Raw genomic sequence first — 72,089 nt, forward strand, 5'->3', positions numbered from 1 at the left:
ACGGCGCACCAGCTGGAGGCCTCGAGCAGCGATTTCACCTGGGAATAGAAGACGTGCCGAGCTAGAAAGGGGAGACGCCGTGGAGAAGGAGAAGGAAGAGGCCCCGGAGACGCTGACACAGACGAACGGCGGCTACGGTTCCGTCCAGGAAGCTGAATTTTTTGGTTGGGAAGGATCTATGGCTTGCTCTTGCTGTGTGTTTTGTCCAGGAAGCTGGAATGAGCTGGGTGTTTGGTCGGGTGAGGGATTGAAGGGGTAACTCGAGTGGGGGTGGGAGGGTTTTCTTTTTTTTTCTTAACAAATCAGAACGACAGCGTTTCATACGAACCGGTCGGTTCCCGATCTGGTCCAACCAGTCGGTTACTGGTCGGTTCAATAGTTTTCTAGCGGTTTTGTCATCAGCGATTTTAACAGGAGGATCGAACCGTTTTCTATGTCGGTTTCCAGTTGAACTAGTTCGACCGGTCAGTCCGGTCCGATTTTCAAAGCATTGCATACTACTAGCTGGCTCACTAGTTGTGATTGAAGAGCTTTGTAATGTGTGTCAATTTGGGTTGATCGAGTGATCAACTCACTCATCCGCTTAGATAAGTAGCAGATGTTTAAATTTCATTTATATCTGCAGTAATCCATTAACCTAGAAAAATTTTAACTTTTGGTGAGTGCTTTTCAATATTATAGTATTAGAGGGAAAGTAAATATTTTCTTTGATATGTAAAAGTGGCTACGTGCAAGAAGACAGCAAGAAAAAATAATACTTTGCTACCTAGACACCAAAATGATAAGGCGAAACATGATGATAGACAAAATTATGAAGATCTGTTCACATGCTCGACACAAACGTCACTAAATACTCTCATATAAAAGTTACAACTTAGATATCTAATAACTTACGTATAAATTATTTTTCTTTTATTTATTTAATCTTTTATTTTTTACTAAAAATACTATGAAATTAGTTCTAAGTAGATTATAACATCTATGTGTATATTTCCATCACAAAATTAATGATAGAATAATATTATAATTATTAAAATATTATTAGAGTTGTTAGTAGTTGGGAGTTAAGTTAATAATGGCTAATAGTTAGTAGATGGATATTTATGAGGTTAGTTGGTAATATCCCTACTTGTATCATGTAACAACTTCAACACAATAACTTCACACATAATATTATCTTCTTATTCTACTCTTCTCTCAGAAATTTAACATGGTATCAGAGCCATGGTATCCTCCTTGAAGAGAATAAGTTATTAGTTTTTCGGTGAAAAATCATCACGCTTCTTTTTTACTCAAATATTTTTCATCCATAATTTTTTTGTTCTTGTTACTAAAATGCGCCTTCACGCGCCTCTCAAAGTTTGTTGTCACCGTCACTTCTTCTTTTTTTTCTCTTCTTCTTCGTCCCTTTTCTCCTTCTTCTTCTGTCAAAAATCACCCCCTGTCTACAATTTTTTCTCTCTATCTATCTATCTATCTATCTATCTGTTCACCATGCTGTCGGCCACCCTCTGCCATTGCAATGTCCCCTATGTCCCCTTTTCCTCTTCTCTTTTTTTTTTCTACCCCTCCCTGGTTATCACACTCACGTCTCACTCTCAAACACAGAACTAGAGCAGTAGCCTTGTTCCTCCTTTCCATCATGACTAGAATCGCCGGCCTGTGACATATGAGTCTTCCTTCTTCCTCATTGCGCCGCACGCATCATCTCCTCTCATCACCGCATGCTGTTTACATCTTCCCCTAACGAGAGCAGAAGCCATGTTTCTCATTTTCGTCATGACCAGAATCGCTGCCCACGCCGCACCTCTCTCTTCCTTTGTTTTTCTCTGCGTCTCGCGCCACATGCCTCATCCTCTATGTTACCACGTCGCATGCCTCTTCCTCAATCATCTCATTGAAACTTATTCAAGTTGGGGATTATTGGCATCTTTTATCCACCAGCTTGCGTGACATATTTTAAAATATTATTAGAGTTGTTAGTAGTTGGGAGTTAAGTTAGTAATGGCTAATAGTTAGTATATAGATATTTATGAGGTTAGTTGGTAATATTTCTATAAATAAGTAACTCTTGTATCATGTAACTGTTAGGAAATTATTTTAGTTTCTTAATTTGTTTGTGAACAATACATATATTAATTATAATAACAAATTATGCTATTTCAAATTAAATGACTTATATAATGGTGATCTCATTTATTGTTATAAATGTTAAATTGAAATAAGTCATAATTACTTTTGATTTGGAATTAAATGAGAATAAAACCAGATATTATCTTTTGGACTTTAGATATATATCTTTTGGACCTTAGATACTATTTTTATTTGGGTTTTAGGGTTTAATGGATGTCATGCTCAAATATAAATAATATCTTCAGAGTTTCGGTGCCCAATATACCAAAACCGCCTCAGCAACTTTTTTCCATAAGAAAAGTTGCAATTCAGCCGCCCAATTAGAATACAGAAGGTTTTGGCTGAGGAAGATTGAGACAATCCTTTCATCAATTTCTAATTTCTAATTTCTATGAGTAAAGGTACGTTTTCGCATAATGATATATTTTTGTTGATTCAATATAGATGATCTGAATTAATGAAATAATTTATTCTAACAAGTGGTATCAGAGCCATCTATAATTCAGTCATAAAAAATATTCGATTTTATTTTATTGGATCAATATATATATATACATATGCAGATTTACATTATATATGAAATTATTGCACGCTTAATGAAATTGTTCTCGTTATATGTGTGCATCAATACGTATATATACGCATTATATATAAAACGTATTCCCTCCATGCTGTTTTGGGTTATATATATACATATTACATGTTACGCATATATGTATACTGTGGGCCATATATTATAGGAAGCATTTTAGGTGAGGCAGATTCCTTTACTGAAAGTTTAATACGTCAGTTGTTTACACCATTAAGATATATTGTAAAATATTTGAATGGCTCAAATAAATAAATACATAGGTACTGTGATGACTGATTTAATAAGGTGCATGATAAAACTCTAACCGCATTTATAGGTGTAAAATTTTTAGTTGTTTGAAATGACATTAATACCCAAGCTGGTGTGAAATAATGGTGCTTCCCAGTTCTTATGTAGCTGGCTTGGCAAGTTGTAGGGAAGCCAATGCAATGGGCGTAAGCAGCATCTTATGTATTTAACTATGTATATATACCTTTTTTGCAATTATGCTATGTGTATATCAAAATTAATCACCAGTATAAAATATACGTTAGAATACAAATACACATTAAAAATAAATTAAACCAACGCATATATTTATATATAAATACATTAGTGGCTAATTTTAGTGGCTGATTTTAGTGTACAAATAATATTTTTAATTATGTTCTTGTATACGATGTTTTCTCTTGCTTTAATGTTTGGTGTGTCATAACGATCGTTGTTTTGTTTATCTTTCCTTCACATATTCCTAGTTATATTATTATCATTTGAATACTATGTATGTATTTTTATTTTTAAGTGTCGTAATATCTCACCACCTCAGATTTACGACTATAGCGTAAGATTTTGTGTGGTAGGATATTACAAGTTCTAATGACGGAAGATGCACGAGAGACTACATTGGTGCACTTTTTTAAATTTAAAAGACTAAATTGTAACAATTAAAAAGTCAAAGACTACTAAATCAGTGCAATTCGCCAATCCCAAAGACTAAAGTGGAGATTAACTCATCATTTACGCATTTTCGAATATTTTTATATAAAAAAATTTAGTTGTATTAATTTTTCTTTATCATAAATTAATAATTGACTATATAATAGATTGATAAGTCGCAAGTAGATTATTATTAATGTGATAATATATATAGTTATTGGTCTTTATTTATAAAAAAATCAAAGTACTTAATTATAACTTTTTGATAAATTAATCATTATATTTGTGAAACCTTTTTTTGGGCATCTAATTGGATTTTGTGTTGCAGTCTCATTGTCTTAATTAATCTACAAAAATTGATTACTATTTTATTTAAAATAATGACAAAATAATATATTTTATTTAGCATTAAGATAGAGAAGTTCGCTTTTAAAATAATTTTAAATAATTAAAATAGTTATTTAGTAAAATAAAATATGTTGCTTTTTTACACTTGTTCAAAATATATATTAATATTTTAAAAGTATAAATTAATTAATGTTAATTCAAATACAAAACAAGTTAAAAAATATTAATCTTGATATTTTTTATATTTAAAATAATTATAAGAAGTTAAGTAAGTGTTTGAATAAAAATATTTTATTAAATATAATAATTAAGATATTCATTTGTATCATATTTAATAATATAATTAAACATAGTTAATTCTTAATTGTTGAATTCATCATTTCTTTGTTATTAATTTTGACCAGAGGAACATGCTTCACATAACACAAGCAGAGCCACTACGATCATAGTAACATAGCTGACCTTCGCTACACTGTGGTGCCCCATTTTTAAAGCTACCCGCAATTGTTGTCTTTCAATCCCTCTCTACACAACATATATATATATATATATATATATATATATATATATATATATATATATATATATATATATATATATATTATGATTCGTTGGACGATATATATAACTTCTTATTGTATACAATATGTAATTACTTTTAAGGTTAATGTTGTCTCGATTGCATTTTTTTATATATGTGTATACGGTCAAATAGATATTTTTTTTATCAGTGTGTCCCATTAATTTGGTGTAAAATTAATTGATTATTCTTTTAAAATATAAGGATTATTATGTATATGTCACTTATGCGAATATTAATCTACTCAAAAGAAGATTTATATTTGGCCAAGTTATGTGTACACAATAATAATATTTGAGTAATTGAAAATAATATTCATTATTTATGCAAACAGTAATCTGTCCAAAGGAAGTTTATTGTTTGGCCAAATAATGAGCATTACACACTTTTATTTATTTTCTATTAATTATGCGATCAATAATCGGCCCAAAGGAAGGTTATTATTTGGCCAATTAATAGAAAATATATGCGGTAATAAATAGGTTGCGAAGTTTAAGTTTTCATGTGCACATTTAGTCGGTGCAAAAAAAGGCTTAATGTGTGATAGAAATTTTGACAAGATTTGATTACTGAAATGAGAGTATCAGTTACAGTTGATTTTTCTATCCAAAGATTGAAAATTAATGTTGTTCTAGATATCTTAATATGAAATTTTTTCTATTGTTTAACTAATATTTACTACATATTTTTATTCTAATCCAGAAACTATGACTTCAGCTACCAATGTTTCTGCACAAATTAGTAGTATTACTATGCTGAATGGTTCAAACCTTACCTTAAGGTTTGAAAGGATACCGTGTAGATTATCCTCGGTTGTATGGATCTGGATAAAGCTCTTCGAGAAGAGAAATCCACTTCCACTCTAGAAATCTCAATGAGGTTAAAATACAGAAGTGGGAGAGATCCAATCGAATAATCATTATGATCATGAAGCGCTCAATTCCTAAGGCGTCTCGGGGTTCAATTACTGAGGATAAAGATGCCAAACAGTTCCCGAAAGAAGTTGAAAAATTCTTTGTTAAGAATAAAAAGGTGGAGGTAAGTAGCCTTTTGAGCAAACTTGTTTCCATGAGGTATAAAGGTAAAGGGAACGTAACGGGGTACATTATGAAAATGCCTCATCTTGCTTCTAAATTGAAAGCACTAAAGTTAGAGTTGTCTGAAGATTTACTCGTGCATTTCATTTTGATCTCTCTTCCTACATATTTTGGGCAATTCAAAGTGAGTTATAACACTCTGAAAGACACTTGGTCCCTAGATTAGCTTATATCTCACTGTGTGCAAGAAGAAGAAAGATTGCTACAAGATAAGACTGAAAGTGCTCACATGGTTTCATCTTCTCAATAGAAAAGAAAGCGTGATACTATTGCGGATGCACCTTCTCAGCAGAAAAGGCTAAGAAACAGGATCAAGTTTCAACATGTTTCTTTTGTAAGAAGGTGGGACACATGAAGAAGGATTGTACCAAATATGACATTTGGCGTGTAAACAAGGGTATGATTCTTACTTTCGTTTGTTTTGAGGCTAGTTTAAGTTATGCATCTGTTGATACTTGGTGGGTAGTTTCTGCTGCTACTACTCATGTAAGTATTACTATGCAGGGTTGTCAGTCACGCGCACGCGTCACCATGGAAAGCTCCAAATCACGCGCACGCGTCAGTCACGCGCACGCATCGCTCCTCGCTGCCATCTCCTTTGGTTCTTGTGCTGCAGAAACTCCATCAAATCCAGCCGAATGCTACCTAAAATAAACAAAATTACACAAGACTCAAAGTAGCATCCATAGTGGCTAAAAGATAATTAATTATTGATAAAACTTAACAAATTAAATGCAAATTCACTAGGAAAAAGTAACAAAAATGCTCACGCATCACAACACCAAACTTGAATTGTTGCTTGTCCTCAAGCAACCAAACTAATATAGGCTTAGGATGTGAATTTGCATGAAAATGAGAGTTCGATTAAGCTCATGTCTCTTCTTATAGTGGGGTTTACAACTGCAATCCTGAATAGTTTTGGCATCTCACTCTCCTTTGAATCAGAAGGATGTCAGTGTCATTCGGAATTAGAATTCGGATAATATTATGAATTCTCTGATCTTTTGTAACTCAATTTAACCCTTGAACACAACAATTTTTCCTTTCTTTGGTGCTTTGTACTTTGAGCCTAGCCGTGACTTTAAATGTTTTGTCTCAAGCTTTACTTGACACAGAAACACCACAAGCACTTAATTGGGGAACTCTTTTTGGAGTTTTGATTTTTTTTTCTTTCACCTACTCCGAGACAGTGGTGCTCAAAGCCTTTGGCATACTCTTCTAATTGCAATTGATCTTGACTCTAAATGTTTTGTCTCAAGGATTATTTGACACAAGAACACCACAAGCATGTGACTAGGGAACAACTCTTTGAGCTTTTAATCATTTCTGACCTCCCTAGTCATTGATGCTCAGAGCCTTGGACCTTATTTTTATTTTTTTTGCTGTCTCTTTTGCTTCAAGGATTAAATTTTTGTTTATTTCAGAGAAGTCATAATAATTCTCTAAATTCCTGTTCCTTGTACATCAACATTCTTTGATTCAAATTTAAATATGCACTGTTCATGGCATGCATTCAGAATCACAGAAAATACCACCACATTTAAGTGAATAAGACTACTCTTCAATATAAACTCAATTTCTCATGCAATATATCACTTCTTTTTCTTTATCTTTTTAGATTTCAAGTTTAGTGAGCGGTACATGAGACAAATAACAGAATGAAACTAATTCTAAGAACTAAAAGTACTAAAGATCATGCAGGCAATCAAAACAACAGAAAACAGAAAACAACAAAATAAGAACGGAAGAGAAATAGAATGAAAGGAACTCAACCACCTTAGTTATGCTGGTGGCCATCTCATTCCTCCATGAAGAACATTCATCTTTCTTTGGTGCTATTAAAATAAACAGAAAAGCCATAAGCGTAGCGACAATACCAAACTTAAAGGTTTGCTTGTCCTCAAGCAAAAAGTAACTGAAAACAAAAACAAATAGTAAGATGAAAGAATAATAAAAGGATAAAGAACAAGAGAGAATTAGGATTGGGGGGGTGGATGATTTGAATTCAGGCATTGAGGGGTTTAATTTGGGCGTCACGTGCGATGCGTACGCGTAAGGCACACGTACGCGTGGACCTGGTTTGTGCGAATCGCGCGAAGGCGGCCACGCGCACGCACAACTCTCTGCTCGCGTGGTTTGGGAATCAAAATTTTCAGATGACGCGTGCGCGTCATGCATGCGCACGCGTGGATGGCCATTTGGGGAAAGGATGCGCACGCGTTAGGAACGCGTACGCGTGATCAACTTTGTGCCCCTAGCACACTTCCTCTAGCACACTTCCAGCCCCAAGCCATCATAACTTTCTGTCCAAATACTCATTGACGCCGTTTTTTAGGGTCACGCGTACGCGTCAGGGACGCGCACGCATGGGTGGCCATTTGTGCAGACAACGCGCACGCGTGATGCGACTTATGCGCCCAACATGGTTCCCGCCCCACTCCTGCTCAACTCTCTGGCAGATTTTATTTTTCACGCACACACATATGACGCGTACGCGTCAGCGACGCTTGCGCGTCGTGTGCTCGTTTTTTTTTGTGTCGCCTGAAGTGTTCGGTTCCTGTTATAAAATAGTTGCATGATCAGAAAAACGGTAAAAACTCAATAAAAATTAAATAAGTAATAAAACTACTACTACAAAAAATAACTAAGGATACGAAATTTTCGGGTTGCCTCCCGACAAGCGCTTCTTTAACGTCACTAGCTTGACGGTCAGCTCCTCTAAGGAGGAGGATCATAGGGGCTTAGCTCTGCACCCCTTACTTTAAACTTCTTTCCTGTGTCTCCATAAATTAGCTCAATATACTCCAGAGAGAGAATTCTGTTTACTGTATAAATCCACAATGGATTTCTAGTCAACACCACCTTCATTCTTGGGGAGAAACCTTCAGTGGGGATCTTTTTGTTTCTCCATCCCCTGGGTATTTTCTTCTTTTTGGGAACCTCCTCATTGGTGGATGATGCATTCCCAACACCAAACTTAGGTTTGATGTCAGGAGAAATTTTATTGATTGTCACCAAAGGAGGGTTGAGTTGCAGATTCTGCTGTCCGTCATCAGGGGGTTGTTGAAGGTTTGGATCAATAAGCTCAGTCTGCATGCACCTCTCTTCTTCACCTGTTGAATGTATATCTTTGAAGACATAAAAGACCAGTTGCTCATTATGCACTCTAAGCACTAGTTCACCCACTTCTACATCAATCAGAGCTCTCCCAGTGGCTAGAAATGGTCTTCCTAGTATTATAGAGGCATTCTCATCCTCCCCTGTGTCAAGAATCACAAAATCTGCTGGGAGGAAGAACTTACCCACTTTGACCAAGATATTCTCCACTAATCCGTGTGCAGGCTTCATAGATTTGTCTGCCATCTGTAATGCTATCTTTTTGGGTTGTGCCTTTTGGATTTGCAACTTCTTCATCACAGATAAGGGCATTAGATTTATGCTTGCCCCCAGATCACATAGGGCTTTCTCAAAGGTTGTGCTCTCAATGGTGCATGGAATTTGGAAGCTCCTTGGATCCGGCATCTTCCTTGGCAAGTTATTCTGAATGATGGCACTGAATTCTTTAGTCAGGACCACTATCTCATCTCCCTTTAAAGGCTTCTTCTTTGACAACAGCTCCTTCATGAACTTGACATAGAGAGGCATTTGTTCCAAAACCTCAGCAAAAGGAATATTGATTTGTAACTTTTTGAAGACTTCCAAGAACTTTGAAAACTGCTTGTCCTTAGTCTCCTTTTGTAGTCTCTGAGGATATGGCATTTTAGGCTTGTACTCAAGAGTCTTTGGCAATGTAGGATACGTGTCAAGAGAGTCAGGGAACGGGTTGTCTGCACGCTTAGGAGGGGCGTGCTCTACTTCTTCCTTTTTCTCCTCTGGAGCTTTCTTTTCAACTAGTTCTTCATTGGCCCTTGTCTCAGAACCAGCTGTTTTACCACTTCTCAATTGAATAGCCTTGCAATCTTCTCTTGGGTTCACCACTGTACCACCTGGATATGTACTTGCAGACCTCTCAGGTATTTGCTTGCTTAGTTGGCCCATTTGCACTTCTAAGTTTCTAATGGAGGCTCTAGTTTCCTGCATAAAACTCCTCATCATCTCCCAATTAGAATCTTCTTGGGATTTAGAGTTTTCTTGCTGAGGTGGTTGTTGCTGCTGAGACTAAAATTGACGGTTATTGTGATTGTTCTATTGAAAGCCGCCCTGAGAATTATTGTTGAAGCTTTGAGGTCTTTGAGATTGGTCTCTCAACCCAAAATTTGGATGATTCCTCCACCCCTGATTGTATGTCTTAGAATATGGATCATTATTGGGATTTCTAGGACCACTCCCCATATAATTGACCTATTCAGAAGTACATTGAGTATAGTCATAATTATCATTTTGCACAAAATTACCGGTCATGTCATAGGAGGCCTCTTGAGGTGAGTTTTGGGTGTTGATAGCTGAGACTTGCTTGTCACCCATTGGTGCGGAATTTATAACTCACAACTTACCGGCAAGTGCACCGGGTCGTACCAAGTAATACCTTACGTGAGTAAGGGTCGATCCCACGAGGATTGATGGATTAAACAACAATAGCGTTTGATAGGATTAGTTAGACAAACAGAAAATAGTGTTGGAAGTTCAAAAAGTATTAAAAAGTAAATTCAAGAATTTCAGAAAACAAGCAGCAAATGAGTTGTGAAATATATATGGGAAAACAGTTAAGGCTTTAGAGTTATCTATTTTCTGGATTGACTTTTCTTATTAACTATTCTAATCATGCAATATTTAATTTATGGTAAACTATCTGTGACTAGACCCTAATTCCTTAGACCTTCCTAGTCTCCTCTAAAATTCATCAATTGCCAATTTCTTGGTCAATTAATTCCAATTAGAGGGTGATGATTAAATTCTAGTTTATATGCCACAAGAATCCTAATTGTCCAAAAATAAAGGGATTATATGTCACGTATCATGTTAAATACAAACAATTAGAAATTCAGGATAATATGTTTTCAAGCTATTGTTCAAGTAAAGAGCTTTTCCAAGTTATACAAGAACTCAAATAGAACATGGGTCATACTTCCGTTCCACCCAAATTCATAAAATAAAGAACGAAAATAATTATTGAAATATAAATCAAAACATGAATTAAAATAGAAAAATTTTATCAATCCATACAATAGACAGAGCTCTTAACCTTAACAATGGAGGATTAGTTGCTCATGGAATATGGAATGTAAATTTGTATGGAATAATGTTGTGAAATATGTTGTGCTGGAACCACCCTGTTGGGATCCCTTTTATAACTAATCCTAATAATTTAAAAATCAAATATCTAAAATTAAAATTAAAATAATATCTTTTCCTAAAATAAGATTTGAATTTAAATTCGAATTAATTAACAAGTCTTCAGCTGATGGGTGGGGACCACTTGATTTGTCCATTCTGCAGCTTCCAATATGTGTTTTCTGCACGTGGCGCATGTCCTTTTTCGTGAGTCACGCGGACGTGTCGGTCACGCGTTCGCGTCATTTGTGCAGATTCCATTCCACGCGTTCGCGTCATTGCGAATTCCTCCATTCTGCGCGGTCGCGTGAGCCATGCGTCCGCGTCGGTATTCACTGGTCATCTCCTTGGTTTCTTCTCTTTCTCTGCAGAACTTCATCAAATCCATCCGAATGCTACCTAGGATGAATAAAATTGCACAAAACTCAAAATAGCATCCATAGTGGCTAAAATATAATTAATTCTTAATTAAACTCAACAAGTTAGATGCAAATTCACTAGGAAAAGATAGGAAAGATGCTCACGCATCACAACACCAAACTTAAACTGTTGCTTGTCCTCAAGCAACCAAAAACTAATATAAGCTTAGGATGTGAATTTGCATGAGAATGAGAGTTTGATTAAGCTCATGTCTCTCCTTATAGTGGGGTTTACAACTGCAATCTTGAATAGTTTTGGCATTTCACTTTATCCTTTGAAGTTCAGAATGATTGGCATCCGTAGGAACTCAGAATCCAGATAGTGTTATTGATTCTTCTAGTTCAGTATGTTGATTCTTGAACACAGCTAATTTATGAGTCTTGGCCATGACCCTAAGCATTTTGTTTTCCAGTATTACCACCGGATACATAAATGTCACAGACACATAACTGGGTGAACCTTTTCAGATTGTTACTCAGCTTTGCTGGAGTCCCCAGTTAGAGGTGCCCAGAGTTCTTAAGCACACTCTTTTTACTTTGGATCACGACTTTAACCGCCCAGTCTCAAGCTTTTCACTTGACACCTTCACGCCACAAGCACCTGGTTAGGGACAGCTTGATTTAGCCACTTAGGCCAGGATTTTATTCCTTTGGGCCCTCCTATCCATTAATGCTCAAAGCCTTGGATCCTTTTTTACCCTTTGCCTTTTAGTTTAAAGGGTTATTGGCTTTTTCTGCTTGCTCTTTTTTATTATTATTATTTTTTTTTGCAAGCTTTGTATTTTTCACTGCTTTTTCTTGCTTCAAGAATCAATTTTATGATTTTCAACAGATTATCAATAACATTTCTCTTTTTTCATCATTCTTTCAAGAGCCAACAATTTTAACATTCATAAACTTCACTATCAAAATATGCACTGTTCATGTCATGCATTCAGAATCACAGAAAACATCACCACATTTAAGTAAATAATACTATTCTTCAATATAGACCCACTTTCTCATGCAATATATCACTCCTGTATTTTTTATTTGAAATTAAGCTCAGTGAGTAATACATGAGACATTTATTTATTTATTTATTATTTATTTTTTTATTTTTTTTCAGAATTACAGCAATAGGGAGAACTAAACTAGTCCTAGGATTCTAACTAATAAAGGATCATGCAACAAACAAAGAAAAATAGCAGAAAACCAGAACATAACATAGACAAAGAGGGGAGGAATAAAAATGAAAGGAACTCAACCACCTTAGTTATCCTAGCAGTCGTTTATTCTTCAGGTTGTGCTCCTTAGTGAAGATGATTTGCCTCCCTTTTGGTGCCATAGGAATAAATAGAAAACTTCTAAGCGAAGCGTCAACTCCAAACTTAAAAGTTTGCTTATCCTCAAGCAAAGAAGAACTGAAAATAGAAAGAGATAAATTATTATGAAGAAAGAAAAAGAAGATGATAAAAGAATAAGCGAGAATAGGGATTGGGAGAGAGAGAGAAAGAAACTGGGTGGCGCAACCGACGCGTTCGCGTGCGGCACGCGATCGCGTATGTCGCGCATTCTTCATAATGACGCGTTAGCGTCAGGCACGCGTCCGCGTGCCCTGGATTTTGTGCTATTCGTGCGAAGCCAGCTGCACGCCCGCGTGACTTTCTGTTCGCATGGCTTGGGAGCCAAATTTTCATACGACGCGTTCGCGTCGTGCACGCGCTCGCGTGGATGGCCATTTATGCAAATGGCGCGGACGCGTCGGTCACGCGTTTGCGTGGGCAATTTTGTGCTTTTAGCATACTTCCAGCCCAAGCCAGCATAACTCTCTGTCCAAACACCTTTTACGTCGATTTTTCGGGTCACGCGTCCGCGTGGGTGACGCGGACGCGTGGGAGGCCGTTTTTCCACATGACGCGGGCGCGTCATCGACGCGGTCGCATGGAACAATTTATGCCAAAGGCACTATTCCAGCGCCACTCCCTCGCAACTCTCTGTCAAATTTATTTTTTTTCACACACACTCATCTGACGCAGACGCGTCAGCATAGCGTGCGCGTCGTGTGCGCTCTTTTTTTTTATTTTTTATTTTTTGAGTGTTCGGTTTCTGTTCTAAAATAGCTGCATGATCAGAAAATTAGTAAGAACTCAATAAAAATCAACTAAGTAAGGAAGCTACTACTACAAAAAATAACTTAAGGATACGAAATTATCGGGTTGCCTCCCGACAAGCGCTTCTTTAACGTCACTAGCTTGACGGTCAGTTCTGCTAGTTCAGCAGATGAGTGGACCTCTGGTGATCAATCTCGCCTCCAAGATAGTGCTTCAACCTCTGGCCATTCACTGTGAATTTTCTGTCAGAATTCTCTTCCTGTATCTCCACATGACCATATGGTGAAGCTCTGGTAACCACAAATGGTCCTGACCACCGGGATTTCAGCTTTCCAGGAAAGAATTTGAGCCTTGAATTATATAGAAGCACTCTCTGTCCTGGCTCAAATATTCTGATGGCAATCTTTTTGTCATGCAGTAGCTTGGTTCTCTCCTTATAGAGCTTGGCATTCTCATAAGCTGAATATCTAAATTCATCAAGCTCATTCAACTGAAGCATCCGCTTTATTCTTGCAGCTTCTGAATTAAGATTCAGGTACCTGATTGCCCAGTAAGCCTTGTGCTCCAGCTCAACTGGCAAGTGACAGGCTTTGTCATACACCAACTGATATGGGGACATGCCAATGGAAGTCTTGTATGCTGTCCGGTATGCCCAGAGAGCATCATCAAGCTTCCTAGACCAGTCCTTTCTTGAAACACTGACCTTCTTCTCTAGAATCCTTTTGAGTTCCCTGTTGGAAACTTCAACCTGTCCACTTGTCTGAGGGTGATAAGTGGTTGCCACTTTATGACGGACTCCATATCTATGCAGAAGAGAGTCCAGCTGTCTGTTACAGAAGTGGCTTCCACCATCACTAATGAGTGTCCTTGGGATACTAAACTGGCTAAAGATATATCTCTGAAGAAAGCTCATTACCACATTGGCATCATTGGTGGGTAGAGCTACAGCTTCTACCCACTTGGACACATAATCAACTGCCACTAGAATATAGTTGTTTGAATGTGAGGGTGGAAAAGGTCCCATAAAATCAATACCCCACACATCAAACAACTCAACCTCAAGAATCCCCTGCTATGGCATTTCGTGATTGGCAGGGAGATTTGTGGCTTTTGCACATCTGTCACAGTGCTTCACAAATTTTCTTGACTCTCTGAAGAGAGTAGGCTAGTAGAACCCGCTTTGAAGGACCTTTGTAGCTGTCCTTTCACCACCAAAGTGGCTTCCATATTCAGAACCATGACAGTGCCAAAGAATTTACTGTGTTTCTTCATCTGGGACACATCTTCTGATTATACCATCTGAACACCTTTTAAAAAGGTATGGTTCCTCCCAGATGTAGTACTTGGCATCTGTTAATAGCTTCTTTACTTGTTGTCTGCTGTACTCTCTTGGGATAAAATTCATGGCCTTATAATTTGCAATGTCTGCAAACCATGGAGCCTGTTGAATGAGGAATAATTGCTCATCCGGAAATGTCTCAGTCACAACTGTGGGTGGTTGCACTCCTGCTTCAGGCCCAATTCTGGAGAGATGGTCATCTACTTGATTTTCTGACCCTTTCCTGTCTTTTATCTCAATATCAAACTCCTGAAGGAGCAACACTCATCTGATTAATCTTGGTTTAGAATCCTGTTTAGTTAGAAGGTACTTCAAAGCAGCGTAGTTAGTATAAACAATAACCTTAGAACCAAGTAAATAGGACCTAAACTTATCAACAGCATACACAACAGCTAATAATTCCTTTTTTGTAGTTGTGTAATTCCTTTGAGCATCATTTAACACACGACTGGCATAATAAATGACATGTACAAGCTTACCATGCCTCTGTCCTAAAATAGCTCCTATAGCAAAATCACTAGCATCACACATTAATTCAAATGGTAAATCCCAGTCAGGGGGAGCTATAATAGGAGCAGAGGTAAGGTTTGCTTTCAGAGTTTCAAAAGCATGCAGACAATCAGAATCAAAGACAAAAGGAACATCAACAACCAACAGGTTGCTCAATGGTTTAGCAATTTTAGAAAAATCCTTTATAAATCTTCTATAAAATTCTGCATGACCCAAGAAACTCCTAATTGCCTTAACATTAGTTGGTGGTGGTAATTTTTCAATTACCTCCACCTTTGCTCTGTCAACCTCAATTTCCTTACTTGAAATTCGGTGTCTAAGAATAATGCCTTCTGTAACCATAAAATGGCATTTTTCCCAATTTAAAATAAGGTTTGATTCTTGACACCGTTTCAAGACAAGAGATAAATGTTTAAGGCAGGATTCAAAAGAATTACCAAAAATAGAAAAGTTATCCATAAATATCTCAATAAAATTTTCAACCATATCAGAAAAAATTGAAAGCATACACCTCTGAAAAGTTGCTGGAGCATTGCAAAGTCCGAATGGCATTCTCCTATAGGCAAATACTCCAAAGGGGCATGTGAATGCTATCTTCTCTTGATCTTGAGGGTCCACTGCAATTTGATTATATCCAGAATATCCATCTAGAAAACAATAAAAAGCATGACCGGCTAACCTCTCAAGCATCTGATCAACGAAAGGGAGGGGAAAATGATCCTTCCTTGTAGCAGTGTTGAGCCTCCTGTAATCTATGCACATTCTCCATCCTGTGACTGTTCTTGTAGGAATAAGCTCATTCTTTTCATTCTTGATCACTGTCATCCCTCCTTTCTTGGGAACTACCTGCACAGGACTTACCCAAGGACTGTCAGAAATAGAGTAAATAATACATGCTTCTCATAACTTCATTACCTCTTTTTGGACCACATCTTTCATAGTTGGATTGAGTCTCCTTTGTGGTTGCACAACTGGTTTGGCACCATCTTCAAGGAGGATCTTGTGCATACACTTGGTTGGACTAATCCCTTTCAAATTACTGATGGTCCACCCAAGAGCTATTTTATGGCTCTTGAGCACTGAAACAAGTGCATCTTCCTCTTCAGGCTTTAGAGAAGAGCTAATAATTACTGGATATGAATCATTTTCACCCAAGAACATATATTTCAGAGAAGGGGGTAAGGATTTGAGCTCAAGCTTGGGGGCTTCCTCCTCCTTGATTGGCGTGTTCATCAGCTCCTTTTGGGGTGGTGAATCATCAACTTCAACTAATTCACACTCAGAAATAGGATCTAGAACATCATCAAGTACCTCAGTTTTCAGTACTTCTTGAACAAGTGGTTCAATAACATCTATTTTCATACACCCCTCAGAATCATTGGGGTGCTTGAGGGCTTCAAAAACATTTAGGACTACCTGTTCTTCATTGACCCTCAGGGTTAATTCACCCTTTTGCACGTCAGTCAGAGCTCTACCTGTAGCTAAAAAGGGTCTACCAAGTATAATAGAGGGTTTTACCTCCTCTTCCATGTCCAATATAACAAAATCAACAGGGAAAATAAATGGTCCTACCTTAACAAGTAAATCTTCAACTACACCCACAGGTAATTTAATAGAAAGATAAGCAAGTTGAAGAGAAATACGAGTAGGTTTTACTTCCTTAATTTGAAGCTTTTTCATCACTGAAAGTGACATGAGGTTGATGCTAGCTCCAAGATCACATAAAGCTCTCTGAATGCCGACTTCTCCAATGGTGCAAGGAATGACAAAGCTCCCTAGGTCTGGCATCTTCTCAGGAAGGGTGTGTTGAATAATAGCACTGCATTCCTTGGTTAGCACCACTGTTTGTTGTTCTTTCCAATTCCTCTTGTGGGTCAACAATTCTTTCATAAATTTAGCATAGAGAGGCATTTGCTCCAGAGCCTCTGCAAAAGGGATGTTGATCTGCAGCTTCTTGAAGACATCTAAAAATTTAGAGAATTGCTTTTCTTTGGAGGCCTTCTGAAGCCTCTAAGGATATGGTATTTTTGGCTTGTATTCAAGGGCCTTTGGTAAGGTGGGATAAGTGTCAAGAGAGTCAGGAAATGGGTTGTCTGCACGTTTAGGAGGGGCGTGCTCTACTTCTTCCTTCTTCTTCTCTGGAGCTTCCTTTTCAACTAGATCTTCATTGACCTTAGTCTCAGAACCAGTTACCTTACCACTTCTCAATTGAATAGCCTTGCAATCTTCTCTTGGGTTCACCACTGTATCACCAGGGAATGTATTTGAAGACCTTTCAGGTAATTGCTTGCTCATTTGACCCATTTGCACCTCCAAGTTTCTAATGGAGGCTCTGGTTTCTTGTATGAAACTCATCATCATCTCCCATTTAGAATCTTCTTGGGATTTAGAATTTGCCTGCTGAGGTGGTTGTTGTTGCTGAGACTGAAATTGGCGGTTATTATGGTTGTTTTGTTGAAAACCACCCTGAGAACTATTGTTGAAGTTCTGAGGTCTCTGAGGTTGATCTCTCCACCCAAAATTTGGGTGATTCTTCCATCCCTGATTGTATGTCTTAGAATATGGATCATTGTTGGGATTTCTAGGACCACTCCCCATGTAATTCACCTGTTCAGAAGAGGGTTGAGCATAATCATAATTATCATTTTGCATAAAGTTACCTGTCATGTCATAGGAGGTATCTTGGTGTGGATTTTGAGTGTTGATAGCTGAGACTTACATGCCACCCATCTGTTGAGTAAGTAGATTTATCTGCTGAGACATAAGCTTGTTCTAAGCAAGAAGAGCATTAACAGCTTCTACTTCCAACACACCTCTCTTTTGAGAGGTCTCAGAGTTCACAGGATTCCTGTTAGATGAGTAGAGATATTGGTTGCTTGCAACTAATTCAATCAGCTCAATAGTCTCCTCTAATGTCTTCTTCTTGTGCAATGAACCACCTGCAGAAGTATCTAAGCTCATCTTGGACATCTCACCCAAGCCTTCATAAAAGATATCCAGTTGGGTCCATTTGGAGAACATGTCTGGAGGGCATTACCTAGTCAGTAGCTTGTATCTCTCCCAAGCTTCATAAAGAGTTTCACCCTCCTTCTGTCTGAAGGTCTGAACCTCCAACCTAAGCTTAGTCAGCTTCTTTGGTGGGAAAAATTTAGTGAGAAATTCAGTAACGACCTTTTCCCAAGTATTCAGACTCTCCTTTGGTTGGGAATCTAGCCATAGCTTTGCTTTATCCCTCAGAGCAAACGGGAAAAGCATGAGTCTGTACACCTCTGGATTCACTCCATTTGTCTTCACAGTATCACATATCTGCAGAAAATCAGATATGAACTGATTTGGATCTTCATGAGGAAGTCCATGATACTGGCAATTTTGTTGCACCAAGGTGACCAATTGTGGCTTCAACTCAAAGTTGTTTGCATTTAAAGGAGGCACCACAATACTTTTTCCATAAAGATCCGCAGTAGGGGCAGAATAAGAGCCAAGCACTCTCCTCTGTTCATCATCCCCATTCGGATTTACCACATTGGCATTAGCATTATTATTTGCCATAGTGGATTCTGCAGCCTTGCTAAGTCTTGCTTGTTGTAAACGCTGCCTGAAAGTTCGTTCAGGTTCAGGATCAATGTCTAAGAGATGTTCTTTGTCTCTATTCCTGCGCATACACAAGCAGAAAACAAGAAAAAATGGGACTCTCTACGTTAGAGTGCAGAGAAATCCCTGTGAAGTAACCTGTGTAAAATAATAAAATAACAATACTAAATAAAAAAATTAAAAAATTTTAAAAGAAAAAATAAACAGAAAAATTAAAATAAAATTAATTGGATAACACCAAACTTAAATTCAGAAATTAAAAAAAATAAATTTTAGTGCTATTTTATTTATTTAAATATATATATATATATATATTTTAACTTTTTTATTATTTTTTTTATTATTTTTAATAAAAGAAAAAAAAGTACGGTATAAAGGGGAGAGGGGAATGTAAACGAAAAGGAAAAGAGAAAAAAAAATATAACGTAAACAAAAGGGAAAAGAAAAAAAAATTAACATAAAGAAAAGAAAAAAGAAAAAATAATCGTAAGAAAAAAATGCAAAATAAAAAAATAAAAATTAATAATAATAGAAAAAAATATAAAAAAAATTATATAATCTAAGCAATCAAACAACGAGTAGTTGTTAATCACAATCAATCTCCGGTAACGGCGCCAAAAATTTGGTGCGGGATTTATAACTCACAACTTACCGGCAAGTGCACTGGGTCGTACCAAATAATACCTTACGTGAGTAAGGGTCGATCCCATGAGGATTGATGGATTAAACAACAATAGCGTTTGATAGGATTAGTTAGACAAACAGAAAATAGTGTTGGAAGTTCAAAAAGCATTAAAAAGTAAATTCAAGAATTTCAGAAAACAAGCAGCAAATGAGTTGTGAAATATATATGGAAAAACAGTTAAGGCTTTAGAGTTATCTATTTTTTGGATTGACTTTTCTTATTAACTATTCTAATCATGCAAGATTTAATTTATGGCAAACTATATGTGACTAGACCCTAATTCCTTAGACCTTCCTAGTCTCCTCTAAAATTCATCAACTGCCAATTCCTTGGTCAATTAATTCCAATTAGAGGGTGATGATTAAATTCTAGTTTATATGCCACAAGAATCCTAATTGTCAAAAAATAAAAGAATTATATGTCACGTATCCCGTTAAATACAAACAATTAGAAATTCAGAATAATATGTTTTCAAGCTATTGTTCAAATAAAGAGCTTTTCCAAGTTATACAAGAACTCAAATAGAACATGGGTCATACTTCCGTTCCACCCAAATTCATAAAATAAAGAACGAAAACAATTATTGAAATATAAATCAAAACATGAATTAAAATAGAAAAATATTATCAATCCATACAATAGACAGAGCTCCTAACCTTAACAATGGAGGATTAGTTGCTCATGGAATATGGAATGTAAATTTGTATGGAATAATGTTGTGGAATATGTTGTGCTGGAACCACCCTGTTGGGATCCCTTTTATAACTAATCCTAATAATTTAAAAATCAAATATCTAAAATTAAAATTAAAATAATATCTTTTCCTAAAATAATATTTGAATTTAAATTCGAATTAATTAACAAGTCTTCAGCTGATGGGTGGGGACCACTTGATTTGTCCATTCTGCAGCTTCCAATATGTGTTTTCTGCACGTGGCGCATGTCCTTTTTCGCGAGTCACGCGGACGCGTCGGTCACGCGTTCGCGTCATTTGTGCAGATTCCAGTCCACGCGTTCGCGTCAGGCACGCGATCGCGTCATTGCGAATTCCTCCATTCCGCGCGGTCGCGTGAGCCATGCGTCCGCGTCGGTATTTGCTGGTCATCTCCTTGGTTTCTTCTCTTTCTCTGCAGAACTTTATCAAATCCATCCGAATGCTACCTAGGATGAATAAAATTGCACAAAACTCAAAATAGCATCCATAGTGGCTAAAATATAATTAATTCTTAATTAAACTCAACAAGTTAGATGCAAATTCACTAGGAAAAGATAGGAAAGATGCTCACGCATCACCCATCTGTTGAGTAAGTAGATTTATTTGCTGAGACACAAGCTTATTCTGAACAAGAAGAGCATTAAGAGCTTCTACTTCCATAACACCCTTCTTCTGAGGAGCCTCAGAGTTCACAGGATTCCTGTTAGATGAGTATAAATATTGGTTGCTAGCAACCAATTCAATCAGCTCAATTGTCTCCTCCGGTGTCTTCTTCTTGTGCAATGAACCACCTGCAGAATTATCTAAGCACATCTTGGACATTTCACCCAAGCCTTCATAAAAGATGTCTAGTTGGGTCCATTTAGAGAACATGTCTGGAGGGCATTGCCTAATCAGTAGCTTGTACCTCTCCCAGGCTTCATAAAGAGTTTCACCATCCCTCTGTGTGAAGGTCTGAACTTCCATCCTAAGCTTAGTTAGCTTCTTTGGTGGGAAAAAATTTGTAAGAAACTCAGTAACAACCTTGTCCCAAGTATTCAAACTCTCCTTGGGCTGGGAATCTAGCCATAGCTTTGCTCCATATCTCAGAGCAAACGGGAAGAGCATGAGTTTATACACCTCTGGGTTCACTCCATTTGTCTTCACAGTATTACAAATCTGCAGAAAATTAGAAATAAATTGATTTGGGTCTTTGTGGGGAAGACCATGATACTGGCAATTTTGTTGCACCAGGGTGACCAATGTGGCTTCAACTCAAAGTTGTTCGCAGTTATAGGAGGCACCACAATGCTTTTACCATAAAGATCTGCACTAGGAGCAGAGTAAGAGTCAGGCACTCTCCTTTGTTCTTCATTCCCATTCGGATTAACCACATTGGCATTAACAGCATTATTGTGATCCATAGTAGATTCTGCAGGCTTGCAAAGTCTTGCTTGTTGTAAACGTCGCCTACAAGTTCTTTCAGGTTCTGAATCAAAGTCTAACAGAGGTTCCTTATCTCTGTTCCTGCGCATAAACCAACAGAAAATAAGAAAAGATGGAATTCTCTACGTCAGAGTGCAGAGAAGTCCCAGTGAGGTATCCTGTATAAAATAATAAAATAAAAATGCTAAATAAAATAAATAAATAATTTTTGAAAATAATAACTGAGTAAAATAAAAAAATTTTGAAAATTAATTGGAAAAATAATTAGGAAAAATAAAATTAACCAGGTGACACCAAACTTAATTTCAGAAGTTAAGGAAAAATATTAATACTATTTTAAAAAAAATTTCGAAAATAATAAACAAAATTTAAATAAAATTAAAACTAAAACGCCTAATCTAAGCAATCAAACAACTGATAGTTGTTAATCACAGTCAATCCCCGGCAACGGCGCCAAAAACTTGGTGCAGAATTTATAACCACAAACTAACCGGTAAGTGCACCGGGTCGTACCAAGTAATACTTCAATCCTCGTGGGATCGACCCTCACTCACCTGAGGTATTACTTGGTACGACCCGGTACACTTACCGGTTAGTTTGTGGACTCTAAATATCCACACCACTACTTTGTTGGTTACGCTAAGCATTCACAGGGGTACAAGTTTTACAATCCTGCATCAAGGCCTATTTTTGAAATGAAAAATGCGAGATTTCTTGAGGATGTTGAGTTTGGGGGAAGAAAATATTAGGAATGTTGCTTTTGATGAGGATTTTGTAACTGATAATGATCAAGTCTTTGTACCTATTATTGTTCAAAATACACTGGTACAGTTATAATACAAGAGCACAATGAGAATCCTATTGTAGATTCAGATACAGTACAAGAGAACAATGAAAATATTATTGTTGCTCAAAATACTCCTACAGTACAGAAAAATAATGAGAATCCTCCTCAATTCCAACCCATCAAACAAGCTCAACAACATCAAGAAGTGTCATTAAGGAGATCCAACAAAGAAAAGAGAAGTGCAATTTCAGATGAATATGTAGTCTATCTCCAAGAACATGAGAATGTCATTGGTTTGACAGAAAATGACTCAATCAATTTTCTTCAAGTCATGCAAAGTTCTAACTCTGAAAAGTGGATCGAAGCCATGAAAGAAGAGATGAAGTCTATGAAAGGCAATGACGTTTGGGATCTCGTAGAATTACTTGAAGGTGTGAAACCAATTGGTTGTAAATGAATATTTAAAACCAAAAGGGATTCTAAGGGTAATGTCGAGAGATATAAAGCTCGTCTAGTCGCTAAAGGCTTTACTCAAAAGGAAGACATAGACTATAAAGAGACTTTCTCTCCAGTATCATTGAAAGACTCTTTTAGAATCATAATGGTACTAGTAGCTCATTTTGACTTGAAGCTACATCAGATGGATGTAAAGACATCATTTCTCAATGGTGATATTGATAAAATGATGTATATGGTACAACCAGAAAATTTTGTATCAGGCGATTCAAAATCTATAGTTTGTAAGTTAAAGAAATCCATCTATGGTCTCAAACAAGCTTCTTGTCAATGGTATCACAAGTTTCATCAGGTCATTACCTCATATGATTTTGAGGTAAATATCATAGATGAGTGTGTATACTGTAAGTTCAGTGGGAGTAAATACATCTTTTTGGTCTTATATGTTGATGACATTCTACTTGCCAGTAATGATATAGGCTTGTTGCATGAAACTAAGAAATTTCTATCGAATAAATTTGAAATGAAAGATCTTGATGATGCCTCTTTTGTATTAGGAATCGAGATACTAAGAGATTTCTCTCAAGGTATTCTTGGATTATCACAAAATAACTATATTGAAAAGATTTTAAGTAGATATGACATGGAAAGTTGTAGACCAATAGACACACCCGTAGATAAAGGAGACAAGTTTAGTCTCAAGCAATGCCCTAAAAATAATCTTGAGAGGACAGCAATGCATGATAAACCTTATGCATCAGCACTAAGGAGCTTAATATATGCTCAAATCTGCACACGTCCTGATATATCATTCATAGTGAGAGTATTGGGTAGATACTTGAGCAATCCAGGCATGGATCATTGGATAGCTGTTAAACACGAAATGTGTTATCTGAAGAGAACAAATGATTACATGCTTACTTATCGAAGATCAAAAAATTTGGAGATCATTGGGTACTTTGATTCCGATTTTGCAGGATGCCAAGATAGTAGACACTCTACTTCAGGATGTACCTTCATTTTGGTTGGAGGAGCTATTGCATGGAAGTCTAACAAACAAACTCTTGTAGCTTCCTCACAATGGAGGTAGAATATGTTGCTTACTTTGAGGCATCCAAACATGGCATATGGTTGGAAAAACTTTGTCATTAAACTTCGTATAGTAGATGACATTGAAAAGCCATTAAAGATATTCTATGACAACAAGTCAGTAGTACTATACTCCAACAACAATAAGAGCTTGACAAAATCGAAGCATATAGACATCAAGTTCTTAGTTGTAAAAGAAAAAGTTCAAGAAAAATAGATTTTCACAGAACATATAGGAACTGAGTATGTATATGCTAGCAGACCTATTAACCAAGGGATTGATCCCTAAAGTCTTTCATGAGTACACTGCTCGAATGGGTGTCAATATTCATGAGTACACTCCTATGACAGATATTGAATTATTTTTCTGTAGAATTAAGTTGATGGTTTATTTCATGTTATGTGAAATGTTCATTTTTCAATATTTGTTTTGTGTTTGATCTTAATAAAGTTTTAAAGTTGGACCAGTTGGAAATAGACATGCATGAGATCACTTAGCATGTAATTTTCATATTACTCATCCAAATTTGATCTATGTCCTTAAGTATATTAGGGTGGTAATTTTCGTGGTTCAGTCACGACATTAATGTGATAAAAGCTGCAATGATTCCATATCTAATATATGAGACGGACCATATTGTTAAAATAATAAGGGAAATAGCATTCAGATTAGGGCTAACAATCTATACCCTACCGGCGGGTACCCAACCAAGACCAACCCGTTCGGGTAGGGTTGTCTACCCGACCCGCTGCAGGTAGGGTAGGGTGCGGTGCGAGTTCGCCTGCGGGTAAGGTAGGGTAAGGGTTCAGGGTATACTCTATCCTACCCTATCCGTACCCCTAATATATTATATAATATATATGTAAAAGTTATGTCTGTAGTGAAGAAAGTGAATATTGAACCTACAATCTTTTTCTTATAAAAACTTGAAATAACTACTAAACAAGTTAATGATCATATTATTTGTAATTTTATGTTAGATTTCTTTAAGATTTTATTATTTCTAATTTTAATTTGAACTTACTTTTTTATTTTTTATTTTATTAATATGTATGAAATTTGGAATGGTTAAATTTTATATTTGCTTGAAATTTTTTTATTTTTATGCGGGTAGGCTCGGGTAAGGTAGGGTTTAGAACTCTAGGGTGTAGGTAAGGTTATAGTTAAGAAATTCTCAATCCGCAAGTAGGGTAGGGTAGAATTTTAAAAGGTTTTCAACCCGCGGGTAGGGTTAGAGTAGAGTCCGAACCCTACCCTACCTTACCCATTGCCAGCCCTAATTCAGATGCACGCATGAAGTTTATAAGATGTGATTATGTCAAGAATATATATATATATATATATATATATATATATATATATATATATATATATATATATATATATATATATATATATATATATATATATAGCCCAAGTGGGAAATTGTTAGAAAATTATTTTAATTTTCTAATTTGTTTGTGGCCAATAAATATATTAATTATAATCACAAATTATGTTATTTCAAATTAAATGATTTATATAATGGTGATCTCATCTATTTTTATAAATAGTAAATTGAAATAAGTCATAATTACTTTTGATTTGGAATTAAATGAGAATAAAACCAGATATTATCTTTTGGACTTTAGATATATTATCTTTTGAATTTTAGATATATATCTTTTGGATCTTAGATACTATTTTTATTTGGGCTTTAGGATTTAATAGGTGTCATGCTCAAATATAAATAGTGCCTTCAGGATTTCGGTCCCCAAGGCTGCGTTTGTTTCTAATAACAGGATAAGACAGGACACTGAGAACAAAACATAAAGGACAGAGACATAAACTTTTGTATTCTTGTATCCTATTTGGCGATAAACTAGAACAAATTATGAAAATCTAATTTATTCTCATTTTTTTTCATTCAAAAAATTTGAGACAAAAAATATAATAATAAAAAATATAATTATAAAAAATTAACAAGAACAATGAAAGAAAAATGAAAAATAAGTTGTATTCCTTGTTAGTGTCTCCGTGTTCTTCCTGTCAGGATGGACACAAAATACACTAATTCAGTGTCCCTAGACATATTGTCTTTGTCCATGTCTCCTTTGTCAAACACAATTTTGTGTTTCCTTGTCCCTGTCTCAGTGTCCTATCTCTATAAACAAACGCAGCCCAACATACCAAAGCCGCCTTAGCAACTCTTTTCCCATCAGAGAAGTTGCAATTCAGCCGCCCTATTAGGGATATAGAAGGTTCTGGTTAAAGAAAACTGAGACAACCCTTTCATCAATTTCTAATTTCTAATTTTTATGAGTAAAGGTACGCTTCCTCATTATAATATATTTTTGGTGATTTAATATGAATGATCTGGATTAATAAAATAATTTATTCTAACAGTAACAACTTCAACATAATAATTTGATATATAATATTATTTTCTTATTCTGCTTTTTTTCCAAAAATTTAACAATAATAATTTTAAAATATTAATAATTTAAATAAAATATTTAAAATATAAAAAATAACTTTAATATTTTATTCAAATATTAGAAACAAAAGTGATACTTTATTTAAAAAAAAATATAAACACCTCTCCACAAAAATTTTTCGAACCAAATTTGTTTGACAATAGCCTTTTCATCATTTTTTTATATTTTGTAACTCTCTACCTATGTCCATTCTTCATCTAAATTTGAAGAAACATTAAAGTAACAATCTTTAACCTCTTTCTCGTTATTCTAATTTGGATTAAAGGGTTTTCTCTAGGGCTCATAATATTAAAATGATCGACATCAATTCGTGGGTTTTGTTTGTGTAGATGTACACACTAATTATGTTAGTCTGTATAATTTTTAATGAGTTAAAATAGAAATTAAGCTTTAAAAAGTTAAAATAATCTATAAAATTTTATTCGAGCTTTATATTAGAGTTTTTTAATTTTGATATGAACCCTTTGATGGAGTATAGTAGCAATATGGGAGTTATTGGTGTTTTACGGATTTATGACGGCTGGGTAAAAGAAATTGGTGGCACCGAATGGTAGGAAGCAAATTGGAGGTACCGATTTCAGGACGCAGATGGTGCACAAATCGGTGAGACCGATTTGTGTTTTCTGTCCACGCGTCACGCATGCAGTTGCCTCCCGTGACTCGTGACTCCCTCATCCAAGTCCGTGACTCCCTCATCCAAAAGAGCAACCCCCCATTCAGTAGTATCCCTTTCACTCTCTTTCACTCTCTATCTCTTTCACTCTCTTTCACTCTCGTCTCCTTCTCTTCAACACACACTCAACCCCACCACTTACTTCCTGCATCACCATTGTTGGACCACAACAATTCAAAAAAAAAAAAATACCAAGAAGACCAAAAATTAAAGAAATAAATCAACCAGAACTTCATATTGTTAATTATCTTAGAGATCCAAATTATGTAAATTTTTATTTTTTAATAATCTGATTTAATAATAATAATAGTGATAATATTAAATTTGATTAGCAATATATATTGTAATGAAACTAAGTAGAGATTAATCATGTATGTGTGTATAATTTTATTATTAGGTGGTTAGAAATAAAAATTAAAATGAGAATTAATCATGTATGTATGTATGATATGGTATGGTATGGTAAGCTCTATGGAATAATTAGATTTTTTTTATAGTTAATGAATGAATGAAAGAAGAAGGAGAATGAGATCAGATCTGTACATACTCCCTTCGAGTAGAATAATATTGTTGTTGTTATTATTAGCAGCAGTAATTGAGTTTAATAATTTATTATGATTAATAATAAAAATTTAATAAATTATTTTATTTATGATCATTAATAATTAAATTTTAATTCATTAAAATTTAGACAATAAATTAGTAGTAACAAAACTTAGATTAGAAAATTATGCTGTGCTATCAATAATAATAATAATAATAATAATAATAATAATAATAATAATAATAATAATAATAATAATATGCTGTTTTATGAATAATAATAACAATAATAAAATTAGTATGCTGTTTTACGAATAAATAGTTTATCAGTCATGAAATTATTCTGGTTAGTTAGTTAAGATTAAATAATTATTGTTATAAGGTAATGAATATGATTGAAGGATTTTTGTATAATTGTGTTTTTGAGAATATAGTTATATTATACTGGTAGTTATAACGGAAATGTGATATTGTAGGGTTCACGGATGTTGATGTGCGATCATTTAAAGCCGCCGGACCCATACAACCAAATTGTTGGGTCGCACTTACGCGAGACTGGATTTTATTATGTTTCCCAAATTGGATTTATCCCATGTCAGTCAGCAATGATTAATGCTCTGATTGAGAGATGGTGGCCTGAGACTCACACGTTTCATTTTCCGGTTGGTGAGTGTGCCGTGACCTTGGAGGATGTGGCAATAATTCTCGGTCTGCCGACAAATGGTCTTCCGGTTACAGGACCGACCATGAGTAGTTTTGAGGCTTTGGAAGCCGAGTGCTTGCACCAATTTAGAATTGCACCGAGGAAGACGGAGTGTAGAGGGAGCTATATAAAATTAACATGGTTTAGGGGTTTGAGAGATCGTATAGTGTTGAATGATGTTGTGCACATTCAGATGTATGTAAAGTGTCACATAATGTTGTTATTTGGGACAATTCTGTTTGGAGATAAGTCGAGTGCAGCTGTGCATTGGAAATTTTTACCTTTGCTCCGTAACTTTGGTCAGATCATACAGTTTAGTTGCGGTTCGGCATGCCTGGCACACTTGTATAGATCATTGTGTAGGGCAACTCGTGTCGACTGCAAGGAGATGGACGGTCCATTGATACTGTTGGTCACTTGGGCTTGGATCCGGCTACCATTTCTAGCGCCGATTTCCGGCAATCTCCGAGTGTTTCCAATTGCAAACAGGTAAGTTTGATTAAAGTATGCATTGAAAGAAATGATAGAAATTATTTTTGTTTTCCACAAGATAAGTTAACTAATGGATTGTCCGACGGCAGGTGGCGTAACTGGGACCGTGAAAACTATGCCTACCGATATAATTCGCTTGTGCACTACAGGAGGTTGTTGGATGATCTACAAGAAGGACAGGTATGTTGGTAAATTAAAGTACCGTATGTAACTTGTTTAGTGAATTAATTGTTGTGTAATCATCTGACTGGTTCGATGTGTCCAGTTTGTTTGGCAGGCTTATGGCATTGGAAACATCGACCCAGACGTGATTCCTTTAGACATCCATCATAATTCGGTTATCTGGAGTGCCACAGTGCCACTTATATCTTTTGAATGCATCAAGTGGCATGCATTTGATAGAGTCAGGAGGCAATTTGGATTGAGCCAGGGTGTTCCTAATCAAGAGGGGGATCTAGGTGCATCATACGGCGAAATTTTAACTGGGCCTAAGAATCAAGATTGGGCCAATACCCACTCTTCTTGGGTGATGCAGTGGACCAATCGGTATAGTCACACTCTCTCTGATGACTTGGTGCATTTACATTATCCATTGGAAATTTATATGCATTGGTACCGACAAGCATTTGGTGACCACTTGCAATTGTCGAACCTTGTATTCGAAGAGAATCCAGAAGGTCCTCCACCACCACCTCCACCGGAACCACCACAACAGGGGGTGGATATTTTGTACCATATGTTCCTGAGACGCATCCGTCTGATTATTTTTCAGTGTCAGTCCCGGTACATCAACAGTATTGGGGTGGTCGGAAGTTTGAGTATGGAGAGCAAACTTCATTTAGTCAGCTGCTTGGTTTTATGGCATCGGGATCGCAACACTCACGTTTAGGTAATTATGTTGACATTCCCACCGACCATCAAGCACATTCGGGAGGGATTACTCCAGGTAGGAAGTCATTGGATTTGAGACCTCGGGTTCGCACTTCCTCTGCTAATTCTGGTGCAAGAATGTTTGTTAACTCGAGCAGAAGTGCTGAAGGGGCGGGAGGTATTATACAGAGTGGAAACCCTAGACGTATTCCGATGAGTCTGATTCATGAGAGTAATAGGGCAGTTGATGATGAGACTGATAACTACCTAGTAGACCATCCAGAGGGTGAAGATGAGGATGAGGATGAGGATGAGGATGATGATGAGGATGAGAATGAGGATGAGGATGATGACGATGCTGTTGATGAGGATCCAGCTCCTAGTGTAGGTAAAATGAACTGTTGGTAAACTTGTATGTAGGGCTTGATTATGAATTTTTATTAGTAGCTTCATGGTGAACTTGTATTTGTATTACATATTGAATTGCCATTTGAGTAATAGCATCCAAAATTTGTTGTGTTTTCATAGGTACGGCCACAAGTAAAAAAGGCAAAGGTTACAACCTTAGAGCTGATCCTCCACATCAGAGTGCGAATCGGTATACCCCATCCGCTTTTAACAAGATTGCCAAGAAGTGCAGAAAGCTATACAAAGATATGAAGTGGGCACCGAGGAAGTGAAGTTGTATGGATGAACTAAGTTGTTAATTAGGTAGTTATTAGAATCTAAAAATGAAATTGTAACTATTTAATTATTGAGTATGTTAATTAGGTTGTTACTACTATTTAAAAATTAAGTTGTACTATTTACTTCTTGAGTATGTGAAGTAGGTAGTTATTATTGACTATGTTAATTAGGTTGTTATTACTATTTACTTATTGAGTATGTTAACTAGGTTGTTATTACTATTTAATTATGTTAATTACGTTATTATGACTACTTTTCTATCGAGTATGTTAATCAGGTTTGAAATGAATACAAGCATGAGTTAGTAAATTTAAATGTCAATGTCGTACATAAATGTAAATTCAAATGACATGTAAAAAAGATAACTACTACTCTTCGGCTGGACCTCCACTTGGTCCAGCACTTTGGCGACATCTACTACGACTATGGCCCTCGGCACCGCATTGCTTGCATCGCCTAGGGCGACGTAACATACGAGTGTCCATCTCATTCAAGAAGCGGGTCATCTTCAGACGACCTTTGGCTACACGTCTGAGGAATGGGTTTCCGACGAATCGAGATCCATGATAAGCAGACCACGTTGCAGGATTTCCCAGTGGTCTAAACCTAGCCCTATATACTCTTCGAACTTGGTCCATCTTGTATACATCATGAACGTACACTTGCCAGTCCAACCGCCGATTTGCACAACAAGCAAACACATGTCGACACGGAATTCGGTCAACCTGGAATTCACCACAGTCGCAACGACGGTGGCGTAGGTCAACTGCATACTCAACCCCACTTGGCATCTCGCGTACCTCAAATACTTCATTTTCTCTATCAAAACAACTAACCTGTATGTTACCCGATGCTCGTTGATTTGCATGCACCTTGGAGGTCACCATCTCAGAGAAAACAAGTCCAGCATTAATTCGGGCTTCAGCCTCAGCTCTTTTCCTAGTGAACAACTCATTCAGTCTGTAAAATGTAGCCTTAACAAGTGCAGTCACCGGGAGATTGCGTGCACCCTTTAAGACGGAGTTGATGCACTCCACAAGATTGGTGGTCATATGACCCCATCGGTATCCACCATCAAATGCCAAAGCATACTGCTCATGTGGGATCCGATCAAGCCAGTTGGTGTAAGCCTCACCTCGTTCCTTTAATCGTTCATAGCGCATCTGGTACTCCTTGACGAGTATCCTATGAAAAACATTCAGTCAACAATGAACACCATTCTATTTGATCGTACTTACAATAAATTCAAAGTTCATTGTATTTAAAGTTACCAATGTTGACGATAAGCTTCTGCAAGTAAGGTGCCTTGAACTTCCTCAAGAAGTTGGACTCAATATGGCGGATACAAAACATATGGAACGGTCTAGGAGGAGACCAAGCCCCATTACTTCTCTCAATAGCTGACCGAATAGAATCGTGTCGGTCAGAAATAAGTCCCACACCATCACGTGTCACCACATGTTGACGCAAGTTACTAAGGAAAAAGTACCATGCATCAGAAGTCTCTCCCTCCACTATGGCGAATGCAATAGGCACGATGTTGTTATTACCATCTTGTGAGACTACAACCAATAAACAACCCTTGTATTTTCCATACAAATGAGTCCCGTCCACCTGCACCACTGGCTTGCAGTGTCTGAAGGCCCTTATACAAGGGTAATGACTCCAGAAGACTCTATGCAGTACATGAATATCAGGAACCAAATCATCCCACTGGTAAGCAGGCATTGTTTCAAAGTGAACCACTGCTGATGGCTCCTTGTGACACATGGCCTCAAACCATATGGGCAAAGCTTCATATGATGCTTCCCAACCTCTGAAAATTGATTCCACCGCCTGCTGCTTCGCTAACCAAGCCTTGCGATAACTGATGGTGTAGTTAAACTTTGACTGGAGTTCAGCAATTATTGATTTCACCTTTATAGACGGGTCAACCTCTACCAACGGCTTAATTACTTCTGCAACTGTCTTGGAATCCAACTTCGAATGGTCTTGAGAAATAGTAGACCTGGTACAAGTGTGACTTCCATTGTACCTCCTTATCTCCCAACAGTACTTCTTCTGCATTTTGGTAACCCTGATCAACCAGTCACAACCATTCTCATATTCTGTACATTTGGCATAGAATGTCGTCGGTTTCGACTCATATACGCGATAGTCCACACCTCTCCAGATGGTATAATCTTTCATTGCCTTGATTACTGCCTCTCTTGAACTGAATTTCATCCCCACTGTGAACTCACCATCTGCCACAACAGGAGGTGCTGCATACATCAAAATTAATAAACACACTTTACCATGTAAGATCATTAAAGTCTTATTTTTTCGCTATTCCATCTACGTAAAGAACAACTAAATATAATTCATAACAAAGAACTATTAATTAATAAAAAATCAAATGCTATGGTCACAAATGCCTAGTCACATATCACATACATTACTCATCCAACTTATTGATCTGCTACTTCAGAATTTCAGATGGCTACCTAAGTTTACGCACCTGTGTTCATATACTGCGAAAACTCCGGTGCGTGTATAGCCTCCAAATCCAATGACCGCATGAAAGAAGGCTCCTGAAACGGATGCGGGTTTGCTAGTGCATTTGCAACTTCCGCCACATCTGTGTTCATGGCGCCGCCAGCTTCATCTTCGTCTTCACCTGGACCGACGATCTCATAGTTACTTTCAAATTCATCTTCGCTTTCACTATTATAACTCGATGCACGACATTCGGTGGCGATTTTCCATGTACATTGAAAATATTTCATGCATACTCGCTTCGTCCATCACGTACTTGGTCTGAAATTGAACAAACCCACCAAACACAGATAAATGATACCTGTACAAAATACACGATACTCTCCTACATCTTTGAGAATCTATCTTTTCACAAATCACACCTTTCAATTCCTCAAATGACAATGTGAATAGAATAACAACATCTAATGGATTTTTACACACAAATTGAACTCCCTCATATGTTTGCAATAAGATCTGTCCGTAATAATAAATCTACAACTCTATCATCCATAACACTACACGTATTTGACTATTCTCAACCTCACAGAAATTTATTTTACGAAAATGAAGGAGAAGATTCAGAGAATAGAAGAGAAGAGAAGAGGAAGAACATTAGCACCGGCAATAAAGAAATGGGAGTTCTGTGAGCTCCTTCCAGTTTTTGTATGCATTAACGGACAAATCGGTGGCACCGACCGCGCGAACTCCCAAATCAGTGGGTCCGATTAGTTCACCCCAGATTAAAATAAAATTTTTTGCCACCAATAATCGGTCCCACCGATTACTGCACTCTTCGGTAAAATATTTCACCTCACACAAATCGGTGCCACCGATTTCATGTTGCTCAACGTCTCCCTCACACAAATCGGTGCCACCGATTTCATGATGCCGAACGTCTCTCTCACACAAATCGGTTGTGTTACTTCCTCTCTGTTTGAAATCGGTGGCACCGATTTCTTCTCCCTAACATTTCAAAAAGGAACGCCGTCATAACAGTGTAAATTACCCGTAATAATCATATCCCAGCATAACTCACACCCCCAAATCATATCCAAAAAAATCAGCCTTTATATTAATCTCTAAATTTTCAATTGACTCGACCCTCGAATTTTTATTCACATTAGTCATTCAAATAGTTTTCATTAACGGTATGCTATGTGACATATCAATATAAACAATCATATCAAGTGACAGAACATATAAAATTTAACGTGTAATAAAATGATCACGTATCAATTAATGACACATGACATATCAATGTGACCAAATTAATTAACTTAAAATACATAAAAGCAATAACAAATTAAAAATTAAAAGTGTTATTCCATAGTATTTAAAAAGAGAGAGAATGATTACTATTTTTTCTAGTATTTTCGAAACAAATTAATATTGAATTTAATTTTGATACATTGTCAGTATAAAATAGTTTTACACGTGTATTTAATTATGTAATAATATATCATTAAAAATAACTATTTTTTACATTGACCACATAAATAGTTATCCGAAAGAATGGTGCACGATTGTTAGTACATCAAAGTAAAACTCATTAATATTTAGGAGAAGTTTTTGATATAAATACAAAGGACAAATCTACACATATGAATTTATATTAGAAGAGCATCTAATTGACAAGTATTCGCTGAAAGAGACAACTTTTCTGGATCATTCACTGACAGTCATACTAGTGTCAAAGTCATATATCAATAGTTGTCCACCATGGAGATAAGGTTTGGAGGCTGTCAACCTTTTCATATTTTTTTTTAGTTTTTTATAGTATTTTTTAGTTCGACAAGTTAAAAATTAATTTGTTGCGGTATTGAATTCTATTTTTTTTGGTAGTTGGTATTAAATTCTATTTAAAGATTTATTATTGGCTAATGAATTACTGCATGCACAGACCTTTTCATGTTGTTTTTGTTGTGCATCATGTGAGATATTTGTTGGTTAAAGAGAATAATTAGATTTAACATGTCTAATTATTGAAGATGATTATGGACCTTATATTGTTGGACTTTTTGATTTTTTTTGTTGAATTTGAAAACATGGAGGGATGAGAGTTGGTTTCATTGTTGTTGGAGCATCACATATTCACATGACATCTACATTTTTTAATTAGGCAGTAGAGGAGTGGAGGCTGTGGAGACCATCTCGTCAAGCATTAGCAATGCTATAGAAAATCGATTTTTTTTTTCAGTTGGGTCGGTGATGTTAGTTCGGAGCGGGAGGGATTGGGCGGGTGGGTTCTTTTTGTAGGGCTGAGCCCATGACAAAAAAAAAATAGACCTACAAATTATGTGGATGCTGAAGATGAAATTGCTAATGAGCCTTGGTTCTAATGGCATTTCTCCCCCCTCCCCACCTCAAGATCTAGGGTTCAAATCCTAGAGAATACAATTGAGAAAAAATGTGATTAAATATGTGTGAAGTGTGTGGGTGTGTTGTGTACCTATGGATTGGAAGTTGTCCAATCCACCGACTGTTTTCAAAAATTTTTAAAATTATCTCTAATATTTAATTTGATTCAACTTTTTCGTTCACGTTTAAAATAGTTTCAATTTTATCTTTACGATCAAATTTTTACTAGTCAACAATTAATCATTTTTTTCTAATTTTAACCATTTGTCATCTAACTCTAACCAATTTTAACCCCCTCCAACTCTTCACCTCACCACCACCACCACTACCATCATCCCACCCACTATTTCCACATGCACTCCCCTGCACCCCCTCATCTCATCATTTTCACTGCAGCCTCCCTCAACTCACCACTTCCATCACAACACCATTTGTCATCCACCACCAAACTCAATCCAATCACAGTAGCGACTACCAAATCTCCACTAGATTTACCCCATCACACCCACCCAAATCTCCACCTTTATACACAATAACAACTATTTTTTATTTTCAAAAAAATAAACAAGTCTAACAAGAGAAATAGAGAACAGAAGGAGAAGAGAGATGCGGCACAACCAGAGGCAGAATGGGAAGGGTGGATGAGGGAAAACATGAGACGGAAGGGATGCGAATGATGAGCGGATATTTTATACGCTTTTTGGGGTTAATTTCATATAGTTTTGAGTATGTTTTAGTTAGTTTTCAGTCTATTTTCATTAGTTTTTAGGAAAAATTCATATTTCTGGACTTTACTATGAGTTGTGTATTTTTTTCTGTAATTTCAGGTATTTTTCTGGCTGAAATTGAAGGAGCTGAACAAAAATCTGATTCAGGCTGAAAAAGGACTGCTGATGTTGTTGGATTCTGACCTCCCTGCACTCAAAGTGGATTTTCTGGAGCTACAAAACTCGAAATGGCATGCTTCCAATTGCGTTGGAAAGTAGACATCCAGAGCTTTCCAGCAATATATAATAGTTTATACTTTGCACAAGGATAGATGACGTAAACTGGCGTTCAACGCCAGTTCTCTGCCCAATTCTGGCGTCCAGCGCCAGAAAAGGATCAAAAGCTGGAGTTGAATGCCCAAACTGGCACAAAAACTGGCGTTCAACTCCACAATGGCCTCTGCACGTGAATTGCTTAAATCTCAGCCTAACACACACCAAGTAGGCCCCAGAAGTGGATCTCTGCATCATCCATCATAGTTTACTCATTTTTTGTAAACCTAGGCTACTAGTTTAGTATTTAAACAACTTTTAGAGACTTATTTTGCATCTCATGACATTTTAGATCTAAACTTTGTACTCTTTGACGGCATGAGTCTCTAAACTCCATTGTTGTGGGTGAGGAGCTCTGCTGTGTATCAATGAATTAATGCAAGTATTTCTGTTTTCTATTCAAACACGCTTGTTCCTATCTAAGATGTTCATTCGCGCTTAACTGTGATGAAGGTGATGATTCGTGACACTCATCACCATTCTCAACCCATGAACGTGTGCCTGACAACCACCTCCGTTCTATATCAGATTGAATGAGTATCTCTTAGATCTCTTAATCAAGAATCTTCGTGGTATAAGCTAGAATTGATGGCGGCATTCATGAGAATCCGGAAAGTCTAAACCTTGTCTGTGGTATTCCGAGTAGGATTCAAGGATTGAATGACTGTGACGAGCTTCAAACTCCTGAAGGATGGGCGTTAGTGACAAACGCAAAGGAATCTAGGGATTCTATTCCAACCGGATCGAGAACCAACCGGTGATTAGCCGTGCTGTGACAGAGCGCGTGAGCGTAGTTTTCACTGGAAGGATGAAAGGTAGCCATTGACAACGGTGATCCACCAACACACAGCTTACCATAGGAGGACGTGAGTGCGTGAACAAGAAGACAGAGGAAAGTAGAGATTCAGAAGACAAAGCATCTCCAAAACTCCAACATATTCTCCATTACTGCATAACAAGTAACCTTTAATCCATGCTCTCTTGTCTATTTGCAATTCAACTGATAAACATAATTGACTTCCTGACTAAGATTTACAAAATAACCATAGATTGCTTCAATCCAACAATCTCTGTGGGATTCGACCCTTACTCACGTAAGGTATTACTTGGACGACCCAGTGCACTTGCTGGTTAGTGGTACGAGTTGTGAAAAGTGTGATTCACATTTTGTGCACCAAGTTTTTGGCGCCGTTGCCAGGGATTGTTCGAGTTTGGACAACTAACGGTTTATTTTCTTGCTTAGATTAGGAAAAATTTCTCTTTCTTTGTTTAGAGTCTCTTTTTATTGTTATGTTAGAATCTTAGAATCCTTATTTTCTTTTTAAAATCTTTTTCAAAAAAATAATTTTTCTATTAAATCCTGTGCCAAACTTTAAGTTTGGTGTTTTCTTGTTGATTTTTCTGTGTTTTTCGAAAATTTATTTTGGTTTTCTAAAAATTTTAAGTTTGGTGTTCGTCCTTTGTGTTCTCGTGTTCTTGTGAATCTTCAAAGTGTTCTTAAGTTTTCCTTGTGTCTTGATCTTAAAATTTTTAAGTTTGGTGTTCCTTGGTGTTTTCCCCCCCAAAATTTTCGAAAATAAGGAACCTCAGATCTAAAAATTTTAAATCCTGTGTTATCTTATTATTTTTCTCTCTCCTTTAAAAATTCAGATTTTTATTTCAAAATTTAAAACCTTTTTCAAAAATCATCGTATCTTTTTCAAAATCTCCTAACCACTTTCTCTCTCCTCACTTTTTTGAAAATCTTTTACTCATTTTTATTTATTTTATTTTGATTTATTTTATTTTCGAAATAAATTAATAAATAAATAAATAAAAATATTTTTTCTATTTTACATCATCTCCCTTTCTCCATCATGGACCTAAGTGGAAATGAACAGTCCAGGAGGACTCTGGGGTCATATTCTAACCCCTCTACTGCTTCATATGGGAGTAGTATCTGCATACCCTCCATTGGAGTCAGTAGCTTTGAGTTGAATCCTCAGCTCATTATCATGGTGCAGCAAAGCTGCCAGTATTCCGGTCTTCCACAGGAAGAACCTACAGAGTTTCTGGCACAATTTTTACAAATTGCTGACACAGTACATGATAAGGAAATAGATCAGGATGTCTACAGACTATTACTGTTTCCATTTGCTGTAAAAGATCAAGCTAAGAGGTGGTTAAATAACCAACCTAAGGCCAGCATAAAGACATGGAAACAGCTGACAGAAAAATTCCTAAATCAATATTTCCCTCCAAAAAGGATGACACAGCTAAGGCTGGACATCCAGGGCTTCAAGCAAGGAGATAATGAATCTCTTTATGATGCCTGGGAGAGATACAGAGAGATGCTACGAAAATGCCCCTCTGAAATGTTTTCAGAGTGGGTTCAATTAGACATCTTCTACTATGGGCTTGCAGAAGGAGCCCAGATGTCTCTAGATTACTCAGCTGGTGGATCTATCCACATGAGAAAGACAATTGAAGAGGCTCAAGAGCTCATTGATACAGTTGCCAGGAATCAGCATCTGTACCTAAGCAGCAACCCTTCCATGAATGAAGAGGTTAAAACAGTAACTGCTGAACTCAGTCCTGTAAAACAAGCTGCTGAATTCAATCAGCAATTGGACTTTCTAACAAAGCAGCTAGCCGAATTTAAAGACAGGTTACAAGAGACAAGGATGGCTAATATACATATGGACGAACAGTTTAAGCAAACAAAGCAGCAGCTGTCAAGGCAAATAGCAGAAGAATGCCAAGCAGTTCAACTAAGAAGTGGGAAAACATTAAATACCCCACCTCAAGGCAGCAAAAAGCTAAGAAATGAGCAAACCACCCAAAATTCACCTGAGGACAGTAAGAGCCCAGGGAAAAATAATTCTGGTGATAAAACGCCAGAAAATTGGTGGAAGGCTGGCGCTGAACGCCCAGACCATGGCCAAAACTGGCGCTCAACGCCAGAAACAAAGCAGGACTGGCGTTCAACGCCAGAAATGGGCAAGGATCTGGCGTTGAACGCCCAAAATGGGCAGGATCTGGCGCTGAACGCCCAAAATTGGCACAATTCTGGCGTTCAAACGCCAGGAACAGACAAGGAGTTGGCTTCTCACGTCACTCCAGCTTCGACTTCTGGCACTCAATTGCCAGTGAGGGATCAGACACACACAAGTGCTGATGACAGCCCCTCTAAAAAGGCTTCTTCAACCACTTCTGTAGGCAATAAACCTGCAGCAACTAAGGTTGAAGAATATAAAGCCAAGATACCTTATCCTCAAAAACTCCGGAAAGAGGAGCAGGATAAGCAATTTGCTTGCTTTACAGATTATCTCAGGACTCTTGAAATAAAGATTCCATTTGCAGAAGCACTTGAGCAAATACCTTCTTATGCCAAGTTCATGAAAGAGATCTTGAGTCATAAAAAGGATTGGAGAGAAACAGAAAGAGTTCTCCTCACTGAAGAATGCAGTGCAGTCGTTCTGAAGAGCTTTCCTGAAAAGCTTAAAGACCCTGGGAGTTTTCTGATACCATGCATATTAGAAGATAATTGCACCAAGACAGCTTTATGCGATCTTGGGGCAAGCATCAACCTAATACCTGCATCCACTATCAGGAAGCTTGGCTTAACTGAAGAAGTTAAACCAACCCGGATATGTCTCCAACTTGCTGATGGTTCCACTAAATACCCATCAGGTGTGATTGAAGACATGATTGTCAGAGTTGGGCCATTCGCCTTTCCCACTGACTTTGTTGTGCTGGAAATGGAGGAGCACAAGAGTGCTACTCTCATTCTAGGAAGACCCTTCCTAGCAACTGGACGATCCCTCATTGACGTCCAACAGGGAGAAATAACCCTGAGAGTCAATGATGATGAGTTCAAGCTGAACGCTGTCAAAGCCATGCAGCATCCAGACACATCAAAAGACTGCATGAAAGTTGATCTTATTGACTCTTTGGTAGAAGAGATCAACATGGCTGAGAGTCTTGAATCAGAGTTGGAAAACATCTTTAAAGATGTTCAGCCTGATTTAGAAGATTCAGAGGACATGAAAGAGCCTCTGAAATTTTTTCTGGAAGAGGAGAAACCTCCTAAACCAGAACTCAAGCCATTACCACCATCCTTGAAATATGCGTTTCTGGGAGAAGGTGACACTTTTCCAGTGATCATAAGCTCTGCTTTAAATTCACAGGAAGAGGAGGCACTTATTCAAGTGCTAAGGACACACAAGACAGCTCTTGGGTGGTCCATAGGTGACCTTAAGGGCATAAGCCCAGCTAGATGCATGCACAAAATCTTATTGGAGGATAATGCCAAACCAGTGGTGCAACCACAGAGGCGGCTAAATCCAGCCATGAAAGAAGTGGTGCAGAAAGAGGTCACCAAATTACTGGAGGCTGGGATTATTTATCCTATTTCTGATAGCCCCTGGGTGAGCCCTGTTCAAGTCGTCCCAAAAAAGGGAGGCATGCCAGTGATTCATAATGAAAAAAATGAACTGGTTCCTACAAGAACAGTTACAGGGTGGCGCATGTGTATTGACTACAGAAGGCTCAATACAGCCACCAGAAAGGATCATTTTCCTTTACCATTCATAGACCAGATGCTAGAAAGACTAGCAGGTCATGATTATTACTGCTTTTTGGATGGCTACTCAGGCTATAACCAGATTGCAGTAGATCCCCAGGATCAAGAGAAAACAGCATTCACATGTCCATTTGGAGTGTTTGCTTACAGAAGGATGCCATTTGGGCTATGTAATGCGCCTGCAACCTTCCAGAGATGCATGCTCTCTATTTTCTCTGATATGGTGGAAAAATTTCTGGAAGTCTTCATGGATGACTTCTCAGTATATGGAGACTCATTCAGCTCCTGTCTTGATCACCTGAAACTTGTTCTGAAAAGATGCCAGGAAACCAACCTAGTTTTAAACTGGGAAAAGTGTCACTTCATGGTGACTGAAGGAATTGTCCTTGGGCATAAAATCTCAAACAAGGGAATAGAGGTGGATCAAGCAAAAATAGAGGTAATTGAAAAATTACCACCACCTGCCAATGTTAAGGCAATCAGAAGCTTTCTGGGGCATGCAGGATTCTATAGGAGGTTTATAAAGGATTTTTCAAAAATCGCAAAACCTCTAAGCAATCTGCTAGCTGCTGACACGCCATTTGTGTTTGACACAGAGTGCCTGCAGGCGTTTGAAACGCTGAAAGCTAAGCTGGTCACAACACCAGTCATTTCTGCACCAGACTGGATGTTACCATTTGAGCTAATGTGTGATGCCAGTGATCATGCCATTGGTGCAGCATTGAGACAGAGGCATGACAAGCTTCTGCATATCATTTATTATGCCAGTCGCGTTCTAAATGATGCCCAGAAAAATTACACAACCACAGAAAAAGAATTACTTGCAGTGGTTTACGCCATTGACAAGTTCAGATCATACTTAGTAGGATCAAAAGTGATTGTGTATACTGACCATGCTGCTCTTAAATATCTACTCACAAAGCAGGATTCATAACCCAGGCTCATCAGATGGGTATTGCTTCTGCAAGAGTTTGATATAGAAATAAGAGACAGAAAAGGGACAGAGAACCAAGTGGCTGATCATCTGTCTCGGATAGAGCCAGTGGAAGGGACGTCCCTCCCCTTTCTTGAGATCTCTGAGACGTTTCCTGATGAGCATTTATTTGCCATTTAGGAAGCACCATGGTTTGCCGATATTGCAAACTATAAAGCTGCAAGGTTCATACCTAAGGAGTACAACAGGATACAAAAGAAAAAATTAATTTCTGATGCAAAGTACTACTTGTGGGATGAACCTTATCTCTTTAAGAGATGTGCAGACGGAATAATCCGTAGGTGTGTGCCTAGAGAAGAGGCACAGAGGATCTTATGGCATTGCCATGGATCTCAATATGGAGGCCATTTCGGAGGTGAGCGAACAGCCACCAAGGTCCTCCAATGTGGCTTCTATTGGCCCACACTCTATAAAGATTCCCGAGAGTTTGTACGTAACTGTGATAGTTGCCAAAGAGCTGGTAATATGCCCCATGGTTACGCCATGCCTCAACAAGGAATCTTAGAAATTGAGTTGTTTGACGTATAGGGAATTGACTTCATGGGACCTTTCCCACCATCATACTCAAACACTTATATTCTGGTGGCAGTTGACTATGTATCAAAATGGGTTGAGGCTATTGCCACACCCACCAATGATACTAAAACGGTGCTGAAGTTCCTCCAGAAACACATCTTTAGCAGGTTTGGTGTCCCTAGAGTACTAATCAGTGATGGGGGCACTCACTTCTGCAATAAACAGCTTTACTCTGCCATGGTTCGGTATGGAATTCGCCACAAGGTGGCCACTCCATATCATCCACAAACCAATGGGCAAGCTGAAGTCTCTAATAGAGAATTAAAGAGAATCCTGGAATGGACAGTAAATACCCGTAGAAAGGATTGGGCACGGAGCTTGGATGATGCTCTGTGGGCTTACAGGACAGCATTCAAGACCCCTATAGGTACCTCTCCATACCAACTCGTGTATGGTAAGGCATGTCACCTGCCCATGGAACTGGAATATAAGGCCTACTGGGCAACCAGATTCCTAAACTTTGATGCCAAACTAGCAGGAGAAAAACGATTGCTCCAGCTAAATGAGCTAGAGGAATTCAGATTCACAGCTTTCGAAAATGCCAAGCTTTATAAAGAAAAATAAAAAAAGTGGCATGACAGAAAGCTGTCATCTAGAATCTTTGAACCAGGACAGAAGGTTCTATTGTTTAACTCTAGACTCAGGCTATTCCCCGGGAAACTGAAATCCCGGTAGAGGGGACCATACGTGATTACAAGTGTATCACCATATGGTTATGTGGAGCTTCAAGATATTGATTCTGATAAGAAGTTCATTGTCAATGGACAGAGAATCAAGCATTATCTTGAAGGCAACATTGAGCAAGAATGCTCAAGGCTGAAGCTAGATTAAAAAGCTCAGCAAGGTCCAGCTAAAGACAATAAAGAAGCGCTTGCTGGGAGGCAACCCAGCCATGGGGCAACAATCCTCTAAGCATTTTGCCCTATTTTTTATTTTTATTTTTATTTGTTTATATAAAGTTCACTGACACTAAGGTGAAGAATCATTTACAGAAGACCTCGGCACACAAAACAGAGAAAAAGAGCTCGTTGGCAAGAAAACGCCAGTAATGGTAGCAATCTGGGCGTTCAATGCCAGAAATGGGCACCCACTGGGCGTTGAACGCCAGTAATGGCAGCAGCTGGGTGTTGAACGCCCAGGAGAGCAGCATTGGGCGCTGAACGCCCAAAACAGGCAGTGTTTGGGCGTTCAAACGCCAGGATAGCAAGGAGGAGCCAAATTCATTTTTCCACACGTATTTCCATTCTAATTTCAAATTTTATGTTTCAATGCATGATTTTTACATGAACATGTTAAGAACCCTGATTTCTAAAATCCTTAATTTCTAAAAATCCCTCTTTCCAAATTCAATCCAACTCTTTTCAAATCTTTTCTGAAAACAAATCTATCTTTTTCACTCTAAAATCTTTTCAACTAATCCATATCTTTTTCAAATCTCCATATTATCTTTTTCAAAATTTAGATTTATCTTTTTCAAAAATCTATCATATCTTTTCAAAATTAAACTATATCTTCTATCTTATCTTTTTCAACTCAATCTTTTTATCTTATCTTTTCCAATTTTTCGAAAACCCACCCCCCATCCCTTTAAATTTGGGTTCGGCCTCCCTCCTCCTCCATCAACAATTGCACCTAGCTCTCCTTCTATCCCTCTCCTTTCTTTTCTTTTGCTTGAGGACAAGCAAACCTCTAAGTTTGGTGTGTTTATCCGAGATCACTAAAATCATGGCTCCTAAAGGAAAACAACCCACTCCAAGAGGCAAGAAAGAGAGCGTTCCAAAACCACTTTGGAATCAAGGGAAGTTCTTATCTAAAGAACATTCAGACCATTATCTTAAAATAATGGGTCTGAGATCAGTGATCTCGGAAGTTAGATTCGATCTAAAAGAAGATGAATATCCGGAGATCTAGGAGCAAATTCGAATCAGGAATTGGGAAGTCCTAGCTAATCCTGAAACGAAAGTGGGAAGGAACATGGTCCAGGAGTTCTATGCTAATATGTGGCAAACTGACAAGCAGAAACTATCTGGAATTGCCTTCTATGACTATCGGACCGTGGTCAGAGGAAAGATTGTTCATACCCACCCTGATAGAATCAGGGAGATCTTAAAGCTACCTCAGCTAAAGGATGATCCGGACTCCTTCAACAGGAGGATGATGAGAGCAGACATTGACCTGGATAAGATTCTAGAGGACATATGTATCCCTGGAGCCAGGTGGACCACCAACACAAAGGGTGTCCCAAATCAACTCAAGAGAGAGGATCTCAAACCAGTCGCCAGAGGATGGCTAGACTTCATTGGGCATTCTCTGTTGCCTACTAGCAACCGTTCTGAAGTCACAGTTAAAAGAGCAGTGATGATCCATTGCATCATGATGGGAAAGGAAGTGGAGGTTCATCAGCTGATTTCAGCTGAACTCTACAAAATTGCTAACAAAAATTCTAAAGAGGCCAGGTTGGCTTATCCAAGCGTGATTTCTCTGCTCTGCAAGGACGCTGGAGTAAGGATGGGAATAACTGAGTATATCTCAATTGAGAAGCCAATCACCAAAGCATCAATGGAAAAACAACAAGCACATGATGATCCCATCAAGAAGAGAGCACAGGAATTCCTCCCAGAGATCCCTCAATCTGAATACTGGGAGTATCTTGAGACGTCTGTTACTAAGATACGGGAAGCTATGGAGCAAATAATAAAAGAACAGAAGGAACACAGTCAAATGCTGACCTATATGTTTAAAGAACAAGAGGAGCAAGGGCGTGACTTAAGGGAATTGAAGCGCCAAAAGTCTTCTCTTGCAGGACCAAGCACCCCAAGGATCAGAGGGACCCCCGTTCCCCCAGAATAAAGGTTGTTAATTTCCAATTTCTGCCTTAACTCTGTGACAGTATCCTTATAGAAGTTTACCTTATGAGTCATATAATAGTAATTAGTATCTATTTTGATTTTATCTCCAATTAAGCTATAGTTTATTTTTCTCATCATCAGCAAACATGAATAAAGTAGTAGATCTTTTGAATAAGAGGCAATAAAATTTCGAGTTTTAATAAGAGAAATTCTAATTAGTTAAATGTGGTGGCAATGCTTTCTGTCTTCTGAATGAATGCTTGAACAGTGCATATGTCTTTTGAATTTGTTGTTTAAGACTGTTAAATATGTTGGCTCTTGAAAGAATGATGAACATGAGACATGTTATTGATAATATGAAAAATCATAAAAAATGATTCTTGAAGCAAGAAAAAGCAGCAAAGAACAAAGCTTGAAAAAAAAAAAAGAGAGAGAGAGAGAAAAAGCCAATAACCCTTAAAACCAAAAGGCAAGGGCAAATAAAAAGGATCCCAAGGCTTTGAGCATCAGTGGATAGGAGGGCCTAAAGGACTAAAATCCTGGTCTAAGCGGCTAAACCAAGCTGTCCCTAACCATGTGCTTGTGGCGTGAAGTTGTCAAGTGAAAACTTGAGACTGAGCGGTTAAAGTCAAGGTCCAAGGCAAAAAGAAGAGTGTGCTTAAGAACCCTGGACACCTCTAATTGGGGACTTTAGCAAAGCTGAGTCACAATCTGAAAGGTTCACCCAATTATGTGTCTGTGGCATTTATGAATCCGGTGGTAATACTGGAAAACAAAGTGCTTAGGGCCACGACCAAGACTCATAAAGAAGCTGTGTTCAAGAATCATCACACTGAACTAAGAGAATCAATAACACTATCTGAATTCTAAGTTCCTATAGATGCCAATCACTCTGAGCTTCAATGGATAAAGTGAGATGCCAAAACTGTTCAGAAGCAAAAAGCTACTAGTCCCGCTCATCTAATTAGAATCTGAGCTTCAATCAAAAACTCTGAGATATTATTGCCTCTCAACCTATTAGTCTTCTATTTTATTTGTCTAGTTGCTTGAGGACAAGCAACAGTTTAAGTTTGGTGTTGTGATGAGCGGATATTTTATACGCTTTTTGGGGTTAATTTCATATAGTTTTGAGTATGTTTTAGTTAGTTTTCAGTCTATTTTCATTAGTTTTTAGGAAAAATTCATATTTCTGGACTTTACTATGAGTTGTGTATTTTTCTATAATTTCAGGTATTTTTCTGGCTGAAATTGAAGGAGCTGAACAAAAATCTGATTCAGGCTGAAAAAGGACTGCTGATGCTGTTGGATTCTGACCTCCCTGCACTCAAAGTGAATTTTCTAGAGCTACAGAACTCGAAATGGCATGCTTCCAATTGCGTTTGAAAGTGGACATCCAGGGCTTTCCAGAAATATATAATAGTCCATACTTTGCACAAGGATAGATGATGTAAACTGGCGTTCAACGCCAGTTCTCTGTCCAATTCTGGCGTCCAGCGCCAGAAAAGGATCAAAAGCTGGAGTTGAACGCCCAAACTGGCACAAAAACTGGTGTTCAACTCCACAAATGGCCTCTGCACGTGAATTGCTTAAATCTCAGCCCAGCACACACCAAGTGGGCCCCAGAAGTGGATCTCTGCATCATCCATCATAGTTTACTCATTTTTTGTAAACCTAGGCTACTAGTTTAGTATTTAAACAACTTTTAGAGACTTATTTTGCATCTCATGACATTTTAAATCTAAACTTTATACTCTTTGACGGCATGAGTCTCTAAACTCCATTGTTGTGGGTGAGGAGCTCTGCTGTGTCTCAATGAATTAATGCAAGTATTTCTGTTTTCTATTCAAAAACGCTTGTTCCTATCTAAGATGTTCATTCGCGCTTAACTGTGATGAAGGTGATGATTCGTGACACTCATCACCATTCTCAACCCATGAACGTGTGCCTGACAACCACCTCCGTTCTATATCAGATTGAATGAGTATCTCTTAGATCTCTTAATCAAGAATCTTCGTGGTATAAGCTAGAATTGATGGCGGCATTCATGAGAATCCGGAAAGTCTAAACCTTGTCTGTGGTATTCCGAGTAGGATTCAAGGATTGAATGACTGTGACGAGCTTCAAACTCCTGAAGGCTGGGCGTTAGTGACAAACGCAAAGGAATCTAGGGATTCTATTCCAACCAGATCGAGAACCAACCGGTGATTAGCCGTGCTGTGACAGAGCGCGTAAGCGTAGTTTTCACTGGAAGGATGGAAGGTAGCCATTGACAACGGTGATCCACCAACACACAGCTTGCCATAGGAGGACGTGCGTGCGTGAACAAGAAGACAGAGGAAAGTAGAGATTCAGAAGACAAAGCATCTCTAAAACTCCAACATATTCTCCATTACTGCATAACAAGTAACCTTTAATCCATGCTCTCTTGTCTATTTGCAATTCAACTGATAAACATAATTGACTTCCTGACTAAGATTTACAAAATAACCATAGATTGCTTCAATCCAACAATCTCTGTGGGATTCGACCCTTACTCACGTAAGTTATTACTTGGACGACCCAGTGCACTTGCTGGTTAGTGGTACGAGTTGTGAAAAGTGTGATTCACAATTTGTGCACCAGCGAACCAAAGGCATAGGCGGAGGGGCGAATTGGAGGTGAAGGGGAGGGCGAACCAGAGGTAAAGGATGAGGGGAGGATGAGAGCAAATCCAAGGCGGAGGGGACAAACCAGAGGCAGAGGCAGAGGGGAGGACGAGGGCTAATCCAAGGGGGATGGGAGAGCGAACCTCAAGCAGAAGCAGAAGGGAGGACGAGGGCGAATCAGAGGCAGAGGGAGAAGGCAAACCAGAGGTGTAGGGCGGGACAAGGGCAAACCAAAGGCGGAGGGGAGGACGAAGGGGGTGGGATGGTGCGACACATAGGTGCGGTAGTGATGAGAGTGACGGTGAGAGAGTGGGAGTGAGGGTTAGAGTGATGGAGATGGTGGGGCATTTGTGATTGGATTTTTTATTAGGGGTTAAAATTGGGAAAAAAATTTACTAACTGTTGACTGGTAAAAATTAGACGATAGGAATAAAATTGAAACTATTTCAAACGTTAGCGACAAAATTGAATCAAATTAGACATTAGAGATAATTTTAAAAATTTTCAAAAACGTTAAGGACAAAAAGTATACTTTATCCCAAAAATAAAAACGGCTTTATGTTATATTAATTGTAAAAAAATTATTATTATTATTATTATTAAAAATGCTCATTATTTTAAAATTTTAAATAAGATAATTTTTTCAAAACATAAAATTACAAAGGGGTGTTTTACTTTTTTTTAATAGAAAAGCCATGTATCTTAGAGATATTTAAGATATTTTTCCTACTAAAGAAGGACAAAAAAATTTTAAAGACTGAGTATATTAAAGATAAATTACTTAAGTTTAATTTAATTTTCTAAAATAAAAAAGTATGTGACCGATTCAATTTATGCAACATTAAAATTTGCTTAAAAAAGTGTACGGAATTCATTTTGAAGCAAATCAATTTGATCCAATAAACTTTGTGTACATAAAACCACTAGTAGCCCAATACCCCGTCCTCTCTCTTGTGCTCTGTTAGGACTCACCTAATCAGAAAACATAGAGTGTAGTGAGATGAGTCCGTTTTTTGCTTCCCAAATTGTGAATACATTCGTTTACTAACCCCTAAATCGTGAACAGTATCCGTCTGCAAACCAAATCGTGAATAGTTTTCTTTTGTCTCTCTTAAACCAAACATAACATCTTGAAAGTCTTTTGCAACCTGTAAAGGCACCAAGAACAGTTGATGTAAGACACCTAGGAAACCTGATATGGAAGCATCATCGTCAGCAAATAATCTGAAAACAACTAGTAATTAACCAAGATCTGAAGAAGAAGAGGAAGCACTTGTGGTATATGATTGCCCCCAACGCGCTAGCGATGGACGTGAACGTTGTTGGTGGCGCGTTATATTTTTCCTTATGTCGTCGCCAAGCCGGCCGCTCGTGGAGAGGACGTGCCTTTTGCGCGCGTGTCTTTTCGTTGATGGGGATAATCGTTCATCGCCTCGTTATTCACGCCGGACATTTAATGTTCATAATGGGTTATTTCAAACTCTGTGGGTAAAGACTCTTTTACCCCTGCCTTTCGCGCTTCATGTCAGTTTTTTAACCCTCTAGTCAGTTTCACGCTCCATTTTCATTCCATTTCCTTGTTCATCTTCATTCTTATTCTCTTTGCATTCTCCTTCTTTCTTCCTGAATTCCCTACTGCGATCTTCGCATTTTTGAACATCCATCCCTTCCTGCTTTCCTCTCAGTTATCACAGTCAATCAGGTAAGCACTCTTCTCCTCTCTCTCTCTCTGCTCTATGTGTGTTTTATCTTCATTATTATTTCTCCTATATGCATGTTGCTTGTTTGATTTGCATGCTAGATGATCATAGTGTCAAGTAGGTGTGTTAGGGGGTTACCATTCCAGGGTGTTAGCTTTTTAGGTTTTTACTTGGATTTTGCTTTAGCCATGCTTGATCTTAGTTATTGAATAGGCTAAATTAGTTTTTGGGCATTTTCCGGACTCCCGACCTCATAAACTAACCGAGTGCTACCCCATTGTAGGTATGCCTCGCGTCGTTTCTCGAGCTTCCACCTCCGTCACGGGTTACGATCCCTACGTCTGGGTGACTTCCGACGTGAAGGACTCCCTGAACCAGATGGGCGAGGAGGAGTTAACCGAGTTCTGCCAAGCTGAGTACTTGTGCGGCAGGACTGACGAGGATGCCAACTACGACGTCTTTGTTCCTGCCCCCAACGAACGGCTATACGAGCTCAATTTTCATTCCCCCTGGGTTGCCGATTGGATTTGGTTCTATAAGTACATGTTCACCCAAGTGGGGATTCGTATTCCGTTTTCTGCTTTTCAAATGGCGCTCCTTAACCGGATCTCCGTGGCGACGTCGCAGCTGCATCCGAACAGTTGGGCTTCCATCCGCTGTTTCGAGATGGTGTGCGAATATCTAGAGTTGTCGGTGTTCGTTGACGTTTTCCTTTTTTTCTTCAACCTCACGAATCCTTCCAAGGAGGGGAAAGCGAGGAAATGGTTCATGTCCTTCCGATCTGCCCAGGGTCGGAGAATCTTCGGCTTGTTCGAGGACTCTTATCATGGGTTTAAAGACAAGAATTTTAAGGTGCTTCCGGTCAAAGGTCGCCATCCCTTCTGGTTGTCGTTGGAGGGGGAACGCCTCATCCCGACGTACTGGAGTTTCGGGGCAGGGTCCAACACCTTTATCAAGGTGACTTACAAGGACAGAAAGGTTGCCGACGTGTTGTTGGCCGTTTTTGGGAGGAATCATGTGAATCCCCACCTTTTGATGGGTGACCGGGAGGTCGCCAGAAATTATATTTGTGAGTAGTTTTGATGTCTCCTGCATTATTGTTGCTTTGATTGGTTATGCTGATTTCACGACTAACTTGTTTACTTATTTGTTGCAGTGGAGATGTCTGCTTCAGTGACAAGGCTTGAGGGTTTGTTCAAGACTTTCTTGGCGGACAACGATGAGGAGAAGGCTGACGAGAAGGCTGACGGGAAGCCAGAGAACCCTCCTGAGGAGAAGAAGGATCAGGCGGTGCCTTCACCTCGTGACACCGAGATGTCGGGCAAAAACTCTGACGGGACGCGCGTTTCTCCTATTCGTGAGGAGACGGCCGGCACCGGGCATTCGTCCTCCACTCAACAAGAGGATGATGACTTGAAGCTTATCCCCACCCCCAAAAGGTAGAGGGCATCCTCCAGCCCTGAAGGAGTTCTCACCGTGATGGAGAGGAACTTCGACGCTGGGGCCTTCATAGATTCCCAGTTGCTGCCTGGCACGGAGGATCACTTCCTTGGCACCGAGCTTGCGGGGCAGGCGAGGTGGATGTACCATACCCTTCTCCGCGGTGCCGCAATAGCTTGGAAGGCCGAGTTCGAGCTGTCGGGGATGCAGTCGCTGTGCAGGAAGCTCAATTCTGCTGCCAAAGCCAATAATGAGTTCAAAACTCAAGTTGAAACGCTTCGGGAGCAGCTGTCCAAGACGGGGGAGAAGCTTAAGGCTGCCGAGGAGAGAGCCACGTCTGCCAAGGAGAAATTGAAGACCTCTGATGCCACCGTGTCCCGTCTAACCGAGCGGGAGATGACTTTGGAGAGCCAACTCAATGCCGCGCAAGGTCGGGTGGTCGCTTTGGAGAAGGAACGTGATGTGGCCGTCTCGTTGGCTAAGGCTGCTCAAGCTGAGGTCGAAGAGCTTAGGAAGAAACATAAAGAGACTGTGAAGCAGGGAAAGAGCGCGATCCTGATGACTGAGGAGGCTCTCAAGGCCCAGGTGAAGATTGTGGCTCCTGATTTCGACACGTCGGCGATTGGGGTCTTTAAAACAATCAAGGATGGCAAGATTGTCGATATGCCCAAAATGTGATCTCTTTGTACTTTTTGTATGGATCTGTGATTATGTTGTAGAACTTCGTGGAACTTACTTTTGTTATACTTTAATAGTCGCTTGGTCGACTTGTGATTATCATTTTTCTTCGCTTATCTGGTAGCATTTTCGTTTTGTTTTGTTACCGTTTTGCCGACGTAGGCTTGTCGCTCGTGTTCGCTTACCGTTATGTTGGTAACTCGGCGAAGCCAGGTCGTGGCTTTGCTATTTCTGTAGCCATTTGTTATGGCTTTAACTTAGTTGGCTCCCAGGGTGATCAGTCCCGGGGCACCATGTCGTTGTCCTGTTTACCATGCATTGTAAGGAACATGTTGTCGTTGGACGCATAAATGGGGAAAAGTAGATGGGAAAGTAATTTTGACGAATAAACATTAATTTTGACAAGTAAACATTAGTCGACAGCTAAACAAGTCTATTGCCATGACAAGTATTCAAGAAAGTAAATCACTGAGCTCGTCAGATCGCCTAGTCAGCGTGTTTGAGCTAAGAATAAAACCTTCTTAGATCACCTACATTCCAGGTTCTCGGGATTTTCTTGCCATCGAGCCTCTCCAACTTGTAGGTACCTTTGCCAATTACCTCTTTGACCCTGTAGGGGCCTTCCCAGTTTGCCGCGAACTTGCCTTCCCCCTGGGTTGGGAGACCGATGTCGTTGCGCGGCAGGACGAGGTCGTTTTGTTCAAACTCTCTCCTGAGCACTTTGGTGTTGTAGCGCAGGGCCATTCTTTGCTTTAGTGCTACTTCTGACAAATGGGCCATCTCCCTTGCCTCGTCTACTAGGTCCTTCTCTACAGCTTCTTCCACTCTGTTTAGAAGTAGTCGTGGGCTCGGCTCGCCGATCTCTACGGGTATCATTGCGTCCACCCCATACGTCAGGAGGAAAGGGGTTTCTCCCATGGAGGACTGCTCGGTTGTACGGTAAGACCAAAGGACTGAGGCGAGTTCATCAGCCCATGCACCTTTATTATTATCCAGCCGCTTCTTGAGGCCCAGCAAGACGACCTTATTTGCAGCCTCGACTTGCCCGTTCGTCTGGGGATGCTCCACCGAAGAGAATTTCTGTTTTATGCCCAGACCGGTGAGGAACTCCACAAACTTTTTGTCGATGAACTGCATCCCGTTATCCGAGATAACGACTTCTGGGATGCCAAATCGGGTTATCACCTGTCTCTACATGAACTTTCGACAATTGGATGAGGATATACTGGCCAGCGGTTCAACCTCTATCCATTTGGTGTAGTAGTCGATGGTAACTATGAGATATTTGACTTGCCCCGGACCAACCGGGAAAGGTCCCAAGAGGTCGATTCCCCATTGTGCGAAAGGTCGGGAGGACGTCAGTAAGCTCAGTTCAGTAGCCGGTGCTTTGTGGAAGTTGGCATTCTCTTGGCACTTGACGTACTTCTTCATGAATTCTTTGGAGTCCTCCATCATTGATGGCCAGTAATATCCAGCTCGGATGAGCTTTCTTGCTAGGGCTTTGCCCCTGATGTGGTGACCACAACATCCCTCGTGGACATCCTTGAGTACGTAGTTCGTTTGGTCGGGATACAGGCATTTCAACAAGGGCTAGCTGAGTCCCTTTTTGAACAGTTGACCTTGTATAATTGCATATTTGGCCGTCTCCCTTCTTAACGCTTTAGCTGCCTTCTCGTTGTCAGGGAGTTTGCCATTTTCTAGGAAATCAGTGATGGGTCCATCCAGGAGGGACCTATCTTTGTCATGTGAAGGGCAACCGCTGGTTCTTTTATCATGCCTTGAATGAGGGACCGGTTGCCGACTCCTGGTTTTGTGCTTGCCAGCTTTGATAGGAGGTCTGCACGTGTGTTCTTTCCCTCGGAACGTGCTGGATCGTGACCTCCTCGAATTGTTTGCTTAGCTCTTTGACCTTTTCCAAGTATTTTTGTAACAGCGAGTCTCTGACTTGGTAGCTTCCATTCACTTGCGAGGTAACTACTTGTGAGTTGTTGCACACCTCCAGCCTCGCGGCCCCGACTTCCCGAGCTAAGGTTAAGCCGCCCAAGAGGGCCTCGTACTCTGCTTGGTTGTTCGATACAGGAAACTCGAACTTGATTGATTGTTCATATATGACCCCGACAGGACTTTCTAAGATGATCCCGGCACCTTCGGACGTCTGGTTGGAGGCCCCGTCCACATGGAGCTTCCACCGTATGCCCGCTTCCTCGGTTGGGTTTCCCGTTACTTCCACCAGAAAGTCTGCCATTGCTTGCACCTTAATCGCATGTCGGGGCTCATATCTCAAATCATACTGAGATAGCTCAATGGCCCAAGTCATCATCCTTCCCGCTAAATCGGGTTTTTGGAGCACCTGACAAATTCCCTGGTTTGTTCTCATGACAACCTGGTGACCTTGGAAGTATTACCGTAGTCTGCGAGAAGAGGTCAGGAGTGCTAGTGCCAGTTTCTCTAACTTGCTGTATCTCAATTATGCTCCTTGTAGCGCTTTACTCACAAAGTAAATTGGCTGTTGAACTTTCCCTTCTTCCCGTACCAAAACCGCTGCCAGCGCTTCTTCCGTTATGGCTAGGTACAGGTAGAGCGGTTCTCTGGGCTCGGGCTTACCGAGTACAGGTGGTGTTGCAAGGATCTCTTTGAAATGATTGAATGCTTCCTCGCACGCCGGGGGTCTATTCAAACGCTATCCCCTTTCTCATCAGGTTGAAGAAAGGCAGGGCCTTCGCTGCCGACGCCCCAAGGAAGCGAGATAGCGCGGTGAGCCTTCCTGCCAGTCTCTGAACGTCTTTGACACAGCTCGGGCTCTTCATTTGGAGTATTGCTTGGCATTTTTCAGGATTAGCTTCGACCCCCCTTTGGGTTATCATAAATCCTAGGAACTTCTCGGCCTCCATGGCAAAGGCACATTTGAGAGGGTTGAGCCTCATGCCGTGTCGTCGGAGGGCTGCGAACACATTTCCCAGGTCGCTTAGGAGGTCCTCAGGCTGGGTGGTCTTGGCAATGATATCGTCCACGTAGACTTCCACCGTCCTGCCTATGAGGTCGCTGAATATCTTGTTCATCAACCTTTGGTACGTGGCCCTTGCGTTCTTCAGGCCAAAGGGCATTACCTTGTAGCAATAGATTCCTCCCGGCGTTATGAACGCTGTTTTCTCTTCGTCTGGCCGGTGCATCGGTATCTGATTGTATCCGGAGTAAGCATCCATAAAGCTCAGATACCGGTACCCCGCCGCCGCATCGACGAGCGCATCAATGTTGGGTAGGGGGTAACAGTCCTTGGGACATACTTTGTTGAGATCGGAATAATCCACGCACATCCTCCATTTTCCATTGTGCTTTCTTACCAGAACTACATTCGACAGCCAGGTCGAGTAGTCGAGTTCCAGGATAAATCCTGCTTCAAGGAGGCTGGCCGTCTGCTTGGCCACCTCCTCTGCTCTTTCCTGTGACATCTTCCTCCTTCTTTGAGCCACCGGTCTGGCCTCTGGCTTGACGGCCAAATGGTGTGACATGAGTTGGGGGTCTATCCCCGGTATGTCGGCCGGCGTCCAAGCAAATAGGTCGCCATTGGCCCTGATCATTTCCACTAGAGGCTCCTTCAGTTCGTGAGGGAGGTTTCTGTTCACCAAGGTGAACTTCTCCTTCGTGTCGCTGACTCTAAACTTCTCTAGGTTCCCTTCTGGTTCGGGTCTGGGCTTGTCGCTGACTCTGGCATCTAGGTCGGCGAGGAACACCCCTGATGCTTCCTTAGATTTCTTTCTTAAGGAGAGACTGGCGTTGTCGCAAGCGACTGCCATTTCCAAGTCTCCTTTTACGGATCCCACAGATCCGTCCTCAGCGACGAACTTCATTACTAGTATCTTTGTACTGATGACTGCTCCTAGATCGTTGATGGTCTTCCTCCCTAGGATGATGTTGTATGCCGTGGAGTCTCGCAGAACCACGAACTCAGCCATTATCGATCTTCTCCCTTGACCTTGTCCTACGGAGATCGGCAGGGAGATTATCCCGTCCGACTTGATGAAGTGGTCGCCTAGCCCTACAACACCGTGTTGGTGAGTCTTTAAGTCAGCATCCCGCAGACCCAAGGCATCGAACACGTTGCGGAACATAATATTCGAATCTGCCCCAGTATCTACAAGGATCCGCTTGATGAGGCCAGTTCCCACTCTGGCTGTAATGACCATGGGGGACTTTCCGCGACCTCGTCGAACCATTAGTCCTCCGGGCTGAACGAAATGGATGAAAGTCTCTTGGGGCTTCGGGCAGAGGATAAGGAAACTGCCAGGACTTTGGCGTCTTTCTTATGTGCCGACCTCGACCTTGGCGCTGCATTTCTTGCTGTTACTACGTTCACTATGGTAAGGCCGTGGTCATTGTCCTCCAGCTCTTGGCGTCGCTTTACTGCCCGGTTCTTGTCCTCTCCCTCCTGGTCGCGATTTTGTCTCCTCGGCTCCCTAATGAGGTGGGAGAATTCGACTAATTTTCCATCCCTGATCGCTTGTTCCAGCGCGTCCTTTAGGTCGAAACAGTCCTGTGTCTTGTGCCCATAGCCCTTATGGTAATCACAATAGAGGTTCTTGTTCCCCCCTGTTCGGTCTTTCAAAGGTCGAGGCTTCGACAAGATTCCCTTCTCAGCTATCTGCTGGTAAATTTCCATGATTGGTGCGGTGAGGGGGGTGTAATTGGTGAACTTCCCGACTCGAGAAAACGGCCTGGGTGTCTTACTCGGACCACTGTCTCTGGCGTGTTCCTTCTGTCTTTCTCCGTTTCTGTGCTGCCGGGTTTGATTGTAGAAGGGCTGCCATTTGTTGGCAACCACGACCTGGCTGACTTCTTCATCGTTGATGTATTCCCTGGCTACACTTTGGATCTCCTGCATTGTCCACACCGACTTCGTGGTGAGGTGCTTTCTGAAGTCCTCGTTTAGAAGTCCATTCGTCAGGCATAGGCTAGCAACTGAATCAGTCAGCCCGTCGATCTCCAAGCACTCGTCGTTGAACCGGTCTAGATATTTTCTGGTCGGTTCGCCGGACTTCTGCGTCACCCCGAGCAGATTGATCGGGTGCTTTGCCTTTGCGATTCTGGTAGTAAATTGGGCTAGGAAGGCGTGGCTGATATTCGAAAACCTGGCCACGAAGCCCTGCGGGAGGCTGTTAAACCACCGTATTGCAGGTCTCGCGAGAGTGACCGGGAAAGCGCGGCACCTTACTTCGTCTCCCACTCCCTCCAGGTTCATCCTAGCCTCGAAGGCCGTAAGGTGCTCCTGCGGGTCTTGGGATCTGTCGTACCTCATGTCCGTTGGCTTGTCAAAGTGCTTTGGCAGCCGGACTTCGAGGATGGAACGATGAAATGGGGTTGCGCCCATTATCACTGATCCGCGCGTTCTCCTTGTTCTTCCCTCGCCATCTTCCCGTCGACCGTCTTCCCGGTCTCGATATGCGGTGCGTCTCCTTTCATGCCTGGTGTAGATGATGGGGTCGCGGCGTCTCCTTGGGTGTCCTTCCTCCCTGGCGCTCTCGGGCTCAGATCGTGGGCTGGCTGTTTGCCGGGAGTGGCTTCTCGGAGGGGAACGGGAGTAGCTCGATTCGGGAGTTTGTTGGCGATGCTCCCGAACTGCCAGCCGACGCTCCAGGTCCTGCATCCTGTGACACAGTTCCTGCATTATTCTGGCGCTGTTGTCGCCAGTTCCCCTGAAGGGGCGCCTTTCGGGAGATCGTGAGGTTTGTCGTGGAGGGGACCTCGTGCGCTCCCGGGAGGAAGCGACGGAGGCTTCCCCTCTGCGCTTGGTCTCGCAGCCTGTTCCTCCTGGGTCCAGTACAATGTCCATTCAGGCGTTCCCACAGACGGCGCCAATGTTCAGTAGGTCGGGTACCGGATGGTTCGGGTTGGTACTTCGGTTGTCGAGGGGGGATCGCCTGGTTCCAGGTCGCTGAGTTGGAGAAGATGTGCCGACGTCCCGAGCTCTTCGCGTGGAGAGGGGGGTGTCACCTGCAAAGATACTCCGACGCTCTAGTCAGTCGAGTGCGCAGGCAAAAAGGTGAGAGAATGGTATGTGACGTACCTTGGGGGAGGGGTAGGACCCTCCCTATATATACCATGTCAGAGGTGGGTCCCACAAGGGCAGACCCACCTTCCTCGAAGCTTCCTTCACACAGCTGTAGCGGAGCTGTCAGAGACGCGTATCCGGGTGAGAGGTTGAACAGTTCAAACCCGACCGTTCGGGTCGGGTGGTCCACGGGTCGGGTCGGCCCGTATGCTGTTTGGGCCAGGCCGTAACAATGATGAAGGAGATATTGAAGAAGGACTACAAATATGCGAGTAGAGCATTATTAGAAAGTTAATAACGGATAAACCCATCAACCAAAGCTAGGTTCAAAGTGCAATGTTGAACATAGGGAGGAAACTAGAGAGTTTTCAAATGAAAGAAATACAAAGTAAGTTATTTCAGTTTTTCTTTAAAAAGGAAGCAGACATGAAAAAGGTATTTAAAGGGAGTCCATGAATCTTTAGAAACTCATGGCGTATGCTGAAGAAATGGGAAAGGAACATAGATCCAACAAACATGGAGTTTAACAGCAGAGGTAAAAGTTCAGATCAAGAATTTATTGGAGTACTATAAAACAGTCAAACTAGGGAGGCAGCTGGCCGCTGTGGTTGGGGAAGTAATGGAGTACAATCTTTTTGAAGGAGAAAATGGTAAAAAAAAATTTATCAAGGCAAAAATAAGAATGAAGATTGACCAACCAGTTAAGATGGGAACAAACATAGGCTGCAAAATCGATGGAATAACTTGGGTGGACTTTAAGTATGAGAAGCTCCCAACTTTTTGTTATTTCTGCAGGATGATAGGGCACGATGAAGGAATCTGTGAAAAGGCAGAGGAGCAAGAAGGTGGTAGCCAAAGCAAATCAAAAGAACTGGAGCATGGCTAAGAGCAGATGTGGTGGGAATGAAGATCGAAGAAAAGGGGACAAAAGAAAACAGCAAAGACGGGAGAACAAGTGATCCACAAAGAAGAAAAGGAGAGGGTAGGGGGAATACAGAGAAATTACTGGAAAAGCTAGAAAAACTAACAGTCTCGGAGACAAGAAGACTAGAAAAGGAGAAAGACGACAATCAGCCTACAACAGAGGAAAGGAAAAAGGAAAACAAAAGAGGATGTGAAGAGAAGGTGATAGAGATAGAAAGGAAAGACAGCAATCCATATCAAATAGAAAATACAAAAGAACATAATAACCTGATCACAGTAATAAACACAAGCAAATTAGGAATGGAAGAAACAAAAGAAAAACCAGAGACCGAGAAAGAAAAGACAAAAGGTGCAAAAAAGTGGACATAGTAAAAGGAAATGGAAGAGAAGAGCTAGAGAAACAGAAACAAAAGAAGAAAGAACCATGAAGGGGGAAGTATTTCAAGGAAAAAGGAAGGCAGAAGAAGCAATAGCAATGGAGATTAAAGATGGAGGAGCTCTAACAAAGAAATAATACACCACACTAAAAGCGGCAGAGGCTGTCACACAGCCCTGCCAAAACCAATGAGGCTGATAAGTTGGAACTGCCGTGGGATTGGGAACCCATGGACAGTTAGAGCGTTAAATAAGCTCTTGAGACAAAAGTTTTCGACCTTGTCTTTTTAATGGAGACAAGGAAAAAAGATAATAAGATTAGTAAATTAAGAAGAAGAGGAGGACTTGAAAATGTGATAGGAGTGGACTATAAAGGAGGAGGAAGAAGTAGATCAGGCGGGCTTACAGTGTTATAAGGAAATATAATATCAGTGAAGATTGCATCTATGTCACAAAACCACATAGATATGATAATCAACACAAAGGAGAACAATTACAAATGGAGAGCCATAGGTTTTTATGGATGTCCAGAAGCTGCAAACAAACACAAATCCTGGGATTTTCTTAACTCACTTGGTTAAGCCTACAACATGCCATGGATGATTTTTGAAGACTTCAACCAAGTTCTACAACAAGGAGATAAGCATGGAGGATTACTAGTCATATACACACTAATTAGAAGTTTTCAAAAAGCACTACAAATTAATGAACTTTTAGCTCTTGGGTTTGTAGGTCATGCTTTCACTTGGTCAAACAATCAAGGAGGGGATTCAAATGTACAAGAGAGGCTGGACAGAGCAATTACAAATATAGACTAGAAGAAAATTTTTTCCCACGCAATTGTACAATACCTCCAATAGTATAGGTCTGATCACTGCCCTATTTTGGCGGACATGTATGGAAAGATAGAAAGAAAAAGGAGAGAGTATATTTTCAGATTTGAAGAAGTTTGGTTGGGAAATGAAGGTTGCGAAGACGTTGTAAAGAGAGCCTGGATCCTGGGCAGCTAGCCAATACAAGAGAAAATAACAAATTACAGCAGAACTTTAGAGGAATAGGGCAAGAAGAACTTTGGGCACATCCCAATGACAATAAAAGCAAAACAAAAAGAGCTAGAAGAGCTCCAACATCTCCCACAAATTGAAAAAGTCATGAGGCAGCTAGAAAAACACGAGAAAATAGATGATTTATTGAAACAAGAGAAGGTTTGGTGGGCCCAAAGATCTAGAGCAACGTGGCTGAAAGTTGGCAACCGTAACACAAAATTTTTTCACCAAAAGACATTCCAAGGAAAAGAAGAAATAGAATAGACAAGATATCAGAGGATGCAGGAGTGATTTATGAAGAGGATGAAAGAATTGAGAAGGTCATGATCAACTATTTTTAGAGGCTTTTTGGAACAAAAAATAGTGAAGGAATTGAAGAAGTCACAAAGGTAGTGCAAGGAAGAATCACTCAAGAAAGGTTGAAAATTATTTCAAGCAATTTCACTGCAGAAGAAGTCAAAACAGCTCTCAATCAAATGCACCCGACCAAAGCTCCTGACCCAGATGGAATGCCAGCACTCTTTTATTAAAACATGTAGAATTTTCTCATCAATCAAGAGGACAACACATGGAATCAGGATTTAATTAGAACCAAATTTCTACCTTTTGAAGCTAAACAAATTCTAGCACTACCAACAGATATTCAAGAACAAGTAGATACATACTATTGGAGTCTAAGTAAAATAGGGGAATATGAAGTGAAAAAGCTTACCATATAATCAAGTCACATGCCTTACATCAACCCCAAAACAGAAACTTAAACCAGAGAGACACCCCGGAATGGAAGCAAATATGGAAAATCAAAGTGCTTCCTAGAACTCAGAATTTCATATGGAGATTGCTGAAAGATCGTTGCCAACAAGAAATAACCTGCAAAAAAGAGGCATTATGTGTACCACTCTTTGCCCTAGATGTTGGGAAAAGAAAGAAACCGAGGAACACCTATTTAGAGATTGCTCTTGGGCTAAAAAATTCTAGTTTGTATCTCCTTTCACCATTAGAGCGGATGCGAACCCATCAATTCCTCTGCAAATTTGGATTGGTCAGATGTTGGATATCGAAAAAGGAAAAAGAGGATTATTCTTGTGCAGCCTTTAAAGTATATGGTTGGGAAGAAACAAACTGATATTCGAAGGAGAAGACACCTCACTGGAATTGACAGCAGAGAAGGTGCAGGAAATCTTTTCTGAAGTTGAGGCTATGTTGGTGCCATCACACAAGTCAAATTGGGAAGTTCCATCGGATAACCAAAGCGCAACATTCTGAATAGCTCCCCAACCAAGTAGGTACAAATTAAATGTGGATGTCGCTATTGTTAATGAATATAGAAGTGGTGCAGGAGCCATTATTAGAGATGAAGATGGAGTGTGTATGGGAGCAGTCACGTTGGAGATTGATTCATCACTTTCAATTAGGAAGGCTGAGGCTATGACCTTGTCTTTGTGCCTAAAATTTGCTCTACAATGTTTTTATTTTTTTTTATTTTTTGAGATAGAAATTGAAAGTGATAATATAAAAGTTGTAAAAGGCTATTTTGGTAGTCAGGCACAAGAAGATCATTTTGGTTTTATAATTTCTAATTGCAAAACTCTTAAATTATTTTAGGTTTTACCAAATCTCATATGTTAAGAGAGATGAAAATTTAGTAGTCCACAATTTAGCTATTTTAGCTCTTACCAAATCGAATATGGTGTGGTTAAAAAAGATGCCTTTAAAAATATGTAATGTGGTCTATAAAAATATCTTAGACCTCAATTTTTAATACAAAGTTTATTCCCATTCAAAAAAAAAAAACTTTGTGCATATATTTATTAATTAAACTAAATTTAAATTTTAAAATCGAAGCAGTAATAATCTAATAAAATTAGATGTTAAATTAAAATTATATTGAGTATAATAAAAAAAATTATTTGCGTATGAATTTAAAAAAGAAATATTTTATTTACTTTTTTTGAGAATTATTGCCAATTTAACCATCTAAAAATTAAGCAATTTTACCATTTATAAATTAAGTAATTTTATCATCTTGATTCTGTTTTTTCTGATGATGTAATTTTGTTATCTGTGAAGGTCCTTCTAATAGTTCTTATTTTTCTTCACATCGCGCAACCCATTCTTTGTCACCAGTCGTCGTGTTCAGCAAGGTGGTGGTGTTGATCAGAGTTCTCGTATTCAGTAGTCCCACGACGGAGGAATTATGGGGCATCCACAGCAGCGCTGAGAGTGGACAACAACATAGTTGCAATGTAGCCTTAAAAAAGAGAGAAAAGAAAAAAAAAACATATATACTGCTAATCTTAATGCATTTAATACTGTTAACCAAAAAAAAGAGGGAGAGAATTTATATTATGTTGATGAATCTCTTCAACCATGAAAGACACAGAAAAAATTGTATGGCTCAGTGAGAGAGTGAGAATAAGTGAGATAATCATTGGTAGGGGACTCAATGATTAATAGTGGGTTTTTTTGCATAATGTTTTTCTGAAAATTTTTTAAATAAGAACATGTCTTAATTTTTGTCTTTCATATTTTATATTCATTGATTATACTAAAATTTTCTTATAATGTATTTTTTATCGACTACACGCATTAGAATAAACAAATATATATAAATTGAATGTATAATTTAGTCTAATTCAAATTAAAAACGGAATGAATTATCAGAAAAAATTTAACCAATTTTATTTAATGGTAAAAGTCTCTATATAGCCACAAACATTGTCGATATGAAAGAAAATATAAGTCTCTACAAAATAAAATAAAATATATATAAGATAATAATATATATGTACCTCCAAAATTATTAATCATAAACTATGGACACATTTTTAAAGAAAATCTTATGGATCAACATCAAAATTTTTAATATTTTTTTACTTTTTTTTAAATTTGTACGCACTTATCAAAATTTAAGTTGTCTATACATCACTTCTCGAAAATATTATAATTTCACAAGTTATAATATGTGATATTAGTTATTTATATTTATATATATATATATATATATATATGAAAAATATGACTCATTTAATTTTTAACCATTTATCTTTGATTAATATTATTATAACAAAGATACATGTGACTTTATGAGAATAATATAACTTGAATTTTGGTTATCTGAAAATTTACTAAGTGGTTGGAGTAGTTTCACGTGACGAACCAACAAATATTAACAATAGGGATAATGAAAAAACTAGCCAAAATGGGTTACTCGCGATTTGGGACTAGATGAGGATCCGTGAAATCCAATGGCTCGGGACCCGACCACGTGAAATGGATGGGACATAGATATTTGCCCCACGAAATCGGTTAAATCCACGCGAATGTGAAATTACTAATATATCCTAATTTATATACATAAATCAATTTCTTGAATTAGTAACCCTAATTCATGCCTCCGATTTGAATTCTTTTTTTTTTCTTCTAGACTTATATTCAGCCTCGATTTTGCATATCTCTTTCTAACTCACTTTCTATGCCTCTTAAGTCCATCCTTACATCGCTTAGTCTTGTCGCAAAAAAATTATGTTATGTTATTATGTTGAAAGATTTTTTATATTTTTTCTTTTGAAATGTTATTTTTCATAATGGATATGTTATAAATTGTGTTGAATTATATTGAATTGATTATTTTATGATTATTATATTATATTTTTTTGTTAGTTTTTATTCAAAAATTTTATAATCCATAGATACGCGGGTATCTACGTTCCCTAAAGAGAATAATTAAATAAGAACTTGTGACGAATATAGAAAGGGAACGTGGGACATTTTTTTAAACAGGAGTGAGGAACGGAAAAGGGGCCCACCGCTCCTCCAGAATACCCATTACCACTTCTAAATAGTAATGGAGATCTAATTCGAACCAATTTGAGAAGAGACACGTGAACTTTATCCGCATTAGACTTTAAAGTATTTAATTTAGATAAAAGGACAAATAGGTTCTTAACCTTTTGATTCACGGATATTTAAATCCTCAAGGATTTGGAAATACATTTAAGTTTCTGTCCTTTTCAAAACTTGGACATATCGATCCATCATGTTCACTTGGGCCTGTCCGACCCAACGGAAAAATCAAACGTGACTCCCATTGTACTGACTTAGTTGATACAGATACACACGTGAGAGAGTTTTTAAAATTGGACAAATTAAACTCAGGGATCGATGTGTCTAGATTTTGAAAAAGTCAGGGACTTAAATGTATTTTTAAATTTTTAGGACTTAAATGTCGTTGGATCAAAAAGTCAGGGATCGATTTGTCATTTTCTCTTAAATTTAAGTTGAATTTAGAATCTTAACAATGGGCTTAGGTTGATCTTGCTTGTTTGTGATCTTACTGGGCCTAAGTATATCTTGGATTAATATTTTGACTTATTACTGTAATAAATATTATATTATTAAATATTATAACATTTAGTATATATAAAAGTTAGATATAAATTAAGAAAATTTTTTAATTATCTTTTTTGTCTCTTTTAGTTTTAAATATTATTTACTAATGTAATAAAAAAGTGAAATAACAATATTCACTCACATAATTAAAATAGATCATCTCAATATATATATAACACTTTATATATAAAAGTTAGAGGTAATGGCCAAATCAGTACCCGAAAGATTCAAACGCTGACATTTTGGTATCTTACTATTGTTATTGATAAAATGGTCCTTAAAAGATTTTAAAATTTGACAAGTGTACCCACGAGTTCGCCGGAGCATATCTCCGGCAAGCACAGTGCTGACATGGCCACTACATTTTTTATGACATGGCAAAAACCCTCCCCCACCCTAATTCTTCCTTTCTTCCTTTCCAACGCACTTCTCTTTCTCCTTCTCCCTCCCAACGCACTCCCCCCTTCTCCTTCCTGACTGCACTCTCCCCCCTCACCCAACCCTAATCCTTCCCTCCTCTTCCCTAACCCTAATCCCCATCCCCAACGCGCTTCCCCCCTCCTCAATCCAAAATCCTCTTTTTTGAACCTTAATCCCCTTCCCCTTGCCCCTTTGAATTCTAATCCCCTTCCCAACTCTCATACTCTCAACTCACTCTCTCCCAAATCAACCTTCTCAGTCTTACAGAGTCAATGTCATCGACACCACACTGTCGCCATCTCGTCGTCGGGTCTTCTGCGTCCGCCAGTGTCGTCTGTCTCCTTCGTGGCATTGCGTTGTCTGTGCGCCTTCACCGTTGTCGCCTTCACTGCTTATATCTGCTTGCTGCTAGCCCCCAGTCGCTGCCATGCCTCCTCTGTCTGGGTTCCATCTTGACTCCATCGTGTTGTGCCCCCTCTGTGTCTGGTGTTCTTCTTCTATTCTTCCTTTGGTGGTATCTGTATTAAGTTTTATTTTATTTTATTTTGATTATTATATATGAATTTGTTTATTTTTTCTGAGTTTTATTGTTATTAATCTTTTTGAATGATAATTTAACCTAAAAATTTGGGACAATTCATGATTTGGGACAACTCTGTTAATGTTGAGGTTGTTGTTGCTGTGAATGGTGGTGTTGAGGGAGGGAGAGGGGAGTGTGTGTTGGGGAAAGAGGAGTGGTAGAGATTATTGTTGCTGTTGATATTAAGGCTATTGTTACTGCGAGTGGTAGGGTTGAGGGAGGGAGGGGGTAGTGTACGTTGGAGAGGGAGAGTGGTGGAGGTTGTTGTTGCTATTGATGTTAAAGTTGTTGTTGCTTTGAATGGTGGTGTTGAGGGAGGAAGGGGAAGTGTACGTTGGGGAGGGGGTTGTGATGTGGCGGGAACTGCGATGGGGGGAGAAGTGTGCGTTGGGGATGGGGGCTGCGACAGGGAGGGAGAGGGAAGGGGAGGGAATGTGCGTTGGGGAGGGAACTTTGGGGGTGGTTTGCCAAGTCACTAAAACACGGTGATCACATCAACATTGTGCTTGCCAGAAATTTGCTCTGACAAGCTCAGGAGCACACTTGTCAAATTTTAAAATCTTTTAAGGATCATTTTGTCAATAACAATAGTGAGGTACCAAAATGTCAGCGTTTGAATCTATTGGGTACTGATTTGGTCATTATCTCATAAAAGTTATTATATATGATAAATAATTTTTTATTTTTTGTGATGACCATATAGTTAATTTATGTGCATGTCAATCAACTAATTTTTATTACATATGATTTATTGTATAATTTTTTTCTCTTAATATGAATACATTAATGAATTTAAAGTATAAGATGTTATGTATATTATTTAACATACCAAATAACTTAAATCATTATCTAAGACAATAAGTATAATAGTACAAATACTTACTTACTTATTAGTATTAAAAAATATATAAATAATGTAAATTAATATTTTTTTAGTAGAAAAACAATAAAAAAATTATTAATTAAATTAATTACATAATAAAAAATTATGAATAATTTCTCAAATAATAATAAAAAGTGAAATTATTATTTTCACATACTATAAAGTTTATAAATTTTTTTTTACAATAAATTATATATTAACCTTGCCAAAAAAATAAATAAATTATATATTAGATATTATTATATATATATATATATATATATATATATCGATTATTAAATTATAATTAATTTTAAATTTAATTTTTGGTAATTGAAATTGAAACTAAAATTATTAAAATCATTAAATGCTAAACTTTTGCATTGAACTAATTTTTTTTATTAAAATTAAAAAGGTGAGTTAGTCAATTCTAAATTCAAATTTAAATTTAAATAAAAAAATAAAATATTATTTTAAATTTTATTTTACTTACTAGACTTAATTTTAAAATAAAAAATTATTTTGTACCTTATAGTATTGGATAATGTGGTCATTTATTTTTTTTAATGGTAATTATTATCAGATAAAATAGCGTAAGAAATAAAAAAAAATGTATCGACCAATTTAGGAGATAATAATTTATTTTTCAATAGAATAAATTAATAAATTATATATTGAATAATAAAAGTTATTATGATTTCTCTTCACACTAATTAATACTCAACAATAGTATTGTGGTAATAAAATGTGAAGTTTTAACGGATAAAAATATTAATCATATTGTTTTGATTTTAAGAATGAATATAATATCAACAAATAAAATTATTTTTGATAAATTTAATAAAGATAAATCTCTATAAGTATTGCTATCAATGAAAAATTATTCTACTTTAAAGACAAATACTATTTTTTCACGATATTTTTTAATTCGGTAGGCTGAAGACTAATTCACCACGAATTGAAACTCCATTTATTAAAAGGTATGTTGCTAGCCAATTGATTATTACATACACAATGTGAAATTTAAACTCCTAATACTTACTTAAACATACGAGAAAAATAACTACTCATCCAATCCAAATTGATTAAAACAAATGCTAATTATTTTTAATATTTTTAATATTAAAAATCGTTAAAATTTAATTTTAATTATAATTTTATAAAATATTTATAGTAATAATTACTATATATATTTTTTGTTTAATTTTTAAAAAAAAATTTCATATATTCTTATGTATTATCTCATTCAGGACACGACATATGTTTTTACTTTGTCCAAAATACATATATTTTATAAAAAATAAATACTTATTTAAATCTTATTTAAGTTCTTGATAACTATTATCACTAATTTATTAATAAAAATGAACACTTATATTTAAATTACTAAAAAGAATTTATTTAAAAAAAATTAATTTTATATAGACATTGAATTCTTTTTATTCTTTTCTTTTATTTTCCCTATCTTTAAATTTAGAATAATTTTATATATCTAAGTCTTTTTATGAATCAAATTTAATCAAGTTAAACAATAAGATTTGAAATAATGTTAGTTATAATTAATTTTTTATTATATTAGACTAACTTGATTGAACTTAGTTATAAAAAAAATTTGAATGTATAACATTATTTTTAAATTCATTATCAAAATCAAACATTCACACCTATATTAATATAAAATGTATTTTTTATTTTTAAAATTTATTAAAAAATTTTAAAAATATTTTTAAATTTAATTTTATTTTAATTTTGTCCAAAAAATATCCAATTTGCATCGAATATATTTTTTTTTATTTTTTCTTTTTCTTTTTGCTTTTTGTTTTGGGTTTCAAAAAGAGCGAAACTTTTGCAGGTGTAGGAACTGGGAAGAACCCTGGCTCAGTGAAGCGCGCAGAAAACCACATGGTTGCCGCCGGCGAACCCATGAAGAAGAAACCGAAGCAAAACCTACTGAACCCCAATTGGGTTCAACTCCAACAAGTACATTTTCTCTTCTTCTTCACAATTTTTTCACCTATCCATCTAAAGAGACCCTACCCATTGTTCAACTTCAACTCATTCGCGTGTTTTCTTCTTGTCTCTGTGCAGAAGCTAAAGCTCAATAATAAGTCTTCAAGGACTTACAAAGAAGAAGACACCCCAAAATCAATACTGGGTACCCCATAATTTGTCTGTGTTGAAAAAGTATGCAGCTTTTGAAGATTATGTTCGGAGTTTTATTTTTATCTTTTAATTTTTTGGGCAGGGAAACGTAAAGAGAGCCCGAATGATGAATCCAATGACTCTCAGATTGATCCTCTTATTCCTGTAAATGACGACTCAAGGTGACTATTTTGAGTGTGGTGTGTTACTGTAGTTGAGCGTGTATTTGTTTGTTATATGTTTATTCTGGAATTTGCAATTCGACTTTGTTGCTGAGGACTTTAGGCTGTGCTTGCTTCCTAAACTTGAATGCATATGCATGGTAACACCATGCTTTTATTTTACCTAAGAAATTGGACATGTCTTTTGTAGCAAATAAATGAATTTGAGCTGTGTCAAGACTAGATAGAATTTGGAATGAATGCATATGGAGAAACTTTGTGTGGAAGCATGCTAGAATCTTGCCTCAAGTGGTTTGGTCATACATGGAGAACGCCTATAGTGAGTATAAAGTCCAAAGAGAAAGGTAGATGAGATGGAGGGTAGTTCATTAGTCGGAGGTAGATGGAAATGATTCAAAGATATACATGGTTTACAATAGAACATTAGGGTATTATTAATTGCATGTAGCCAACCATCGAAATGGGTCAGGACTCGACTGTTATTGCACTGGATTTAGTAAGTACTTAATCGTGTTACAGGTTTGGCCTTTGGCTTTTTCTTTCATGGTTATGTTAATTTTATCTAGGCGTGCTATGTTGTTATTGGAGGTTTCTAATCTGTTGTAAAGTTCACTATCATTCAATTTATAAGAGATACGACATTGTGGTATGCTGTCTCTACGCTGCTTTAAAATTCAACGTCCTTTAACTTATTAACCATTTGGCAGTCTGACAGATGCAGTCGCCATAGATTGTGAAATGGTTGGCGTTGGTCAAGGAAACAAAAGTGCATTGGGAAGAGTAACAATGGTATTAATCTGTTCTCTTCACCTTGTTATATCTATGCATGTGTAGAATGTCATCCTCCCCACTCCCCCCCCCCCCCAAACAAAAAACAAGGAAAAAACAAAACTTACTAGTGATTGATGAATTCATATAATGAAATTGCCATCCAATTTTCTGTTCTTCCTAAAATTTTTGTTGAAAATTGCCTTTATCTTATCTAGTTTAAATATAATGTGGAAAGTTTTGAAGATTAACATGCATTTGCTAATTGTTGTATATAGTAGGATCAAATGTTGTTTAACCATTTGTTGTGACTCAGCAATCGTAGCTCATTTTGCGATAAGTTTACCTGTTCAAGCCTCAAGGTGTCAATTTTTGAACTTAAATGGATGCACCTTGTAGCCATGCCTATGCCATATTGCCATCGGAAACCTAGGGTGGATTAGAGACCCAGGAAAAAATGGATTTGGTTTCTTTTGGAAGATATATATTTATTCACAGAACTTTTCTTTTGAGTTCCTCATTTTCATATTTGATCACAAGAACTTCTTTCGTGTTTTTATCACCTTTCACGAATGACTATTTGAAGTCGACATCACCTTTGTCTCAGTGTGGTGTTCTAATTTAAGATCTAATAGTGAAAGCAAAATACTAAATGATAAAATGCTATTTTCCAAATTCTTGTAACAAATAATTATTGCAATTATATTATGGTGTTCATTTCATTTTTTATTTCCTTGTTGAGTCATTTGTTTCTAATAATAGTTTGGTTTATGGCAGGTTAATAAGTGGGGAAATGTTCTTTATGATGAGTTTGTTCGGCCAGTAGAACGGGTTGTTGACTTCCGTACTAAAATTAGTGGCATAAGACCTCGAGATTTGAAAAAAGGTTTGTTTAGTATTCCTTTGCCTACAATTTTAAACTCTAATTGGAAGTATTTATATGTCAAAATCCAAAAAATGCAACGAGGTTGAACACCATAATCTACTGTCGTAACTGTACTAGCTTTCAATTTCCCTGTGGAAATGTTAATGGTCAGTGTTTGGAAGTTTCAATTTCTTGCAGTCACATTTCATGAAAAAGGACTTTTGCTTGCTTCATAGATTAATATTATATTAGAACCTCTTCCTCTTGCTTTGCTAGTTTATAAAGGAAAAAGGGGGGACAAGTTGCCATGAACTATATGATATGGACTCCTCTGAACAATAGTAGCCGAGTTTTCAACTTTTGGAATGTAATCATACAAAAATTACCCACAAAGTTTTGACATTTTATAAGAGCTTATTTCTTTGATTTCAAAGTTAACAACTCATGCGTTTTGTTGATTTTAGACTTTTAGTGGGCCTATCTGGCTTATTTGGTGGAATTTTCAATGAATGTTCCAATCATAGTCTTTAGCATTAAATATTTGCATTCTGTTCAATCTATTTGATTATGGGAAATTTAGTTTAATTTGATTACAAATTGGAAGTGGACTATTGTTTAGAGTAATGTTAGAGACTGTTTGATAATTAGAATGTCGAAATGCTTGAAAGCAGGTATTCCGTGCTCATCAGTTTTAGGATTTTGATTTGTCATGATGTTTTCAAGATTAGCATGATGATTCTATGCTGATAAGCAAATGCATCTTTCAATTGTAGCAATTGACTTTTGGACTGCTCAGAAGAAAGTTGCAGAGTTGATGAAAGGAAGGATCCTTGTTGGTCATGCCTTGCAGAATGATCTTAAGGTCTTTTTTCATATTTATTTTAAAAGAATTATTCTCCTAATCAATCTTGGGTGTGTAAAACTAAGAATTAGACAGTATTTTTGCAGGCGTTGTTATTAAGTCATCCGAAAAAGGACATTCGAGATACCTCCGAGTACCAGCCATTTCTAAAGTGATGTCACCTTACTGCTCTCTTTTTGTCGTTTTGGATCCGAATGTCTCCTTTATTCATGCTAACAAGCTTCCCTTTTGGTTTGAGCAGGTCAGGTTGTAGAAGAGCGCTGCGGCATCTTGCTGCAGAAATTCTTGGTGCCAAGATCCAATCAGGAGAGCACTGCCCTGTTAGTCTAACTAACTTTTTGGTTTTACCTCCTTCCCATTCCCATCTCCCCCTTTCATTTTGTTTTACTTCATCACTTTACCAATAAAATTGTTAGTATGTCGGCTAAAGGACAATTGTTTTCTATACAAAATAGTTATTCTAGCTTTCTTGTAGTGCCATTTTTTTTCATAAGGCAATGTTTGGCAAGTGTTTCAAGATAGAAAATATAGAGACACGGAGACAGTGACAAGATAGAAAAATTATGTCCTTGTCCCTATCCTTAAGAAATACGTTTTGCCCTTCAAGTAAAGTATTCATTTTGTCCCTAACTTTTGCGATTTTCTTCAAAACGTTTGCGATTTTCTTCAAAACACTCCTCGTTTAATTTGATTCAATTTTGTCTCTAATATTTTCAATTTGTGTCAAAGCTACCTTTGGACATTTTCAATTTTGTTCCTAACATTGAAGA

The 72,089-nt window shown here is 38.2% G+C and overlaps 4 protein-coding genes across 4 annotated transcripts in view; 2 read left to right on the plus strand and 2 right to left on the minus strand.

The window, feature by feature from the left end:
- The first annotated feature begins 5,495 nt into the window (after positions 1 to 5,495).
- LOC148547529 (serine/threonine-protein phosphatase 7 long form homolog) lies at positions 5,496 to 30,484 on the plus strand. Its single transcript, XM_088495483.1, has 6 exons — positions 5,496 to 5,606; positions 28,216 to 28,931; positions 29,024 to 29,114; positions 29,200 to 29,480; positions 29,600 to 30,090; positions 30,333 to 30,484. Exons 1-6 carry the CDS (start codon positions 5,496 to 5,498, stop codon positions 30,482 to 30,484), a joined length of 1,842 nt encoding a protein of 613 aa, XP_088351609.1.
- Positions 30,485 to 30,859: 375 nt separating this feature from the next.
- Positions 30,860 to 31,543, minus strand: LOC148547530 (uncharacterized). Its single transcript, XM_088495484.1, has one exon. It carries the CDS (start codon positions 31,541 to 31,543, stop codon positions 30,860 to 30,862), a length of 684 nt encoding a protein of 227 aa, XP_088351610.1.
- Positions 31,544 to 31,635: 92 nt separating this feature from the next.
- On the minus strand, positions 31,636 to 33,259 carry LOC107613620 (uncharacterized). The gene is made up of 3 exons (XM_016315709.3): positions 32,992 to 33,259; positions 31,763 to 32,755; positions 31,636 to 31,676 (listed from the first exon to the last, which is right to left on the minus strand). The coding sequence occupies exons 1-3, from the start codon at positions 33,257 to 33,259 to the stop codon at positions 31,636 to 31,638; spliced, it is 1,302 nt and encodes a 433-aa protein (XP_016171195.1).
- A 35,058-nt stretch (positions 33,260 to 68,317) lies between these two features.
- Positions 68,318 to 72,089, plus strand: part of LOC107614241 (Polynucleotidyl transferase, ribonuclease H-like superfamily protein) — a 4,445-nt gene continuing 673 nt past the window's right edge. The window contains exons 1-8 of the mRNA XM_016316464.3: positions 68,318 to 68,480; positions 68,589 to 68,655; positions 68,746 to 68,824; positions 69,532 to 69,613; positions 70,370 to 70,478; positions 71,231 to 71,319; positions 71,406 to 71,470; positions 71,561 to 71,639. Coding sequence (XP_016171950.1) covers positions 68,403 to 68,480; positions 68,589 to 68,655; positions 68,746 to 68,824; positions 69,532 to 69,613; positions 70,370 to 70,478; positions 71,231 to 71,319; positions 71,406 to 71,470; positions 71,561 to 71,639 — 648 coding nt within the window. The 5' untranslated portion in view covers positions 68,318 to 68,402. The remainder of the gene's footprint in view (positions 68,481 to 68,588; positions 68,656 to 68,745; positions 68,825 to 69,531; positions 69,614 to 70,369; positions 70,479 to 71,230; positions 71,320 to 71,405; positions 71,471 to 71,560; positions 71,640 to 72,089) is intronic.

Source organism: Arachis ipaensis, chromosome B8, assembly GCF_059453495.1.
Source record: "Arachis ipaensis isolate K30076 ecotype BB chromosome B8, ASM5945349v1, whole genome shotgun sequence".
In the NCBI taxonomy this organism is placed as follows: domain Eukaryota; kingdom Viridiplantae; phylum Streptophyta; class Magnoliopsida; order Fabales; family Fabaceae; genus Arachis; species Arachis ipaensis.

Excerpts from the sequence above, each read along its gene's own strand:
- LOC148547530 (XM_088495484.1), bottom strand. The coding sequence starts at position 31,543 with ATGACCACCAATCTTGTGGAGTGCATCAACTCCGTCTTAAAGGGTGCA.
- LOC148547529 (XM_088495483.1), top strand. The coding sequence starts at position 5,496 with ATGAAGCGCTCAATTCCTAAGGCGTCTCGGGGTTCAATTACTGAGGAT. Across the intron at positions 29,481-29,599 it reads GTGATGCAGTGGACCAATCG|AGAATCCAGAAGGTCCTCCA; the intron begins GTATAGTCACAC and ends TTGTATTCGAAG. Across the intron at positions 30,091-30,332 it reads CCTAGTAGACCATCCAGAGG|GTACGGCCACAAGTAAAAAA; the intron begins GTGAAGATGAGG and ends GTGTTTTCATAG.
- LOC107613620 (XM_016315709.3), bottom strand. The coding sequence starts at position 33,259 with ATGAAATATTTTCAATGTACATGGAAAATCGCCACCGAATGTCGTGCA. Across the intron at positions 32,756-32,991 it reads TTCGCAGTATATGAACACAG|CACCTCCTGTTGTGGCAGAT; the intron begins GTGCGTAAACTT and ends TGATGTATGCAG. Across the intron at positions 31,677-31,762 it reads GAAGCTTATCGTCAACATTG|GATACTCGTCAAGGAGTACC; the intron begins GTAACTTTAAAT and ends TGTTTTTCATAG.